Source organism: Salarias fasciatus, chromosome 6 (assembly GCF_902148845.1).
Source record: "Salarias fasciatus chromosome 6, fSalaFa1.1, whole genome shotgun sequence".
NCBI lineage: Eukaryota > Metazoa > Chordata > Actinopteri > Blenniiformes > Blenniidae > Salarias > Salarias fasciatus.
Genome location: NC_043750.1, coordinates 20,665,097 through 20,723,337, shown reverse-complemented (window position 1 = coordinate 20,723,337; position 58,241 = coordinate 20,665,097). Strand labels below are relative to the sequence as shown.

At 42.5% G+C, this 58,241-nt stretch overlaps 5 protein-coding genes and 1 long non-coding RNA gene across 11 annotated transcripts in view; 4 read left to right on the top strand and 2 right to left on the bottom strand.

Annotated features, from left to right (window-relative positions):
• Nucleotides 1-2,765: 2,765 nt before the first annotated feature.
• Nucleotides 2,766-9,442, bottom strand: anp32b (acidic (leucine-rich) nuclear phosphoprotein 32 family, member B). 3 transcript variants are annotated; one of them, XM_030094054.1, is made up of 7 exons: nucleotides 9,195-9,442; nucleotides 6,206-6,355; nucleotides 5,982-6,104; nucleotides 5,603-5,795; nucleotides 5,003-5,127; nucleotides 4,847-4,913; nucleotides 2,766-3,483 (listed from the first exon to the last, which is right to left on the bottom strand). In XM_030094054.1, the coding sequence occupies exons 1-7, from the start codon at nucleotides 9,246-9,248 to the stop codon at nucleotides 3,404-3,406; spliced, it is 792 nt and encodes a 263-aa protein (XP_029949914.1). In that variant the 5' UTR covers nucleotides 9,249-9,442; the 3' UTR covers nucleotides 2,766-3,403. The 3 variants fall into 3 exon arrangements, with proteins under 3 accessions (XP_029949914.1, XP_029949913.1, XP_029949915.1); XM_030094053.1 differs by having other exon boundaries at nucleotides 2,766-3,486; nucleotides 9,195-9,439; XM_030094055.1 differs by lacking the exons at nucleotides 4,847-4,913; nucleotides 5,003-5,127 and having other exon boundaries at nucleotides 9,195-9,439.
• Nucleotides 9,443-10,084: 642 nt separating this feature from the next.
• hemgn (hemogen) lies at nucleotides 10,085-13,964 on the top strand. 3 transcript variants are annotated; one of them, XM_030094051.1, is made up of 5 exons: nucleotides 10,085-10,108; nucleotides 11,928-11,993; nucleotides 12,339-12,429; nucleotides 12,856-13,373; nucleotides 13,463-13,964. In XM_030094051.1, the coding sequence occupies exons 2-5, from the start codon at nucleotides 11,939-11,941 to the stop codon at nucleotides 13,567-13,569; spliced, it is 771 nt and encodes a 256-aa protein (XP_029949911.1). In that variant the 5' UTR covers nucleotides 10,085-10,108; nucleotides 11,928-11,938; the 3' UTR covers nucleotides 13,570-13,964. The 3 variants fall into 3 exon arrangements, with proteins under 3 accessions (XP_029949911.1, XP_029949910.1, XP_029949909.1); XM_030094050.1 differs by lacking the exon at nucleotides 10,085-10,108 and adding an exon at nucleotides 11,762-11,816 and having other exon boundaries at nucleotides 12,339-12,417; XM_030094049.1 differs by lacking the exon at nucleotides 10,085-10,108 and adding an exon at nucleotides 11,762-11,816.
• Nucleotides 13,965-14,901: 937 nt separating this feature from the next.
• Nucleotides 14,902-20,340, top strand: trmo (tRNA methyltransferase O). Of its 2 annotated transcripts, XM_030094803.1 has the most exons (7): nucleotides 14,902-14,931; nucleotides 16,000-16,088; nucleotides 16,287-16,426; nucleotides 17,737-17,911; nucleotides 18,443-18,600; nucleotides 18,811-19,383; nucleotides 19,513-20,340. In XM_030094803.1, the coding sequence occupies exons 1-7, from the start codon at nucleotides 14,914-14,916 to the stop codon at nucleotides 19,746-19,748; spliced, it is 1,389 nt and encodes a 462-aa protein (XP_029950663.1). In that variant the 5' UTR covers nucleotides 14,902-14,913; the 3' UTR covers nucleotides 19,749-20,340. The 2 variants fall into 2 exon arrangements, with proteins under 2 accessions (XP_029950663.1, XP_029950664.1); XM_030094804.1 differs by lacking the exon at nucleotides 14,902-14,931 and having other exon boundaries at nucleotides 15,931-16,088.
• A 1,977-nt stretch (nucleotides 20,341-22,317) lies between these two features.
• On the top strand, nucleotides 22,318-31,891 carry spag5 (sperm associated antigen 5). Its single transcript, XM_030094802.1, has 22 exons — nucleotides 22,318-24,237; nucleotides 24,343-24,535; nucleotides 24,678-24,794; nucleotides 25,195-25,287; nucleotides 25,430-25,564; nucleotides 25,751-25,870; nucleotides 25,957-26,049; nucleotides 26,189-26,323; nucleotides 26,433-26,526; nucleotides 26,642-26,789; nucleotides 26,920-26,970; nucleotides 27,156-27,330; nucleotides 27,907-28,040; nucleotides 28,250-28,418; nucleotides 29,279-29,426; nucleotides 29,622-29,862; nucleotides 30,549-30,681; nucleotides 30,809-30,889; nucleotides 30,986-31,135; nucleotides 31,223-31,297; nucleotides 31,447-31,527; nucleotides 31,629-31,891. Exons 1-22 carry the CDS (start codon nucleotides 23,621-23,623, stop codon nucleotides 31,698-31,700), a joined length of 3,255 nt encoding a protein of 1,084 aa, XP_029950662.1. The 5' UTR covers nucleotides 22,318-23,620; the 3' UTR covers nucleotides 31,701-31,891.
• A 738-nt stretch (nucleotides 31,892-32,629) lies between these two features.
• On the bottom strand, nucleotides 32,630-34,620 carry foxe1 (forkhead box E1). Its single transcript, XM_030094805.1, has 2 exons — nucleotides 34,463-34,620; nucleotides 32,630-34,371 (listed from the first exon to the last, which is right to left on the bottom strand). The coding sequence occupies exon 2, from the start codon at nucleotides 34,253-34,255 to the stop codon at nucleotides 33,155-33,157; it is 1,101 nt and encodes a 366-aa protein (XP_029950665.1). The 5' UTR covers nucleotides 34,256-34,371; nucleotides 34,463-34,620; the 3' UTR covers nucleotides 32,630-33,154.
• A 7,548-nt stretch (nucleotides 34,621-42,168) lies between these two features.
• The window catches only part of LOC115390090 (uncharacterized), a 20,283-nt gene continuing 4,210 nt past the window's right edge, over nucleotides 42,169-58,241 (top strand). Inside the window, exons 1-2 of the long non-coding RNA XR_003931641.1 lie at nucleotides 42,169-42,179; nucleotides 48,312-48,315. This is a non-coding gene — a long non-coding RNA (uncharacterized LOC115390090). The remainder of the gene's footprint in view (nucleotides 42,180-48,311; nucleotides 48,316-58,241) is intronic.

Below are 58,241 nucleotides of genomic sequence, written 5' to 3'. Positions count from 1 at the left end.
GTTGATAGATTTAATGATGCAGTTAACTTTGGTGGTGTAGTGGTTCGCTCCCTCACCTCAGAGAAAGTACGTTCCTGGCTGGATCCTGGGCTTCAGGGGCCTTTCTGTCCGCAGTTTATGCTCCTTGTCCATGTGTGGGTGTGAATGTGAGTGCGTGTGTTTTTCTCTCTGTGTGTTTGCAGTGTAACGGACTGTTTACCTGATCAGGGTGTTCCCTTCCTTCACCCACAGTCGGCTGGAATCAGCTCCATGACCCTGAGTGGAATAATGTGATCCGGAAGACGGATGGATGTGAAAATGCAAAGATCAATCTTATGTTTGTCAATATCTTTAATACAGTATTTAATGTCAAATAGAATCCTGCTTACCAAACTATGAATGTGTTTTTTTGACACCAGTTTCAAACTACGATACTATAAACTCCTCTGGTTCAGCACAAAAATATTTCTCACCAAAAGCAACAAACTGACTCTTGACTCTTATCATTCACTTCAGCAAATCCAGTAAATACTTGCTAATTAAATAAAAATGTTTGTTATTCTGAGCACAAACACAGCTTGCTCTCCTTCTTCTATTGTCTGTTCAGGTACAAACTCCTGATATCTGAACCCAGTCCTCCAGGGTATAATAATAGTTCAGTAAAATAATGAAAATGTCCCTGACTGTCCTAAAACCAAGTGCAGCTTTCTTCTTGGCCTAAACATGAATAAGAGAAGAGTGGCACTGTGATGTAGTGGTTAGCACCTGCCTCACAGAAAAGTCTCTTTGGTTTGAATCCTGGTTTAGATGCTTTGTTTGCATGTTCTCCCTGTGGATGCATTATTTTTTCTCTTGATACTCTGGTTTCCTTCCACAGTCCAGAGGTGAATGTTTGAGCCTGATTAGTTCAAATAAATTGCCCGTCGGTGTGGCTGTGTGGTTGTCTGTTGGTGTTTGCCCTGTGATTTCCTGCTGACCTGTACAGGATGTTCTCATCTTCATCTTCATCTTGCAGTATTGAAGATAGATGGATGAATGGATACAGAACACAGACGTTACAGACCAGTAGACTTCTTTGTGAGTTTACTTTTTTTTTCTGTAAAGTGGAAAATGACTGGGCTAGTTTAAAATGTATCAAGGATTTCTGAGCACTGGTCATTCCGGAAAAGCTGAACCGGACAGAACCACATTTGTACGATTTCCCCGGAACTGAAATACCTGTGGGTGCATTTAAAGATGAGCGGAGAGTCTGCCTTAACATGTCTCAAGTGCGAGACGGAACTCTCACATCACTAAGTTCAGCTGGATGAAACAGGCTGAATTCAAGTGAAATAAAGTGAGAAGAAACATTTTTGGCGTCAAATTCTCGACAAGTCTCGCAGTGTTTCCTGCTGCTTTATAAAGATGCTGCTTCACGCCCTCGTCTCACAGTGAGAGGACGCTGCGGCGGCTGTGGGAACTTCCTGTCTGGAGTTTGCATGTCATTTGGGATTAAATACAGCTTTCTGTGGTTTAAATTTAGAATAGGCCTGCACAGATTTTTTTTTTGTCTTCTTTGTTAATGTAACTCTTTTGGAGGATTACTTTTGTTTTCTGTTTTTTTTTAAACTTAGTTTAATAATTGAAATATTGTCCACCTGATCAGCCTCGACTGTGGTGGGAGTCTTTCCTCTTCCAAGAGTTAATCAAAAGCCAAAATGTGCCCTCAGCAGCATATGTGAAAACAACAGATAGGTATATTTCATCTCTTTGAGTTTTAGTTACGTTGGCGCTCTACATGTGGTGATCTGCGTATTCAAAGTTACACACCTTTTTACAGTTTTCTAAATGTAAATGAAATGACTCATTCTTATAGACAGGCATTTTCTGTGAACTTAACCTTGAAGAAAATGTGAGTAATGTTGGTTGATTTATTGGTCACTCAAGATTCTGAGTAAAATTTGTTGAAAACACATTTGGACGTTTTCTGAAAATTTCAAATAATCCACCTATAACTTTTTGAGTTATGTTGCTAACAGACAAACAAATAAACCATAACCAAAACAAAAAAACATAACCTCCAGGCAAAGGCTGCGGTGAAGGTAATCAGTATCATAACTCTTCATCTGCTTTTGTGCAGCTACTATTATTCATCTTAACAGAGAAAGTTCTCGTCTGAAACCGGTCCGTGTAATTACAGTGTAACTGTGTGATGCAATTATATAATTATAGAGTAATTTTTTGCCTTTATTGTTTGAGAAATGCGAATGAACTAATGACTGGAATTAAAAATGTTAATATATGTTTAAAGAGTACTTTAACTGTACTTCCTCCACTTTCTGACACACATCAGAAAATAACATGTCAATGCAAATCCATCAGTTTTGGCCCTAACAAGTTAATATCTGACCACGCAACAACAAGCAAACTAGTTGTCATTTCACCAAACTCATGTTGACCTGATGAAGCGCTCCTCAGGCGATCTGAATTTCCTCCTGACTGGAACATCAAAGACACAATAAAAATCAATCACCATAACCTGTATTCAGTGTCGGCTTACCTTCAGACGGCACCGCCAAGTTTGCGGTTCATCTCAGCTGTTTTGTTGCAGCTACTTGTCATAAAATATCAATTTCTTGAAGAAAAAAGGAACATCTTAGTTGTAGAGCATCTTCCTCCGACTAACAACAATTCCACAGCTCTTGCAGATAGTTACTTTTTAGTTAAGGTAACTGGCATAGAAAAAGCAATTAACTCCAATCGGTAACTTTAAACCAGAGAAGCAAGGCAGGAGGAGAGAAAAACACAAAATGTTAACATTTTATTTACAAAGTTGTTGTTTTTTTTTTTTGTCATACAGAAAGTAAAAATGTAGCTACAACCTTGATTTGTGCAACAGGCGGCCACACTAAAAACCATGGCTCGCTGGTTGCACAGCTGCTATAGCAATAATTTTATTGGGAAAAAATAAGGAACAGAAAAAAAAAAAGACAAAAAAAAAGGAGAAATAATAAACCCAACAACAGAAAATAATTCATCCAACAAAATATTCAAAGCACAGACCCAAAACTAGATACCAGTCCCAAAGTCCTCACACGGGAGTACATAAAGAGGGATCGACAGTGAAATTGTGGAATGCTGAGTGGTGGGCTGCCTGAGAACCTCGGGGGCCGTGGGGGTGAGGTGGAGGGTGTTGGGTGGCTCTCAGTTCCATCTGTGTTGGTGGTGGCGGTGGAAAAAAAATTAAGAAGGGTTTGAGGGAGGGGGGCAGCTCCGCTCGGCCCACCCATCGGTACAGTCTCGCCCCGTAAAAAGAGCTCAGAGCTGGGGAGGGTAGACGTGGGTTACAAAGGCGGTGTGAGTCGTAGGAGGGCGGACGTTCGGGTTTGTGAGGGGAGTGGGGGGGGGGTAACTCGGTAGGCTCTTTTTTTCTTCAGGTTAGCTCTTAATCGTCGTCCTCGTCATCCTCGTCTTCGTCTTCATCCTCCGGATCTCGCTTTCTCTTCTCGCCTTTGCCGGCTTCTGCTTCTGAAGGGAGTGAAGAGACATCGGCGATCACACGACGGACACTTCACTGCTCCATCAGTCAAACAAACAACATCCAAGATCAGTCCGAAACTGAAATGTCCTGTGTGTGATCTGCCCGAGTGTGGTAAGAAGCACAATGTCATCTCATTCCTCCTTTCACATTTTAAAGTTGTTTCTTTCTCTTTTTTGCATTAAAAAATGGTATAGGAGCAGCTTAATGTCAAATTTAACAAAATAAGCAAACACATTTCCAGAATTAATGTCAAATGTCTGTGCTCTGAGTCTAGTTGTCATCAGAAAGGATCATGTGTTGGTTCTCCTGACCCACAGCAGTGTTTTAGATCTTGCTCTACTCTGTGTCTGTTTGAATTCCTCAGTTTTTTTGAAGCTTAAGAAACAACCCCAGGCAGATTTTTAGGCATCCAGTCTATTTATCCTTGCTTCAACCAAATAACTTTTCACATCTTGTGCCGTGTTCCGGGTATTTAGAAAATTCTAGCAAACTACTGTTCCTGAACGCCTCATGTGAGGCCCCACAGAGGAAACAAGTTAAAACTGTAGTTCTGCTAAATATCAATTCAAATAGCACCATAATATTGAGGAGTTTTCATTACGTTACGCACATTTGTATTCATCTATGAGATTCTGGATTTTTTGTTTTTCAGCATCACAGATTCAATATTGATGTGAAAGTTTGCACTTGGGAGAATATCTAGAAGCCTTCTGAAAGCTCTGCTGGTTTCAGTAGTTTTGATCCGCCTATTGTTTGTATAAATGAGGTCGGAGTGGTATTGTGGTATTGTGGTGTCAATGTGGTGTCGTTTTGTCAACCTCAAAGGCAGCAACAAAGACAAAAGTGGGATAAAACACTGTCTTTATAAACAGGTGAACTGCAAAATCAGCTCACACACACTTCTATCACACCTCCGCTGATGTTGTCTGCCTCATAGTGAAATCACACGACTTTGTTACTTTCATTTTCAAGAAAGTAGAGTGAGGTCCCAAGCAGGAGGATGAGGTTTTGCACATCGACCTCTGAAAGCTAAATTGGATTTTTTTTTTGGTCACAATATCCTTTAATTGCTTTATCAAATCAACAAATGTCTGAAAAGTTAATGTCATTGTCTTTTTTCTGAGTGAAACACTTTTTATTCGGTCCTCAAGATGACAAAAAGTTCATCTCGCCCCTAAAGCGAGTCTTGGCCTTGTGCAGAGGCAGCTGTGAGATAAGAGGCTGCGAGCATGTGACTGACTGCTGTAGTGCTATCCTGTGTGAAAATAACACTTTGAGGTGCCTTCTGTTTAAGTACATTATAATAGCACCACATGTAATTAAGAAGCACTATGAGGAGACACGTACCATCTTCATCTTCGTCTTCATCGTCATCTTCTTCATCTACTTCTCCATCCTGACCAAAGTCTTCCTCCTTTCAAAAGCATGTTTGCGCGTTACCGAAAAGAAACATGAAACACACGACCGCTACAGTCCAATGAGCCAGTTTCACGTTTCACGTACCTCGTCTTCACCGCTGACTTCTTCATCATCCTCTTCTCCTTCTACCTCTTCTTCATCTTCCTCCTCATCCTCCTCCTCATCGAAGTCCTCCTCCTCTCCCTCCTCATCCTCCTCCTCCTCTCCTTCTGCAATGCAAAGCAGTCGGTCAAGGACGGAGCGGAGGTACGCACAGACAACGCTTTCACATTTTCACTTTCCGGAAAGTGATCAATGGTTTCAGTCTGAGGTACAAAGCTGTAAATAATCTACTGTTATGACATGAAGACACATGCCAGTTATAAATGGTACAGTGTAAACAAGTGAAGAGCTTTTACTGGCTGTGAACAAGAACTCGGCAGCATGGCTCAGAGATATAAGTTGAGATTTGCTGCACAGATGAACAAGATCGCTTATTTTCATGTCATCATTTATTGATGAGAGTGAAACCGCAAAACTCCCCAAAGCGATCCTTGAAGAGTGTAAGCTCAAACGAGTTCAAACATGCTGCAACTGTGAGATAAGAATGAAATGTTATTTAAGTAAGACTCCTCTCGCTCCGTTTGACAGCCAGCGTGCTCGCATGAACCCGAACCACCCGCAGCGATCGCTGCTGGCCCATACCTTCGTCTTCGTCGTCGTCGACGCCGTCCCCGTCCACCTCCCCGTCTGAGTCGGACGCTTCCCTGTCCTCCATGTCGTAGCCATCCAAGTAGGTGAGCTGGGGCAGCAGCTTGAACACGCTCTCTCTGTAGTCGTTGAGGTTTGTCACTTCACAGTTAAACAGGTCCAAACTCTTCAGGTTGTCCAGTTTTTTCTGATGGTGGAAAGAGTGAAAAGCAGAGATCACATCCTGCTGCTGGACTGCCACGACGCATACAGTTTACTGTGATGATAAAACCTGCAACCATCTGTAGCCACGGAAACAAAAACTGTGATTTTGAAGATGTGAAATCAATCACTGCACTTTTGGGGGGGGTTATAAGCAGAAAAGGACACATACCAATGGTTCCAATGTGCTGATGTCTTTCAATTTGTTGCCACTCAGGTTTAAATGTGTGAGGTTGGGAAGTTTTTCTGCTAAAACATCAAGGCCGCCACTGATTCTGTTGTCGCTCAACTCCAGCTGAAAAAGAAGCAGGCAAAGACATTTTTATTCCAGATGATATGGTCACTTTTGTGCCTTTATGTATTAAATAAAATATAAATGTGAAACATCACTCGTACCTTTTTCAGTTTTCCTAGTTTAGGCAGATTGGAGACTGTGATTAAGCCGACATTTATCAAACTGAGGAACTCCAGGTTGACAAACTCAGCTGTGAGGCCTTCCATTTTTCCTTCAACTGACCGGCAATTGTCGAGGACGAGTTCTCGTACCTGAAATGCAGAACAATATAACATAATGCAAAACAAAGAAAAACAAAACTGATTTATCCAGGTATTAATAAAGATAAAAAGTTGATAACCTCTTTTTGTAGCACTTGCAGTCACTTTTATTTTAATAAATTATTTTTTTTAGGTACAAACCATAAAGAATGGCTTATTTGAATTGGTCATTTGAAGAAGATGTGAAAAAATGTATTGCCTTTATGTGACTATAAAGCACAGGTCAAACCTAGTGGACATCGTATCTATAATATATTTTTTATTATATGAAGAGTCTTAAGTTTAATAATGTATTATATGGTGAATATTATTTTGTATTTGTTACATTTTTAATTATTTGGGTACATATGTTTTTGCCAGATGGAAATGTATTAATGAGTGAATTGCCCAATCTTATCGCTACACTTTTATATGACGACAGAATAGTGAATAATAGTACATATTTCAAGTACTTTTGTGAAATCACATGGTAAACCAATCTTCCAAAACCCTAAACATGTCAATTTGTGAGTCCCTCAATGCTATGATTTAATTGAGGTAAAGCAAGTAAATATCAACTTTTTTTAAAAACAACCTATAATGCTATACTGTAACTACATACTATTAATGAAACACTTAAATGCAATCGAAAATAAAGGAAAGTGTTAAATACTACACATTTTAAAATATTGTTTAATTATATTAAAAAAAAATCCCTGTCTCTAAACACCTTGATTAAACATGCTTTAATATGAATACTGTACAAAGTGATTAAATGTATTTTTTTGATGCCTAAAGATATAAAAACAACTGTGAAGGCGGAGTTACTCGGACTCATTTAAAGCGAACACTGGTTGCGCAATTCATTGTTGGACAAGAAAAAAAAAAGGTTGCTAAAAAAAAAGTTGTTGTGAAGCGTCAAAGATCAGAGTTTCCTTTATTAAAAACCCCCGAAACGGGTCCTGGTCCCGGTCTGAAAACACTCCGCATGTGCTCCATTCATCCGGCTGCTCTGTTGATTTGTTTGAGACGAAGAAGCGCCGCGCCGCTTCCCCACGGCCCGCTGATGCAGTCACTAATGACAAATGCAATGATTTTGTGTGCTAGCTCGCTACAGGCTAGCCATTGCCCCTTTTAAACGCTGCCGTGCGGCAGAGGAGCAGCTGGAGGAGCAGCTCGGGCTCCGTGTCCGCCCGCCATTAGCCAACAGCTGCGGAAAGGAGTGCCAATACACCCTTAGTAAAGACTTTTTTTTCTCTCGTTAAACCAGCTCTCGGGCCGAGTGGAATATTTCCTCGTCGTCGAGCAATATTGCCAGTTTGTTAACCTCGCTTTCGGGTCGAAGTGGCGAAGGAAATGTATTGAGAACGGAAATTTAGTAAAAACAAAGATGGAGACAGTTCCTTTCTCCCCGGGCTTCAAAGACGACAGAATGACAACATGGCGATTCCTGAGATACAGTAATGCCGTCCTCTGAACGCTTCAATGGCGGAAAGAAGTGGTGCTTACGGCGAGCGATTATCACCGCGCACACATTAATTCAAACTGTTTTTCGATGTTAAATGTTTTATTTGGTGCATGAGTTGGGGGAGGTCGACGCCGAGTCGTGGAGTTTTCGGCTGCCCACGCACGAAGCGCGGCGCGCCGGCTCTGCGCGTCACCCGAGCCGGCTGGCTCGGTGAGCGGAGCCGCCGGCGGTGGCAGCGGAGCCGTCGTTTCATTTCAGGCTCGGAGATTGACTTAAATGTACGCAGAAAACGCGTGTGTTTGACGGGTTTGAGTTTCACAATCCGCTACATTCAGCGGTCTTTGATCGGCGCAGAGAATAGTAATATGGCGGGAAGCAAACACCGAGTTAGCCGGCTGCTGGCTGAATGGTGACTGAGCTCCGCCAGGCTGCACTCTACACGCATGCAATATTTACACCGTGCAACTATACGAAATTGAAAAGGTTGCTGTTGTGCATCCGTGCGGGGCGTTTTGAGGGGAATTAAGTGCTATAGCCTCCCCCTTTGAACCTCAACACATTGCAGCGGCTTTTTAAAAGCGGCTTTTTAAAAGACGTGCCCTGGAGTGCTCGTTTCTGCGCCCCGGTTCGTCCCGCTCGGGTCACACTACCGGGGACTTTAACGGGAAAGTGCTGGAGCCACCGATCACTGTGAACCCACTGTTTTTTTTGTTGTCGCTGCTGAATCTGCCCATTTGATGCTAACATTGCTGTACAGAAATGTGAGGACACGGCGCTGCGTGGTCGGCGACGGCCGGTTTCTCCCTACACACAACTCGAAAACCAGCACCGGAGTTGCGCACCCGTTATAACGATTTAATACGAAAAAGCCCCTCGTTTTTGGGGGGAGTTATGCTAGCAAAGGCAAAACATGGCTTCCAAGGTCTGTATAAAACACACTGCTCTGTGAATGCCAAACGAGGCGCAGGAGGCAGCTTTGCTCGCATATCTGCGTAAAAAGAAGTTTTACTAATTGTGCCACCGGGCTGGAGTCGACCCGGATCGTGTGTGCACCGATGACCGGGGGGAGGCTGCGAAACGGTTAAAGCACCGCAATAATGCCAGCAAGCTGGGGGGGAAATCGCCGTTTCAAAGTAACGATTGAATATAGCGTTTTTCTTTCTGCCCTCGCTGCCGCTGCACGCCCAATCCAGACCAGTATAACGGGATTAAGCTTGTTGTGCGAGCGCTTTTCCGCCCTGTTATAAAGGAGAAACACCATCCAGAGCCCATGTGGTCACCATTACGTTAGCCACACAGGTCACTCGCAAAGCAAAAAAGTAGCAAGCTAGCTAGCAGGGCTAGCCAGAAAACTAAGGGTTGGTTTTAAAAAGCACGACTCACATCAGACGGTGTCCTGTTTCTTAGCTCCAAGTGGATCCTCTTCTTCATGTCCATCGCGCCCTATGAAAGTGAAACTTTTCTCTCTGGGGTTTTGCTGGGATCTGAATCCAAAGGCAGAGATGCCCTAATGGAGGGAGAATATAGGACTGTATAATGAACTGAGCCAAACGCTAAGTTAGTCGGAGAGAGGGGAAACCATGGAGGGAAACGGGACTGAAACAAAATATATGCTCAACAGCGCCATCTGCGTCCAGAAACGCCCATGGCCGCTGAAAAAGGCATTGCAGTCACAAAACATGACGCTGCTCCGAAACAGTGCCATGGTGCAATTTATTTCTCAAAGGGAAATTACTCCACTGTGTTTTGTGAACACCAAGTGTCTTTTTTTTTTATTATCTTCTCGATTCACCGAGAGCAGAAATGCTTCGTACGTCAACAGTTCACGTAAAAAAAAAAACATCCAACCAGTTCGACGTACATAAAGTAGGTCATATGGTGAAGTTTGTTTATGCCAGATTGAATAAAGTTTAACAGAAAGTCAGCATGCACTCCGACACATCCACTGCCTCATATTCACTCTGTGACTTATTTTTAACAACATGTGGCTGTTTTTAAGTATTAAACCTGTTGCCTGCTGAACAAATGACTTGTAAATGTGTTACTCCTGTATAATATTTAACAAATAAACCTTATGCACAGACTATGTTGTTGCCCTGGGTCGTGAATGGCTATTTTTTCCCTCCACTGTGGCCACATGAGGAGTAAGGAGGAGTGTGTTTGGTTTGCAGTAAAGAGAGCATTGTATATGCATATGGAGGGGAGAGAGCCCCCCTCCAACCCCACCCCTTTACTTCCTGAGACGCTGGAGCCCTGAAGCACAAGACCATCCAGTCTCCCCTAAAATCAACAAAAAAGTTACATTTTCAATTTTTTTTTAAAACGATGGACTGGTATAAGGTTTGCAATATACGTTTAACTCATAACTCTGTATATTATCAGTATGCGTTGCTGCAAGAATACTATTCACTGACCTCCTAGACGGCTGTAGATGCATTGTACACACTGTATGTATCCACATGTAAACAGCTTTAGAACTGCTGCTTGGAAGTTAAGGAGGTTTACCAGGAGGTGGCGTTCTTGGCTGACATCTTTCATTTGCCAGAGTTATGTGTGACTGACAGCGTTTTCATTTTTCTACCGTTGGCTGAAAGTGTGGTTCTGATAGGGATCATTTGGAAAGACATGCATATTTGGAAAGAGTCCATTATCCAGCTTGTTGCACTTTCATCAGTTTAAGAGTTAGCTATGTGTTCATATCTTCAGACCTGCTGGATGCAAACAGTGATCATTGATACTCGTCATGCTAATAATCTGAAGAAATTTGAAGAATGACATTTAAATGTGTCTCTTTTTAGTGTGTGTGTGTGTGTGTGTGTGTGCGTGCGTGCGTGCGTGTGAGCGTGCGTGTGTGTGTGTGTGTGTGTCCAAAGACTGCTGAATGAAGAAAGGCGAAAGTATCCTGTATTGATTCCTATGAGGAAATTATTTCTGTGCATTTGGCCCATCTGTTCATGGATAACCTTATCTAAACACACTAAACGCAGTGGGCCGTCACAGCCGTCGAGCCTGGGGAGCTGGCAGAGGTCAAGGATCTTGCTCAGAGAGCGGTAACCTGTCACCAGTGGAATTTAAACCGGCAAATCTCCAGTGGAGAGTCATATAGTGATAACATGTCAGCAGTGGGATTTAAAACTGTGAATCTCTGACCTCAAGCCCACTGCCCCAACCCCCAGGCCCCCATTGCCCTGAGTAAACTACTATACTAAAGAGTCTCTTTATATGGAGCAGTTTTAATGCATTCATTAATAATCCACTTGATGGAGGCATCAGCTTGGACTTTTCACTTATGTGTTCCACCGTTTCAGGATCGCTAGACCCTGAATTCTAGATAGAAGTCAGTAAAAATCAACTGAGGGATCTTCAACATTTCCCCCGCTGTGCTGGAGGCAATTGGCAGCTGAGTGGTATTTACTCTGCTGGAGAGCTTTTTTCTTCGAGTGGCTCAAACACACACACACATGCACACACACATCAGGTCTCAATGTGTTGTGAGAAGATTGAGAACACACCCCAACTGAGCAGCTCGCCATCTGAGATAAGATGGGTATACCCCTATTAGTGCTGAGAACAGGATTATTTAGAGAAGTAGCTATAATAACATCATGTGGAGGCCAGTGGGGTTTCACTTATACTAATAAAATGTGTAATTGAACAGCTTGGACTTTACATTTTGGTCTGAACTCAAAGTTTTGCTACTTCAAGAGCACCTGCAGAGGTTCATTGACAGCAAGACAAGATGATTGTCTGTTAATGGTATTTTTTTTTTTTTTGTCATTCTGCATAATGTAATTCACAGTCAATGTCAGCATTTTCTACATGTTACATACTAATCTTTGTACATATTATCACACTGCCACATTTTCTACTCCCCTCTCCCTCTCTCTCTCTCTCTCTCTCTCTCTCTCTCTCTCTCTCTCTCTCTGGCTCTCACTCTATGTGCCAACTCCTCCAGCTTTACAAATATGATAAGGGCCAAACTGCTAGAACTCTCCCAGCACTATGGTAATGGTTAACCAGATAATTTGTTTAGGGGTGGGAGTAAAAAACAGTCAGAAGTTATTTTGTGTTCTTCTCTGTGCTTGCCCGCCTTAAACAAGTTGAATTCATTCATAGCAGGACTCAGCATGGAGGAGACGTTGCAACAAGACTCGGAATCTAAAAATCCAAATGAGGACCAAGGTAATGCTTATAAATTGTTATTCAGTTTTGACAACATCAGAAAGTTTCTTTACATGTGATTGTACAAAGCGCTGTTCAGCTCAAGCCTGCGTTTTGTAAACCACTAAGCTGTATTAATTCATGTCACTGAAAATTTCCGTCTGTGCAAATATGAAATGAAACCAGGTATGAAAAATATCTTTTAAAAGCTTTCCAGTGTGCAACTCAGTGAAAATGAAGTCAATATGAAGCAAGTATTTATGTGTCATGAGTCACTCACATTATCCACTCATGCGTGACAAATGTTACTCTGTGTTACTCTGACTTCATGCTGCACCATCCAAACATATGGGCTCTGTTTTATAGGAGGGATCCGCCGCCGATTGCGAGACAGAGACCTTCTGAAGAAGAGAAAAGCTGAGGCAGAGGAGAAGGAAACAAACCAGTGGGTTTTGGGGTAAATTTGTCAAAACTCAGTCGATGTTGCGCAGTGACCTACATTTTCAGCTGTGTCCATGAAGCACTGAAGATAAGAACAAACTTAGATACTTTTAACAGCGCGATCACACAGCAAGTAATGGTTCTGAGGGTGTAGACGGTTTACCTTCCCTTCAGTTTTGCAGACGGCATTATATTATTTGTACTTTACATCTTTACATTGCCCTCTGAAAACACTATCAATGCTCTGAAAGCTTATCACTCTGTTGGTTTATATTCAATGTGGAGCAAGAAGAAGTCAAAGGTTGGCTCGTTCTTTTTTTTTCTTCTCTTTTTTCTATTGATGCCACAGATCCAGGTCAGGGACTTTGTCCCTTGGCTTTACAAAAGTGTCACAAAGAATTGTATCAGTGGCCACAATTTGATTATAATCGCTTTCTGTCAGGTTGGAGAGCCAAAGGAAACGATCAAGACCCGCAGACAAGAGCAGCTCAAAGAGGAGAGGGAGGCCCAAGAAGACTGAAGCCACACCACAGATAGTTGCTCAGGGGGAGGCAGCGCTGACTCAGGAGGCTCCTGCTGCGGCGGCGGTGCTTGAACCTGCTGCGGTCATCCCAGATCAAATACCAAATACTTCTCTGACCTCCTTTACCACCACCAAAGAAGAGTCAAAACCAGTTTTTGGATCTGGCCAAGGCTTAATTTTTGGTCCTTTCCAAACTCCTGTCTCTGCTCCAGTTAGCCAGGCTCTAGATGTGGCTCCTGTGCGAGACTCAGCTCCAGATCCGGTTCCGGCTCTGTCCCAGGAGTCTGTCAGAGCTGAAGCTCCAGCTCCTGTGCAGGTGGAGAGCCTCTACACCGGGTCAAAAGGGAAGGAGAAGCCTGGCCAGATCCTGATTGAGGACTTGGGTCCAGATGAAGAGGAAGACATCACTCCATCGCAAGATGATACAGCTGAGGAGGGTATGAATTTTGGCTGACCGATAACTCTTTAGTCTTATTTTGCTGTCTTGAAATTCATTATTATCAAACTGTCTTTGTTTCTTTTGCAGATTTGAGTGAAACACTGTCAATCAGTGAACCTGAACAAACTAAAATGTACTCAGTTCCAGTATTGTCCTCTCCACCTGTGCAACAGGAATATTTTCCTGGAAATTAATTGCAATTTTCTGAAAAACAAAGTTCAGATGTGGCTTTAGTTCAGGCCATGCTTCTTTTCTGGTCACCATATGTATCTGAGTATAGTTTTGATCTATATTCAGCCTTTTGGCTGATATAAAGTATTTCACCCCTATGCATTGCTTATTTGAAGAAAATGTATGAATTTAGAAAAGACCTGTATGCTTATTTATTTTTGATTTGTGCTTCACTGTGAAGTTCTTGAATCCTTTTGTACTTTGCATTTGGTAAACAGCACATTTTTTATTTCTTTTTATTTAACATTACAGGGTATAAATCACTGGTAATTATGTGTTTGTAATTCTGGATTTGTACTGACTGAATTTTGTAAAACTTATTTTTCTTCCAATAAAATTCACTGCTTACTGCATTTGACTGTGGAATAGATTTTTGACTGTGCAAACCAAACAACATGACAAATACCATCTGAGAGTAAAATAGATAAGATTTCTTATGTATGCAATCATTGATTTCATTTTACTACTCAAATACTATTTCATTTTAGAGACTGCAGGCTGTTCTTGTTTTTAAGTGTGTGTACACATGTACTGACTCAACTCAACTGACTCATTTCATTTGGGACCCTGGGATGAGTTCCCCCCCCCCCCCTACAGGATATGTCTGATTTTGTAACACCCTGATATTAGTTTTTCCCTTCAGATTAAACAAATGAAAAATATTCACAATGAAGTTGCATCTACCAGCTTGAAATTACAATCAAACTTCACTCCTGATAATATCACGCTGAACACATAATCGTATGGGTGAAAACTCTGTATATGTGCACGAGTTCTACTGGGCTGATTTGTCACATCAAAACGCTCCATAGTTTTTCTTTCTTCACAAAAATGTTACTTTGTTTATAGTTCTTAATCATATATTTAAAGCCAAGAAGTGAACCAATATGTCATCACTGCAACTCATTGAGGAAAAAACAAAAAACAAAAAACAAGAATAAGAATGAGAATATGAATAAGAATAAGAAAACAGGATCACTGTCATGTGGATCCTTTGTTTCAGCATCTGCACAATAACACCTCTCCACACTGAAAAACGAGTTGAGGTGGTTCAGGTTTGTGGTTGCTGTGTTTCCTGGTTGTCTCCCATAAGATCTTTATCAGGCACATTCGACAGGAAGGAGGCAAGATGGCCCAGGACCCACTGAACAGATTACTTTTTTTTTTTTGTCTAGGAGCAGCCCATGGTTGTTCCAGACCAGCTTGAAGAAGTTGTAGCACAAATAAGTCTGGGCTTCTCTGTTTTAAATACTACCACCTTGACCCCCATGTGGAATAAATAAATAATTTGGATGGATGGATGGATTATGCCACTTCTAATATCTGTGAGTATTATGTTTGTTACTCATGTAAATGTTATTGTATCTTGCTCTTTTCTAATAGTTTTCAAAGTGTGGGGCGGGCCTTCCCTGAGGGCATGTTACAGTTTCAGATGGAGAAGCAACATCAGACTAAATGAGGGGGTCAGTTGGATGGTTACAGTTACAGACTAAAATGAAATTAAAATTGAAAATCAGAATTTGACTATTTGATTTAATATCTGAAGATGCTAATTTTTTTTTTGGAAAGTCTGGCTTTATTCCAAATATTACTACAGTACTTTGCTTGGGACAAAGCATGTGCAGCAGAGCGTTGATGGGTGGGGAGGGGTTGTCGGGGTAGGGTTTGCAAAGTGTGGGGGTGGGGTGTGTGCATTGTCTTTTATTATGGCAGTTGATGTATTGTAGTTCTGTCCCTGATGGAGCGGAATCAGATCAGATACCTTTACAGAACACTTGTAATACAATTGCTTTGTTCTGATCTGATGCCGAGATTTTCAGCCTGTTGTATCTAAACCTGAACAATTTGGGATCACAGTTCAAATAAATGCAATATCATGCAATGTTTGGGCACGTTACAGTGAGTGTATATGCAAATATTCACAAGTATTTTTTTCTGTAAAAGAACATTTCTTCCACCATTGCTGTCACACACACACCCTTGCACTGGTTACATTTACTGTCCTTTATAAATAAAGCTTTTTTGAAAAAGAAAATCACTCACTCTCGGCTGCCCTCTGCTGGTGAAAACATGACATCATCTGGAACGCTGGAGCGCGTGAATAAATCAGCCTTGTGTAATTTGTGATATACATATATAAGATATACATATAGAAGAGCCAGCACACAGCGACATAGAACTGGAATGATCACCCTAATGAGAAGGAAAGCTGTAAACGAGCTGCTGATCGTTTGCTGCGTGTCTCTTGAAATGTTTTTTGTTGGCCATCCTCAATACGACACGTGCTTCCGCTTTGCATACCGCTGCTGTGGCTAAAGGCTAGCTCCCGCTGCGCGTACACACAGACGTGTGTTTACCTCTTCATTTCCCTCTTCGCCCCCTGATTCAGTAAGATGAGGCCGCAGTGTGACTGCTGTGGAGAGCACATTAACAGACTGAACCAGCAGGTCTCTGTCATGCGGAAAGAGATCAAGAATCTCAGGTATGTTTGCTTTGAGTTTCCTGAAAGTTAGTCAAGTCTGACAGTAAATCTGATCACAGAGTATATCTTCATATGATTGTTCTCCTACATTATGAATGCAGTACAGTAACATTTTTACGTGTTTACAGACTGTCCTTGTTGGTGGTGAATATTGTCATTCCTCCTTCATAGCACTGCATCGTGTGTTTGCCTCCACAGACAGATGTTGGAGAGTGCAGTCAGAGCTCACCGCAAACATCTGGATTCTGTCCAGGCTGCTGTCTCCAAGATTGGACTCTGTGAGGTTGTTGAAGAGCAAACACCTTCACTGCCTTCACCACAGGCTGCTTTTGAGCAAGGTGGTCCCCAAACCTCACACCAGTGATCAAAGAGCATGTTTCCTGTATTAATGAGAAAAAAAAATTTCACACAAAACGGTCTTCAACAGCACAATGAGATGGGAGAGTTTTTGAGGACAATAGTACTTTGTGAAGACAGAGGCGGTTGAGCTGCAAAGTGCAATTGTGAAGATGCTGGATCAGGAAGAACAGAATCACACATGAACTCGTAGGGACTCCTCCATAAGGTGGAGGACTATGGGAGAGTCCAAGGTCAGATAGTTCCAACTTGCTGAGGAGAGATAGTGGATATAACGAACAAATAATGTTGGAGTTGGACGTGGCAGGCATGAGGTGAAAACAATCTCACCTTCAAAAATTCAAAGGTGAAGTGAAGGTACACAGAAAGGTCTGTGTAATCGTAGATCAGAAAGAGCAAAAGGTGAAGAAGATAAGAATTCAAGTGATCTTTCTCAGCCCAGCTTTGATATCCGACTGTGCTGAGGCAGTTTGCAGCATTCATATGATATACCAGAATCAACATGACAAATGTGTAACAATTTAGAGATGGTAGACCGTAATGAATACCGTGGTGCAGGTACAGTAATTATTCTAGAAGACTCGTCACTTATTAAAAACCAAGAATAACAGCACAAGTAGAGGCCTACAGGTCCTTTAAATGTAATTAATAGAACATTGAAAAAATGTGAATTGATAGAGCAGGCAGCACTGCTATTGTTGAGTTTAATGGAGGTTTATGTTCTCTCTCAGACTCTATTGCATATTAAATCATAGAAACCACGGGCATCAGCATTTCATAGGTTCTTTAAAATGTGTTTAACACATACTAATACTAACAAGAGTGGTTAAAGTATCTTCAAGTCACATATTTACACACACACACACACACACACACACACACACACACACACACACACACACACACACACTTTTGTCTTTCTATCCTCGTGGGGACCTTCCATTGACTCCCATTCATATCTAGCCCCTAACCCTAACCCTTACCCTAACCCTAACCCACACCAAAACAATGCGTAGCCCTAAAGAAAAGTTTTTGCACTTTTACTTTTTTCAGTAACAACAACATGGTCAAGAAAACACTGTTTCCCCTCATGGGGACCCAAAAAATGTCCCCACAAGGCACATCGTGCCGGAATTTCCTATCCTTGTGGGGACATTTGGTCCCTACAAGGATGGAAAAACGTGTACACACACACACACACACACACACACACACACACACACACACACACACACACACACACAATGTGTTAAAATGATTCAAATGATTAAATGACTGTGTTATTTTAAAGGAAACATCCAGACAGTCCCGATTGGCTACATCAGCTCCTGCTTCTCTGTAAAGAATGGGACGCCCAGACAGCCCACCATATGTGGCCCTTCGAGGGCCGAGCTTCAAATACGGCAGAGTGTGTTTAATAATCCTGACCATGCTCTGGTTGGCCTGGAACAGTATTCCCATGTCTGGTACGTTATTTACAGTTTTTGATGGTATTGTGCTGTCTTTTTTTTTCTTGCATAATTGCAATCACTCCTTTTGATAAAGAACTGTGACTGATGTTTTAAATTGCTGTGATTGTAGCAACATTGAAATGATCACTCTATAGACATGCTGCTGGTTCAGCAAATGAAACTGTTTAATTTAATTTTTAACCTTCTGTATGGTGGAGTTGAAGAACTCTCATATATTGCACAGTTCACTTAGTCGTGTCATTTCAGGTGACATTATGTAACTTCTTTGCGTTCTTTTATACATATCTGTATGTATATATATATATATATATATATATATATATATATATATATATATATATATATATATATATATATATATATACATATATATTTATATATATATATGTTATATATTGTGCCTATCAGGATCTTTTTTTTCTTGCTTTCTATTTCTGTGAAAGTGTGTCTACACACAAACAGATGTTAGTGCAGCCGATGTTGATCTCACCTCATCTCTCCATCTCTGTCGTCTGGTCTTCACAGGATCATCTTTCTTTTTCACAAGAACGGGCACCTGAGTTACAAAGCTAAAGTGAAGCCACCCAGACTGAATGGTCAGAGAGTGGGCGTGTACTCGACACGCAGCCCACACAGACCAAACGCCCTGGGCCTGACGCTGGCTAGACTGGATAAAATTGAAGGTGACGAGTGCAAAATATATCTTAAGGTCAATTGAGACTAAGTTTGATTCTTGTTGGGTGATTGGCTGGTAGATTCCGTGTGTCTTGTCTAAGTGATACTTTTTTGTGGTGCGTAGTAAATTTACAGTGTTGAAATAAAGCCCTTCGCTCTCCAGCTGATACATTGATACTTATGGACTTGAATGAAAAAAATACATTTTTTTTTCCCAGGTGATACAATACATCTGTCAGACATCGACATGATTGATGGCACCCCAGTTCTGGACATCAAACCCTACATACCAGAATATGACTCGGCTAATACGAGGATGAGCGCGGACGCTAAACCCGATGAGTCAGACATGGACATCGTTGTGTCGATGAATGAGGAGAGGAATGCCATGAACGTGCATAAAGATTCAGATTCAGAAGCTGAAGGAATAGGTGTTGAATATAAAGCTGGAAATCTCCCATCAGAACACACCTTTGAAAATGAGAGTTCTTTAACAAATCCGAGTGTCAAATCTCAGTTTTCCCTCCCCAAACACCTTCATAATGTGTTGGAAGAAGTCAAGGCCTATGTGAGCCTAGATGAAATTTGCCAACTCGGATCTGATGCCAAGAAAGTTTCAGATTCACCGGAAGCCAAACCATCAGAGTCAGTGGATCACCCCTGCTTTGGTGAAGAAAACTATACTACTATTGCAGGCTGGATCCGACAGCCACCTGTTGCCAGCCTGGATGTGCGCTTCACAGCTCATGCTGAGAGGCAGCTGGCAGAATTTCTTCCCACACACCTGCCAGGTAAGATGATTTCCCTGTATTGAAACCAAGTTATGTGCATTTTGTTCCAGTAGAGGGTGCTGTGGTAATGCATTATCATGTCAGCAGTAGTTCAACAGAAAGGCTCATCAACAAACTTGTGATGCACAGGACCCAGTGAGAGCGAGAGGCCCAGGTTTAAGTTCCTTCAGAGCTCAGAGGAGGCCGCTGCCGCCATCAGGGGGGTGCTGTCCGCGGACCCCCGCTCAGTCTACAGGAGGACGCGCTGCAGAGACAGACTCTTCTTCTTCACCCTTGACACAGCAGACATCACCTGCTGGTTTGGACAGGGCTTCGCAGAGGTGGTGCAGGTTCGACCAGTTCAGCGTCACATCGCCTCGGTGTGAGAGCCAGTTCAGTGAAGTATTGAGAGAGGACAGGCTCATTTTTCATGTACAAACAAAAAATAAATCATTACTAAGCAGAGAAACTTGTTTCTTTTTCAGGATGGGCCATTTGACCATAAAACATTACATTTATTGTTCAGTTTGTATTTGTATTTTGAATAAAAGCTTTTGGAAGCAAAATTGCTGCTTTCTATTTTTTGTCCTCTGTTAGTTGTGGAGAAATTTGGTTTATTCATTCAGCCGGTGTCCGTAAGAGCTCACCAACAATAGAGTACAGGATATGGACTATATAGATGGACTCAGAACAGGTGGTCTAAGAGAGGAGGACACTGTCCAAACTGGGGTGTATCCTGAACAGAGTCTGTCACCCGCTAAATGGTCAACAGCACGAGAACCTTCAGCAACAGACACATACTTCAGAGCCACAGGAAATCCTTCCTTTTTGAGGCCATCAGATTCTGTGGATCTTCTCTCTAATCAGTGTATTGTTGTCTTGTATGTACATGTTTGTACAGAAAATATTTAAAATGTACATATTGAATGTTTATTCTGGCTCACTTGATATTTCAACATTCTATTCCATTCTGTTCTACTCTGTGTGGTTAGAAGATTAAATCTAACCCTAGTGCTGTAAAAGAATTTCCCTCTGTGATTAATAAAGTATTTTCTATTTTATTGTATTCTTGATTGTAGCAATTGAAAAAAAATGTTGGGGGATTTAGAAATGCATTATGCCATATCTTCACAATTACTAGGGCTAAATAATGCTTCATAAACCCATTTTTTTCTCATTTATTTCACTCAATCAAAGCTGTCTGAGAAAAACAAAGCACGCCTCAGTGTAGTGACGCTGTGTTCCTGAAGGTGGCAGTATTCTGTGGAGACAGCTTTATTGATCGGACAGAGCGCTTCAGGTCACGAAGAAGAAAACGGACCAATCATAAGCGCTCACGAAGAAGAGAAACGGACCAATCACAGCCTCGACGCTCATGTTTTTGAAAGAAACGCGGTTGATGGACGCTGAAACACTTGTTTAATCCAAACTTCTCTCTTTAGCGACGCCGTTCGAAATTTCCTGGCGATATTTGTGAGGTAGGATACTTCTGTTTAATGTACACTTCTGTTTTATGCAACTGAGACGAATAACTTCATCTGCCGTGGACGACAACAACCTGACTTAGCTACGTCAACTAACGATAGCTCAAACGTTAGAGCACTCCCCGGTGATATTCACATTGCAGAAAATATTTAACATGTTAGTGGGGTTTGCCGGGTTTTTGTAGCTTTGAGTACTTAATATCGCTCCACTGGGCTGAGCTTTGCTTGGAGTTGTCTAGCTTTGTGTTGCGGGTTACGGGTTAACGTAATGTCACAGGGTGGCAACATTGGATGTGCTCGGTAGTAAGAACATTGAAACACGTTTTCCTGTCACCACTCTGCATTTCTTTGAGACAGACTGCTGAGATTTACTCTTAATTCAGTTTCAACCCAGGGACAAAATCTGTACACTGCACAGTTCAGTTTAAGCTAATGGGAGGAGAGGAGATTTTTTTTTTTTTTGTAATTGCTTCTTATATATTTCTAAATTTCATCCACCAAAGCTGAAAAAGCAAGGAATGACATTTTTTGGATTCAAAAGTATAGAAGCAGTTAATTTGACAAGATCCTAGGGTTTATATTGTATTAAAAACTGATTAATTTGTTCACCATTCACTGACGTGGCAAGATTAATCCAGTTTGCAGAGAAAAAATAGTTAACTTTGTTTGGAAAGAGACATGGCTCGAATGTTTAAAAAGTTGGAACTCTTTAGTACTAGGAGATTAATTCAATATGTTTTGTCCCTCTGTTTTCTCAGTTTTACAGGTAGTTTCTGAGAATTGCCAAAGAATGTCTTCCAGGAAGTCAAGTTCAAGTGGGGAAGATCTGGTAAATCTTTTTTACACTTTGTCATGTATAATGTACCATGTTAAAGAAAATCGACTAACACAGATTATTTTGACTTCTGATATCAGCCCTCCAGCAGATTTGTTGCCCGGACCCCGCTGAGAACTCTGAACAATGGCATTCAGTACTTGTCAAGTTCAACGTCGAGGTTTAGATCGAAAGCACAGCTACCCGTTGAAGCTGTGAAAGTGAAAATGGTAGGTTTAAGAAGTGATGCAAATACTATTTAGTAATATTATTATCTTGTAGTTTTATTTTTGCGTGTGTGTCTTTGTAACCTTCTTCTCACCTTCCATTCTTAGGAACAGGGTGACGCTCCTGTCAGTGACAACGACCCTTGTTCAGACTCTTCTTCTCCCACCAAACTGATTCAAACCAGTCCTCCCAGTGCTGATATGATGGCTACTCAGACCACTTGTGGACTTGAAGATGTAACATTTAAATCCTTCATTTGTGCTGGAGGTGAGGTAGAGATTTCACAGTCTTCACACTGTGCAGAGGACAGCATTGTTTTGCCTCAAGACCAGGATACATCCAACAATATTGCAGAAGATACAGTGATCTCTGACAGTATGGTGCAGTCTTGCAGTGACCACGAAGAACACCCCTATTTTAATCCTGAGATGAAGGAGTTGTTCCCTGTTGATGGCAGTGAACCATGCCTCTTCGAAATTCCCAACTCTCCATCTACCAATAGTGACCCGGATGAAAAACAAGCCGCACAAAATTCAGCAACACTTAAGAGAGATGACAGGGAGATAAATGTCACTCTGAAGTCGTTTTTCTGTGAAGGGGCTGAAGTTGAAGTTTCAGACACAATCGGAGTGCAAGATGACACAATTCCTCTGCCCAAGACAGAGCCGAGCGAACCATCACAAGACGAAGCTGTAGATTTGACTCACTTCTCTGGTGACTGTGGCCAGCTGATCCAAGAGAAACATGCTGATCATCCATACTCTGTCGCAGAAAATGATAGTATTACTGTCAGCAGTACCCACTCTGAAAATGCAAATGGTTCTAACAAGTCTGCATATGGACTGACTGATGTAACATTCAAAACACTCAACTGCACTGGAGGAGAGATTGAAATTTTTGAAGGCACCGACTTTGCAGATGAGTCTGTTCCACTGCCAGAGTGCCACATTGCAACCACCAATGTATCATATGACTGTGCTGTGGAACCAAGCACATTATGTGATGAAGATTTGCACAGCGATAAAGATCATATCGATCATCCATACTGTACTGTTCAAAATGTTTCGTCTCCTCTATGTAGGAAGCTTAGTCTGGAGCCCATGGAAGTTGAAATGAAAAGCGTGGGGATGATCGATAGCCAGGCTAGCCAACAGGATGGCTCTGCTTCAAGCCCTTCTCTTACTGAGTTAGGTGAAGCTGACAAATCAGACAGCATCCACTTCTCAGAGAAGGCACCTTCTTTTCCTGAAAGGCAGGTTTTAGTCTTTCAACCTGTGGAGGCCAGCAGGTGTGTTTTTGTTGCACTGGACCAAGTCAAAGATGGCTTTGAAGAGCCGATCAGGCAACTGGAAAAACCTGAAGCTGTGTTGGCTACTGACTCACCAGTAAAGCTCGAGACCTCACTGCCTCACACATCTGCTTCAGAGAGTGACGCTGTTGATGACCAAGTGCAGGAAATGACAAACTGTTCAACCCAACAAGACAGTAGTGGAGTGCTTTCAGCAGTTCATCCAGTGGAGATTTCAAACGGCAGCCATCTTGCAGCTTCAGCAGAAAGTCCCGGGCCAGTGGAGATGCAACAATGTGTGGAAAATGTCTCTCGAGTGAACTCCACAAAAGGATGTCGTGCGTCCACTGGAGAGAAAGACAGTGCCATTGGTTCATCTGGAAATGGACTTGTTCTGTCTAACTCTGAGGAGAAAGCCCTTGATGTCTTGAAGACCCTGTCAGAATGTCCCTCGGGTCCCTCAGCGTTGCAGCTGGGACTCCTCAATCCTGTGGTCAGGAGAATGTCTCTATGTTTATTAAAAGCCTGTGGAGATCTGCCTCAAGACCAGTTTTAGTTGATGATTCTGCCCTTGAGGGCGAGAAAAGCTTGTTGACTCCCGTCAATGTTCACCATGCAGGCTTATGGGCGGAGCATTTGGAAAGTCCCATACCTCGTCCTCTGTTCAACTCCACAGCACTAGCTGACAAGCCTCAGCCAGACCCGGTCACAGAGCCCACTGAGGATTTGGAAGAGAAGCTTGTTGCAGTGCCCCAGTCTGAAGAGAAAAAGCCTGTTCGGGATGTACCGTTGTTTCCTGAAGGTCCTCTTCAGCAGCAGCTTCGGCAGATGGCGGAGTTCCTCTTTTTAGCATCTGGAAAGATGGGCCCAGCTCTTGCTTCTGCAGCCGCCACCACAGCGCCCCCAGTCGGAGCCACTCCTGTTGAGTCTCACAGTGTTTCTGTGGGCACAAGTCCTGTCAAACTGGTGGACCAGAGCCTCAATACATCTGGCCAGTTTGAAAGAAAAAGAGAATTCTCTGTGGCTGATTCCTGCACAGCAACTGAACCCCTCCTATGGAAGTGAGTTTTTTTTTTTTTTTTTTTTTTTTTAATTTATGATCTAAAATGAAAATTCTCCTGATCATTTGTTTATGAATACCTCTAATTTTTTTTTCCTCTCTGCAGTTTGAACCCAGGCAGCTTGGAGTGTCTCCCCAGACAGGAGCTGGAGCAGAGGCTGATGTCTAGCATGATCATGGTGGAGGCGCTGGTGCAGCAGCTGGCTGCAGCCCGGTCACAGCAGTGTGTCTCTGCAGGCTGTCCTCCCTCAGACCTCAGAGACAAACTAGTGCAGACAGACCACACTGAACTCAGCCAGGTGAAGACACTTACTGCTCACAGTTAAAATGAAACGTGGCCTAATATGGTGGTGTCTCTCCACAATGTTTTCTGTCATTGAGATGAGGTGCTTGTATATTGTGGAAATGACTTTTATTTTTATGTTTGTTGTATTTCCATAGACCACAATGTACAGAGGCGTGTACATGGAGGCTCTGAGAAAGATCAGGGAGTTGGAGCTCGATGGGAGATCGCTACAGAATCTCATGCAACAAATGCAAAGCATGAGGATCAACATGGTGAGGCAAACGGCACAACACACAATCTACAGATGATAACATACCCTGGCATCCCAGACTTTGTACATGTTTTCACAAAGAAAACAAAAACTGTTTGTACTGTATGTTGAAGCATAATCTTTATCACCAAGAACATCGAAATGAAATGAATCAGTAGCAGAGAACAAGCGGGTCATCTGTACATTTACTAAAACATTTTAAAGAGGGGATGAAAGTCGATTATTTCATAAATGGTTGTGTCCTGATATCAGATATACATTTAATTTACTCAGAATTTCAAAGATTTGTCCAACTGAAGTTCAAATGGAAGTGTGCCAGTTTTCATGTTATGTGAAGGCGATACATCAGGCTGGTCTTTCAGGCTTACATGAAGGTCACTTTTCTCTTTTTGTCTCAACAGAATTCACTGAGTAGTGACACAGATGCTGCTCTTTCCAAAATGAAGGAAATCGGTGGCATCATCACAGAGGACCATCAAAGCCTGGTTTCACATGTAAGTTTCCATGACTCATGCATCGGTCTCATAATATGTCTCTGGTGCAATAATTTCTGTTATTAATTTAACTGTCATTTATGTTGCTGATTAGAGCTTTTCTATCTGTAATAATTTAGTTTACATGCTCTTTTCTGTTTAGTATGGCCACATGATCACTTTATTTGAGAAGTCAAAGGAGACATGCATGAGACTGACACAAAAAGTCAAAGAAGCTCTTCAACAGAGAAGTGACATGCAGACTCAGATGGAGGACGCCTTTACAGCCAAGGAGGCGGTAAGACGTGATGCTTTTAAACCTGTTTAGGCCTTTTTGTAGTTTACTGTGTACTTGTCTAGAGTAATAGCATTTTCTCTCCTCTATAAACATTTCAGTTCATATTTCACATATCTCACCATTTCATTTTTTTCTTAGCGTTTATTCACTTCTGTAACACATGATGTTTGGTTTTTGTCTTCACAGGCCTTCAGTGCAATGGATCAGCTGAGGACGCATTGTGCCGCTGAAATTTCAGAGCTGGAGAAGAGCGTGGGGTCTCAGCAGGAGCTCCTGGTGGCTCTAAAGCAAATCTATCCAGAACAGGTGCAGACGGCAAGCAGAAACATGTGTTGTCAGATAATGTAACATCCACAGTTTTTCTGAGCAGTTTCTTTTATCCACTAATACAGGTGTCACTAAACAAAGCCTGCACAGAAACACTGAGATCAGCTTCTAATCTTTTGTCACAAACGATGGATGATCAGTCAAGCCTGATAAATGAGGTATGCTGAATGTAGACCAAATGTTGTTTTGTTGGGCAAAACTTTAACTCCTTGCTGCCTCCGTCATAAGAAAATCTCAGCAGATTTGCTGCTTTCTAGAGATGTATTAAAGTTCATAAATCCAAACATTTTTTCACAGCTCATCACCGTCAAGAGTCTCCTGCAAAAAGCTGCTCCCATGCTCCTGATGATGAATGAGAAGGCAGCGGCCGCTCTCAGTGAGAGGGATGAGTGTCTGTGTTCCAGAGATCAAGCTATTGAAGAGCGAGAGCAGGTCAGCTGTCTGCATTTTCACTGAAAGATTCCCCCTACCTGTATCTGTTAGTGCTTGGCCCATCAAACCAAAGTCACTCTTATTATTGAAATGAACTCGTACTCAACAGCTTCAGGAGGAACTGAACGAAACTCATTCCAGTCTCAAGTCCGCCAAAGAAACAATTGGTGAATTAAATCTACAATTGACAATACTGACAACAGGTAAGTAAAGGAAGTCTGCGAGCAATATTTCAATTAGTACGCTCTGATTTGAACACTTTTCTAACTGATTGGTACATTTGTTGTGTTATTTTGGGTTTCCTGTATTGGATTTTAGAGACTGGTGTGCTGCAACAGCAACTGAATGAAAAAGAGGAAGAGACGGGCCAGCTTGGGAGGAAGGTGACGGAGCTCTCTGCCACAGTGTCCTCCACACTGGCATCCTACGCCTTCCTGGAGCAGGCTCTCGCTGCCGAGAGTACAAAGTAAGTAACATCCAACAGTGGGAATGTGCTAAGGAAGGAGGGCAAGAGAAAAATATAGGCTCATATTTGTGAAAGATAAGAAAAATATGTTCTAATTGTGGCACTTTTTTTGTTCTGCCATTGTTTTCAGGCTGCAGCAGTCATGGCAAGACATTAAAGAAGCTAAGGAGCGAGTAAACCAGTGAGTGGTGACAGCCTGTTGTGAACAGTCATTTTCTGTATTCACCGGCCAGTTTTTAAGCGAATTACAAAAACAGTGATTCGGTTGCCATTGGATGTTGTTGTTCTGTCAGAGGCAGAAAAGCCCCTTCTGCAGAAAACATTGCCTCTAATGCTGCTCTGTGCTTGGCGTCTGGCTGTTTCCAGGTTGGAGACGTCGCTGGATCAGTCGGAGCAGCGAGTGTGTGAGTTGACTCAGGCTCTGGCTCAAAGTGAGGAGCAGCTCGGTCAGCTGCAGACCCTCCATCAGTCTCAGAGCGCAGAGATGCAGCAACTCCGGGACCACTGTACACAACTCAAGGGTGTGCAGGAAATGAACGAGGTCAGTGAGTGTGTGTGTGAAATTGTATTTAGGTTTCTTGTTTTGGCTGTTTACAATTTGGTCTGTTTTTAAGTGTCGCTCCAGAAAGGGTTTCACTCACAAACTGTATCTTCATTGCTTGAGCATTTTTAAAGATCTTTACGCTGTAGTCACATTCACACGTTCACATACATTCACTCGTACGTCAGCAATAACGTTTGTCATGCAAGGCAGTGAAGTCAACCACGAGAAGAGAGCATAAGAGGGGTTGTGGATTATCTGGTCTGCCAACCTACTTGTTAAAAGTTCACGTTCTGCAGTTAGGCTTCTGAGAGCTCGTCCTTTTATATTAGAGCAGACAGTAGCACTTTTCTGCAGGCAGCTTCATTTCTGGAGGCTGATAGGCAGAACCAGCAGGTGATGGAAAAGTTGGTGTTGCTCTCAATGATGTGTTAACAAATCAAAGACGATTCGCTAAGTTTTCAGTCTTACTGTACTGTCTTAGTTTGGTGGTCGATCCAAATGGTCATGAAAGACTTTCTCCATTTGATTAGTGGAGAATCTGAATGAAGCTTTCTTGTGATCTTTGCTTTTCAGTTCCTGCTGATGGAGAATGAATTTGCGAGAGAACAGGTGCTGGAAAGCGAAGGCAAGCTGAGAGAGAGTCTGCAAGGTCTCAGAGAGAGGAACATCCAGTGTGAGGACCTGAAAGAAGAAGTTTGCCAACTTCAGTAAGTTTGACACCAATTTTCAAGTCTTTGTATTTTACGTAAATAGCAAACGGTAAGTATTACTGTATGTGGTTTTTGCAATCAAGAGATCATTGAATTGACTTCATGACAAATTGATCTATTGCTAATTGTACTACAAATACTTTTAAAAGTTGTTAAATCTTAATTCTACTTCCAGAACGTCACATTATTTTCTTTTGTTGAGTCAGGCTTGAAAACAGAAGTTTGCACGAAGAGCTGGAAGCCATCAGGTCGGGATCCAGGGCGACTCAGCTGGAGCTTGAAGAGAAACTGGCCCACGCAGCCACTGAAATCACTCTGCTGCTTCACACTCTGCGGGGACTCACCAACGACCTACATGCTGCACTCAGTAACCAGGTAGCATCAGATAAGACCAGGGGATTTATTTTCTGATAATGTAACCCTTTTTGCTTTGGTTTGCATCGTGTGAAACTGAAAACGTGTTTGGTTCAGCATCTCTGTTTCGAGGGAAGCTGGTGGGTTGCAGTGAACGAAGCCCAGGCCACAATTCCCTGACTGTGAAAATTTAATTGAAACCCCTTGTCAGTTTCTGTTCATGTGTTTCAATATGAAATCATTTTGTTGCAGGGTTTCACAACTGGGAGTGTTTGAAATCACCAAGGTCTTGATTTAAAAAGATAAAAATCTGAACAATTTTGTAAAAGCACTTGATATTCCTAGAATTAGATGCCAAAAAAAACCAAAACTGAAAAAAAATTAACCAAGTATATTATGCATTTGCCAGTAATGTCCAGGATTTATTACATATTTGCTTATTTGTCTTCTATGTGATTTTAATTGAACTTACAGAAGAATAATGCTGCACATAGATGTAAACTTAGTTTACATAGATAGTTTGATCCGATCCATGTGCCGTCTGGCAGAGCAGAGGCAGAAACAGAGAGACTGGACCATTTTAGTTTTGGAGAGGAAGTAATTTCATAGCTGAAAGTACTCTGGGATTAAAAAAAAATGTTTATAGGATGCAGACAAAGAAACCCACATTTTCTTTCCCCAGTAGCACCACAACTTATGATTGGTAGGAAAACATGTCCTGTTTTACAAAGTTAAAACAAAGAAAGTCTTTGTTGTACTTCCCATTTTGAAGCACAACACAGTATTGCATTGTACAGCTCAGAATTAGAAAGTAAGCTATAGGAGATACTCTGGAATACATTCCTACACACAGATTAATCTATTATTTATTTTATTTTTAGAAGCCAGAGCTGCCGAAGGACAAAGACTCTCATCCAGTCAATGATCCGACGTCTCATCAGCCCACAAACTCCTTTGTCAACAGCATCATGATGGCATTAACTGTTGAGAAGCAGGATGATGCCGAGATGGACTCAACAGCTGCATCAGGTACTGTGCTTGAACGTGTGTGGCTCATGGAGGAAGGCAGCAGCTAGTTTTGTAACAAAAATGATTCTTCAACATTTACCCACCTACCTGAATAAAGTGGAAAAAAAAAAATACATGTAATGACTAAACTCAAGGAAAAGCCTTCTGATGATGTTGAATCAAAGCACATGTCAACTTAGATCTTCAACCTTTCAGAGTCTACAGAAGTGCCCGAGTCACAGAGCAAACCTTTGCTCAGCGAGACAAGTGCCTTCACCCGCGTTGCAGCCATCACTCCCAGAAAGGGTCTGAATGAAGTCCGGGCAGAAGAAGAGAAGCAGAGCAGAGTGGCGGCGCTGCTGTCTGACCTGGGCAGCACGGTCGGGGAGCTCATCAGCACCCTCAAGTTGGTCCAAGAGCGCAAAGACGCCGAGCTGCTGGAGCTGCAGAGAAACATGTGAGTTCACTAAAGTGAAGGTTTTCTTACATCAGGAGGTGTTTATAGGTTATGGCAGTACATGTCGGCATGCAGCTGAAGTCGGGTTCAACAGTTTTTTTACAAGTAAAATAATTAACAATCATTTTTAGTTAATTTGGTCTTGAAATATTACTGCAGACTAAAAAAGAACAAGCAGAGCATTTGTTTAAAAATAATTAAATATTTACGTCTTTGTTAGTTCTATTTCAAATGTGTAATGACCATTTACATACATTTACCAACAGAAATAATTCCTGAGCTAATAATCATTTCACTGCCGGATAGGGTTTCATGTTTTCGTGATGGTTTAAGTATTTGAATCTTTCTGTAATCATGACATTATCAGTTTTATTCTTGAGAAAGACACTTGACCACACATTCTCCCTGAAAGTCAAGTAGTGTGTTCTCTGATTGCTGTCACTTTTTAATAAAAAGTTAATTAATTCAAACTGTGAAACTTTGTGGACTCAAACTTCACAGCTTTATTAAAAAAAAAAAAAAAAGTGAACTGACTTTGAATTGGCAAAGCAAAATATTTATGAGAAACATGTCTGTTGGTCTGTAAAGGAAAAATGTAAAAAACAAAAATATCTGCCTGACCCCAAAAACGGAGGTTAGAAGGCTGTCCACACGGAACTGAGGTCGTCTTGTAAATGTGTTTCCAGTTGCGGCCTGCAGGTGGAGCATCAGGCTGCAGTAACCAGACACGAGGCTGAGGTGTCACTGCTGAAGCATCAGCTCAGCCATCTGAACCGCCTGATGGAGAGGGGGAATCAGGCTCTGCAGCAGAAAGCTCAGGTGAGGCCAGGTCTCCTCTGGTGATACCTAGCAAAGGTGAAGATGGTTAACTCAATGAGCAATGAAAGTCTCAGCTAACAGTCTGGTTTTTTATTTTTTTTTGTTATTTTTTTTCTTTTTCTTGTAGGATGAGAAAACGTTGGCGCAATTGGTCACAGATGTAGAAGAGGCCCACGAAGCACTAACTAAATACAAAGCTGAAAACAATGTAAGGCGCCAAATCAGGAAAAACAGTTCTAAAAACCTGTGGTTTTATCTTGGAAGAATTTTTTAACTCGGGCAATTTTTTTTCCCCCCCTTCCAGGATTTAAGAAAAGATCGGAATGATCTCCACCGTGCTCTCCAGCAGTCAAACGTGGAGTCGCAGTTCCTGCGGGAAGAACTGAGGAGAGCTGGAGGGCAGCCGGTGAACCAAACACAGTTCATGGAGGAGAAGATCCAGCTGTTGAAAGAGGTTGAATGAATTAACTCATTGTTCATTCAAATACTGGCTCTTTAGTGTCCTTTTTGTCAGACATAACCGATTGAATTTGGTCGCTAGGTGGAGAGGCTGAAGGCCAGTCTTCAGGAAGTAGAGCAGGCCAGAGCGAAGCTCCTGGAGAGGGCCAAGAGACATGTAAGCACAAACCACTTATAGCGACGTTTCTCCTCTCTGACTTTATGTTCTCAGATAAAGCATGATTTGAAAACCTGATGAAGTTAAACACATCGCATCTTGGGGTGCACTCCTTTTGAAACCCTCACTGACTTTCATGTCTCCCACAGCAAATCATCCATCAGAACAACCTGCAAAAGACGGAAAATGAGCTTCAGATTTTGAACCACATGATCAACAGGATCAGGGAGGTGAGAGATGCATATTTTATTGGTTTTCTCTCTTTTGTACAGTCCTCTCTGCAGTAATGTCTCTCTAGATATTTGAGCTGATGGAGGTTTTTATTTTGCAGACGTTGCTGTCTTTGCCAGAGGTTGTGAAGAACTGTGAGCAGCTCCAGCAGCTTCTGGACTATATTGGCTGACATGTTACTGTATAACCTGTGTGTATATTTTTTGTTATATTTTAGCTTGTTATAGCTGTACCTGTTCTTATATTTGTTATGGATAAAATCCACTTATAAATTTGACAAGTTGTCTTTATTCTAAATGTTTCTCTTTTTAATTTTATTTTAATGTTTCCTCTTTGGATTTTCTTATGAATAAAGTGATGCAATTTAAAGAAACTTGTTTCTATGCTCTTTTGTGCTCCATTGAGTTTAATATTTTGAATGGACAGTAACTAAATTCTGTAAGATTGCGTGTGTATGTTAGCTAATATGAAGAGGTTTATTACAATTGTGCTCTGCCAAGTGAGACAATACATTAACCATTAATACATTAACAATTAAATATCTTGGCTTGTTTTATTTAGATATGTGTTGTGCATTAGTCTCCCTCGTGTTTGTGTTGATTTTTCTGTCACTGCGGTGCAGGACGTTGACGAGTTTACCGTTCAAATAAATGTAAATCTGCCTTCATTGTGTTTGGATTGAATTCACTCACATTTGTGCCTTTCTGAATTTATAATTAAAACAGATATGTCCCATCTTGTCTGTCTTGTAGACTTCATGGAACAGGAAAGCTTCTGGTATTATCTTGACTTTATTTGGTTCATTGTGCTGATGTCTCGAGCTGATAACTCCGGTCACTGAATGCCGTGCCGCTGCTACAGACTGCACTGAAATGAAAAAGTTCCCTCGTTTTGATTGGGGGGAAAAAGAAATTTTGTGTGTGTATATATATATATATATATATATTTTTTTTTTTTTTGCATAATCTAATCTTAAAAAATATATATCATGGAGTTTCTTTGTTTTAAAATATATAAGGGAAATAAATGAATTGTATTATTCAGATATTGGAAACAGTCGGTGGCACGTTTTTGCCGAAATTACAATACCAAGAGTTGATCAATAATTTAAATATTTATTCTTGAAGAGCAAAAGTGCTATATCACTTTTTATTACCAAAAGTCAAACAAAATATGCATTTTCATTTGGCAAGAAAGTACATACAGTTGAATTACAGCTGATGTTCTTCATACGAGCCACTTAAAAACCTAAAACCACAAAGCACAATAATTTATACAAAGTCTAAACTCAGCAGAGCTCTATAAACATTAAACTTGCACATTCAAGTAATAAAAAAACAAACAAACAGAATTTATGACCACACAGAAAATTAGAAGTTTACACTCTCATGTGGAGAGACTTTGACAATAAATCCAAACTCATGGTATCTATCAAACAAGTAAATTACAGGAAATTGGTGTTTTGGATGAAAGTGGGAAATCACAGTTGTGTCCAGACAGGTCAGTCTGTTAAGCTTTGTCTTTAAGGGAAATCACGTTTGTGCGCAGAAATGTCTGGCTCACTCGACACTCTTAAGTCTCTGACATTTTATGCAAAGAAGTATTCAGACACTCTGATCTGCTTTCTTAGATAGCGGGGACGAACCGGTCCATGTTGCCGGGGTACGTGGGGTGTCTCAGGTACCCCCCAGCATTGGCGATGGGACCTACTGCGTTGTTATACTGGGAGAAGGAGCCCAGGGGCACGGGGGAGACTCTGCCGTAGTGGTCCACTGCGTCCACTGTCCCGTGAGCTGACGCGTGGATCCGACCCGCCGCCGCGTAGCCCTGAGTGTGACCCTGTCCGTACGGGGCCTGGTGCGCGTGGTGGTGCGGATGGCCGTTGGGGCTCGGGTAGGTGAAGCCCGGGTGTGCAGTGGAGCGGGGCGGCACCGCGCCGCCACAGGGCTGACTCTGGAAGCCTGGAGAGCCCAGGCCGCAGGGACTGGATCCGGCGGTGAGCCCCTCGGGGCTGAAGCTCCGGCTGGGCTGCTGCATCACCTCCGGCCCCTGCGCCGCCATCATGCTGGCCGGCGTCGGGTGTCCGATGATGTTGTTGATGCTGAACATGCGGCTCTGGCTGTGGCCGAACCCCGGGGGCGACGAGGAGGGATAGTAGCCAGAAGGCAGCTGCTGACCGTAGCTGGGGCTGACCGTCATGTTTGGGTAGACAGAGTTGGGGTACGTCGCCGCTCTGGTGATCTGGACGGGAGAAAAAACGGGTGTCTCGTGCACGTAGGAGGCGTAGGTGCTCAAGTCACAGCGCTTGAACCTCTTCCTGCGTCTCAAGAAGCTCCCACTCTCAAACATGTCCTCTGCATTAGGATCCAGCGCCCAGTAGTTGCCCTTCCCGGGCCGTCCTGGCTCTCGAGGAATCTTGATAAAACAGTCATTGAGGGTCAAGTTGTGGCGAATGGAGTTCTGCCATTTCTTTGAATTGTCTCTGTAGAAGGGGAACCGCTCTGTGATGAACTTGTAAATGCCCCCTAAAGTCAGCTTGCGGTCAGGGGAGTTGGCTATGGCCATGGAGATGAGTGCAATGTAGCTGTAGGGAGGCTTCCCCCGCTGAAGAGGTCTCTTCCTCCTCCGGCCGCGGGGCTGCTCCTCTGTCTGCGGTGGAGGATTCGAGCCAGGCAGCGTCGTGTCTGCTTGAGACTCCTTCTCCACTTTGACCACCGGCATTGTCATGGAGAGCTCCGAAATGTTCCTCAGAAGACAAACTGTGGAATGAACTTACAGCAAAGGCTTCGGCTTCACAGTCTCAGTGTTTCCACAGATATGAATTCAATGTCCCAAATCAAATCCTGAACAGAAGAAACCAAAAGAAGGGATGAGGACAACATTCAATTCTGCTAAAAAAAAAAAAAAAAAAAATCTTTGGCAGTAACCACTCACTATTTTTGAGTCCAAATGGAGCAGTTGTCCAAAGTAGTTGGCTTCCCAGAGACGTCGTCTTTCATTGAACGCAGCACTTCTTCAGTTTATTCCCGCAGTTTGTTTCCATGTTAAGTTGAAGAGTTGAAATCTGAGAGCGCCATTTGTCGTGTTTAAGGTGTGTGTGAGAATGAGTCACTCAGCCTTACCTGAAGAGTGTATTAGCTCTGCAGATCACCTCAGCAGCCACGCCCCCCTGAGCATCACATGCTCTCAACATACCTCAGCTTTATAAGGGTCCATTGTTCATCTGAGACGCAGTCTGCCTGCTTTGTGAATAAAATTTTTATCTAAAAATTATTTTTTTTAGGTATGTGGCTGCAGTGCATGTCAGATTTGATGAAATATTAGCAAAAATTTGGCTGTCCACCTAATTTATGCTGTTATTTGAAATACATTTAAAGCCCTCCTTTAGTTGTTTACTTGCATTTTCACTTAAAAATATACATCTTTGTTTTGTTAACCTTTTTTTTTTATGTTTTGCATTTATCTATAACTATCCGCATTGTTCACACATTCCATTTTTTTTTATTCCAAATAACCAGAACTGTTTGAACTGATATTGTTTCCTCTTAACATTCAAATTTCCTTTCAAAGCCGACCTCAGTTTATTTTAAAAAGTCCAAAATGGTCTACATTGTTTTGACGTTAAACACTAAAACGCCTCTTTAGTGGTAACTTAACCTAGGAGTTGTTTTTCTACCTTGCTTCCTTGTTTGCTTTGTGCCAGTGGTTGGACCAGCCAGCTGTGTTAAGAGATGTAAATGTTTTCCAGACAGAAACCCTCCTGTGATTTCAGCATGCAAAGTATGGGTCGTCATAATCGAGTCCAAACACAATCCGGGGGCTGGGAAAAACTTCCCAACATAGATAATTGTCCGTGAAAATGGTTCGGCTTTGCAAGCCTGCTTCATTGTTCTGAATTATTCTTCGACAGTCACAACAAGGAAAGCTCTGCCAGAATTTAAAAAGCTATTAAGTTTCACTGTCAATAAAAGTGGAGACAATGCTGATACTCCAGTCAACTCTGGTGGTATGAGGTCTGGGGACTCCACGGGGGCCGGGGTTCACCACCTTAATCTCTTAACCAAACAGAGGAAAACAAGGCAGCACACTCCCGCAGCTCAACGCCAGGCCGGGTGAAACACTGCAGGCATGTGTCAGAGCCGGAGCGTGGGTTTGCTTAGACAAACAGCCTGATGAAAGGTTTAGTCCTGTGGGGTGGGCCACGGATGTGGCTGTCCTAAGCTGGATCTGCAGCGCCCTGTAATACGACAGGCTCGGAGTGGTATGTGATGAGATGAAGGACTTTTTCAGGTTAACGTGAGTCCATGTCCCTGTTAGACGTTGCCTCAGCTGTCAAGTCATGCAGGCTGCTGCTGAAAACATACTGCCCAAGAATATAGACAAACATATAAAAAAAGCATCTTAAACAACAATTTTTAATGTAGAACTATAACTAAAGTTGTAATTCATTTACATTTTAACTTCAGTGGCTCTTCAAGTCTAATTTTTTTCACCTATGTTAAATAACAGAGATCTATTTACCGCACATTGTGTGTCGATGGTAATCTGTGAGTAAACTATGAATTTGCCTGAGGCAAACCTTCCTGATTCTCCTGTTGGTAAAAGAGACCACAGGAGCTATATGTATATTTCAGTTTTAATCCTTGGTCTTTAGCGCAGTCAATGCTGAGCTGTACACAGGCCGCAGTTAGGGCTTTGCCTTGTAAATATTATTAATTTTAATAGTACCAGTAGCTGTTGATCCATGGTTTTGGATCATTGTCCAACTGGATTGTTATCATTAGTTCATGTAGGTAACAGTGAGGTCTGGAGTTGGCATTTGTCTTTTTTTTATTGTCTTTTTTTTGTGACAATAAAACACTGAAATAATTCAAAGATCAAGTTTTTACAACTGCAATGTGAATTCTTTGGCACTGTGTCAATCTACCTGAATATTTTAAGTCAAAAAGCCCCAAATATTCAAAAAAGAACTCAAAATCAGTCCAGCAAGATCGCTAATGTCTTTATAATTTGCCAAAGTGAAAATAGGTCTCCTTTTTGTTTTTTCCTTTTTATTTTCGTGGTTTTTTTATTCAGTTAAACAATATGCAATATGTTTATCAAGTTAACAGTAGAAATTATGCTGAAATGTCTAAACTGAGTATACAAACTGAAGAAAGAAAATTAAGCTGGGAACTTTTGGCATCAAGAATTAAGACAGAGGCTTTGCAGAAAAGTTCACTGCATCTTATGGCCGAGTTGAGTTTGTTGCACACAGAATAAATGAAAGGTTGTACCTGTCAGTTTATGTCTGAGTTGTATTTTTAAGACAGCGTACACGCAGGGACTATCACCTCAAGTTAATTCGCCTCGATCCACGGGAGCGTAATGATGTGTTTGATCGTTGGTTTCGTCGCTTCAGCTTCTGACAGATGTGATGGACATATAATGTAGTTTGCAGTAGACCTCACCCTTTTCCTAAGACAGCTTCGTATGCTTGGTGGCTCTGAACAATTAGTGGTGAGTAATTTCTCAGGTAGCCGTTGTTACTGGAGCTCAGGCTCATAGTTGTCACAGTTTGCTTATGCATCTGGATTTGGCACTCTCACAGTGTTTACCGTCTTAATATTTGTTCATGAGCCTTTTATCTCGGTGTTTGTGCTGGTGGATTAAATATGTGACCTCTGCCTCTGGAGAGTGTCTCCGCTGTCAACACTTGTGTTCAAGAACATTTTTAAGGAGTTCTATGTGCTCCAGATGATTTCCAGTTCTGGTGCGCTGGATCATGTTGGGCAGCTTGTTAGGATATCAAGCCCCTAAGTAAGAAGTCAAACTCCTAAAAATTAGACGTCTTTGGCAATGTCCTTTCACAGGGTTTTAATTTTTTTTCATTTTTAAATGAAACTGCAAAGGGATGCAGCTATATCAGCTGAGTCTGTTCCTCCACACACTTGGCATCAACTTCATGGCGCTTCAGCTGCAAACTGAGCCCCTAATCCCTCTTCAAGGGCGCTTGTGTACAGCATCACTGAGTATATCCGAGAGCCTCCGCAGCTAAGGGCCCTGTAGCCATGCATTGATGCCGCTGTGAGAGGCCTCCACCTGTCCATCACTGCAGAGAGACACAAATGACGGCTGGAGGCCGAGACAGCTGCGCAGCAGAGCAGGGCTGCAGCCAAGGCAAATGAAGACCTTTCCACTTTGTGTCGCACCTCCTCTCCTGGCTGTGCTTGTGAGAAACGGCTCTTTCCAAACAAAGACAAACAAATTAGATATTTGCATTTGAACACTTACCTTTAACTATTCGGTGCCTACAGCAGCACAGGTGGGGGCGGGTGGCTTTTGTTCATATGCGGCACAAACAGGGTACCCCACCGAACAGGGGCTGGGTGAGGGGCTGGTAGTCAAAAACTTCAACAGTAGATGTGGAAGACTGATATCTAATGTTGATGAACAAAAACAAACATGAACATAAAAAAGTTAAACAAATAAAGGGAAACTGCACCTTTTCCAATTTTCAAACAACACTTTGGTTCGAAAGTTGCTTGTTGTATTGCTTGTTTTTTTTACACAACCTGCTTGTGATTATTTTACAGAAGTGTTTGATCATGTTAAAGATTTGTAGCATAGAGACACTGAACCTAATGGCCTGTACGGACTCTGTGACTTTAACTATCTTGTAAGCTCACAACTTGCCACGCTGTACGACATGGATCTAAAAATCTTTCCCATGATGAGAAGTTTGCTCTGTGCAGACTGCTCGATAACTAGCAAAACATGAACGTAGCTCTGGTTTACTCCAGCTGGGACGCAGCCCAATAAGACACAGCCCCGTGGACTGTACACAATTGGAAGGAGCCCGTTTAGACGCACCCCACCACCGCAAGGAGACTCAGGCTCTGGAGCTCTGGAATATCTTCCACATGTGCTCACAGGTGGACATTTGTGTGTTTGGAGGGAAATCCAAAATAAAGAAGGAGGAGGAGAATATGGATGCGGTTGTGGCTCAGAAAGAGAGGTGAATTTGTAATGCCAATTTTGCACAAAGGGAGATTGAAATAAGTACTTTTCAGAGTCTACTAGCATTTCACGTTAACATTGTGTGTCGTGAACATTCACTGTTATGGAATGTCATTTTCCAACAAAACACTCTTCATGTAAACATAAAAAAACATTGCCATGGGTTGCAGCAGCAATCCCATGATTCCCCCAAATTTCTGACACTGTCAGAAGTTTGTTGCATCTTTGGTTGCAGACGAAGACGTCGTCCGTCCTTGACCCGATTTTACAGGGCGGCATAGGACCACGGATTTAGAGCCAAGACTAAAGATATCACTACGATTCTCTCTCGATTGTTATCTTTCATCTGGGATGGCCAAAAAGTTAGTTAGTGGTTGCTAAATGCCTAAAAGTGGACGACCAGCAGATGTCAACGTCCTGAAGGTGGACAACGAAGACGACACCCAGAAGGAGCTAGTCAGATTAGACCTTCTCAGTGACTTGATCCTGACCAATGCAATGTGGTCAGATTTTCTGAATGTTTTGCATATATGGGACACAAGTGTATGGCATCTGTGATGCTGAACATGAATCTGTTCAACCTCTTGGAGAGACGAGGCTGGCTTCCACTGCCGGCTAGTGAAATCTTCCCCATCGTGAAGCAGCTTCTGGTGGCCTTGGACATCATGAAAAATCTGGATATCCTGCACGCAGACAACAAACCTGACAATGTCATGCTTGTGGACACAGTTAACCAGCCTTTCAGGGTCAAACTAATTGACTTTGGGCAGGCTGACCTGGTTCATATCCATCCTCACGAAGACGCCGCACAGCTGGAGGACGGGAGCGTTTTTGTGGAGCTCCCGAAGCAGATGCTTCATCTGGAAGGAGATCTCAGAGTCACCCCAAGTGAAGCTCTGCAGCTCCACCAAGACCCACCTGAGCCAGGACCCCCCAGAGCACACAGCACCCGATCACCTTCCAAGACAAGATGAAGGTGTGTCAAGACGAGGATTCAGCAGAGGGGGAGAACACACCTGGAGCTCCAGAAGTGTGACCTGAAGTCAAAGTGTCTGCAGCTGGTGCAATGTGTCCGTAGGTCGAAGACTGTTCAGTCCCCAAAGTTTTTGCAGCTCCCAAAGATTCAGCATCCCTTAAATATTCTGTGGCTCCCGAAGTCTGTCCAGTCCATGAAGCTTCAAGAGCTCCTGAATATTCTTCAGCCAATCTGGCTTCTGCAGCCCTCAAGGAGTTTTCAGTCCTTGAAGATTCTTCAACCCCCAAAATCTCTTCTTGTCTTTGTCGCTTTGTGACAGTGAAAAATCAGATTATTGAAGAGGATCAATTCAGCTTTCTGTTGTTGCATCCATCATGCAGTTGCCTTTATGTTTCTCTCTGTCTTGATTGTTAGTTCATGAAACAAATAAAAGAACACACACACACAAATACTTTCATGCCCTCTAGGCATTGGATTGACTCAACATATACATCTATTTCATGTATTTCCATTTGTGTGTGTGTGTGTGTGTGTGTGTGTGTGTGTGTGTGTGTGTGTGTGTGTGTGTGTGTGTGTGTGTGTGTGTGTGTGTGTGTGTGTGTGTGTGTGTGTGTGTCAGTCACCTGTGAAACAGTGAAGGCGTCTTGTTTGCATTAGCTACAGGGGCTTGGTGGGGATGCAAACTCCTGACGGTTGAGTTGCTCCAAACTCGGACCAGTTTACATAACTGAAGCAGTGCACTTGTCTGGGGAGCCTGCCGTTAAATCACGGTGTGTGTGTATGTGTGTGTTGATGAATATTAAGAATAAAAACAGGAGGCTTCATTCACACTGGCAAGTTTAAATAAACCGAGCTTTTGCTAGAAAGACGTTTAAAACCAAACCTTAAAGGTGTGATGAGTTGAAAGTTTCCCATTATTGCTTGATTTTTATCTAGTTATTTGATATTATCATTATTAAACAGTCAACAATAGTGGGATGGAAACTGGAACACCAGGAAAAAACCCACAAACACAGGGAACAAGCAGCTCCCCACAGAAGGACACAAACTGAGGATCTTTCTCTCAGTGAGGTGAGAGCTAACCGTCACGTCATTAAACATACAGGCAAAAGGACCAATCCGACCTGTGGGACAGCTTTTTCTGGTATCAGAATCACAATTAAAACTTTATATAATTTAATCAATAAAACTTACTGCTTTTTCTTCAACATCAACTTGACTCTCGTTGTTTTAGTTTGAGTAACTTTTTTAAGCATAAAATCTAACAGAGAGGATGAACACATGAACACAGCTGGACCCTGGAGAAATGACGTAGCCTGAGAAGTGACACACATTAACCTGTGGGAGAAACACTGTGACAAACAGGCTTGAACAAGTTTCATCAGCACGCACAAAGTTGAGTCATTTGTTGCTTATTAGTTAGAAGAGACTAAAATATCATGGACTGCTTCACTTCAAAGAAGCTGTGAAGTTTCATGTGTGTAACCGTTAAACAGGGGTGTTTCTAGACCCCCTGGGGGCCCTAGGCAAGGGGGACTATGGGCCTTCTCAGGCCCAGAATCATGATGAATAAAATCCAGGATGAAGGATCAGCAAAAAAAAAATACTTTAATTAATAGTGTTGAAAATTTTGTCATAATCCGTGCCATAGTTTGGAAGTTATGTTGTTAACAGACAGACAGACAGACAAACAAACAAACCATGCACTCATGCCACACATTGTATTTCTCACGCTGAAAAAAAACAAAAAAACGTTAAATTTGTCTGGTGCACTGCTGCTATGGAACTGGGAGGACTCAAACGCGTCTGCAAGCCTCTGACTTACCTGTCAATCAAAAAAGAGGGGGGGGGGATGTAATCATTCATTATCATCCATCATCCATTCAGCTCTGTGAAACTCCTGTGTATATTTTTTATGTTTCTCACATTGTTCTGTTATATTGTACATATGTGTCTGTCTTAATTGTATATTTAAATTGTATTTAATTTAGATCTGTTATTATTATTATAGTCTACATATGTACCTGTTTTAAAAGTATATTTTAATTATATTTAATTTATATCTGTTACTGTATATCTGTTATTTATTTAATTATATCTGTCTTAAATTTCTATTTAAATTATATTTAATTATGTCAGTTAGCTTACATCTGTTATTTAATTATATCTATCCTAAATTTATATTTGAATTATATTACATTTTTTTTTATTTATGGTTGGGCTTTGTAAATTTCACATTTCACATTTCTATTCCATTTATATTTCTTTTCTCTGTGCTGCTGGAACACTGCATTTCCCCCCTGTGGGACAAAAAAAGGACTTTCAATCAATTAAAATCAATCTAAATTATTCAAATGTCACTGTGTGATAACATGAGACAAGGCACCAATAAAATTTGATTTCTAATGGTGCATTCACACCGGACGTGTCGCAAGCGTCGTGAGCGGCGCTTTTCTATGCAAAGTCTATGGTGGACGAGCGTCGTGGAGCGGCGGGCGGCGGGGCGGCGCATCAGGAGCGTCATGAGCGTCGCTTTTCGAGCGTTTCGAGCGTCGACGCCCACGACGCTCGTCCCCGGCGTCAGGAGCATCGTGAGCGTCGCTTTTTGAGAGTTGGGAAAACTGAACTTTCGACGCGCTGCCGCTGAGCGTCAACCAATCAGAGACGATCCCTCCGGTGCTACGTCACTACGAGTGATCCGAGCACCGATGCGGGCCGGCCAGTGTTGCTAACTTGACGACTTTCTCGCTAAATCTGGCGACTTTCCAAAGCCTCTTGGCGACGTTTTTTTGTCAAAAGCAACTAGTGACAAATCTAGCAAACTTCTCTGGTCCTGTGGAGACGTGACAGGACGTCTCGCTGCTGTCGTCAATGAGCAGCGGGTGCTGCGTGAGCCCCTCCCCCGTCCCAAAGCGCTCACAAGCGGTCAGTCTCAGCAGCGCTCCCTGCTGCAGTCAGAGCAGAGAGGAGCAGACCAGCCAATAGCGACTTTTCCAACGACGACGCGGTCTAGCTTTATTTAACAAATAAAGCCAAGCCGCTCTCCTGATGCGATCTGCCATAGCTGGAAACAGAAATCAGCCTCCAGCACGCCAATTAACTGACGTGCGTCGCGAGCGTCGCGAGCTTTGTGATCACCCGGTGTCAAGCGTCGTGTTTAAAGCGTCACAAGCGTCAGCTTCGAGGCATCCCGAGCACCGACGACGCTCGCGACGCGTCCGGTGTGAATGCACCATAACTGTAGATAGCATTTCTACATTTGCAAAAGAATAATGAAACACAATAGATGTATGACAATAGATATCTGCACTTTCATTTAAAAGCTGCCTAATGGTGCATTCACACCGGACGCGTCGCAAGCGTCGTGAGCGGCGCTTTTCTATGCAAAGTCTATGGTGGACGAGCGTCGTGGAGCGGCGGGCGGCGGGGCGGCGCATCAGGAGCGTCATGAGCGTCGCTTTTCCAGCGTTTCGAGCGTCGACGCCCACGACGCTCGTCCCCGGCGTCAGGAGCGTCGTGAGCGTCGCTTTTTGAGAGTTGGGAAAACTGAACTTTCGACGCGCTGCCGCTGAGCGTCAACCAATCAGAGACGATCCCTCCGGTGCTACGTCACTACGAGTGATCCGAGCACCGATGCGGGCCAACCAGCCAGTGTTGCTAACTTGACGACTTTCTCGCTAAATCTGGCGACTTTCCAAAGCCTCTTGGCGACGTTTTTTTGTCAAAAGCAACTAGCGACAAATCTAGCAACCTTCTCTGGTGCTCTGGAGACGTGACAGGACGTCTCGTTGCTGTCGTCAATGAGCAGCGGGTGCTGCGTGAGCCCCTCCCCCGTCCCAAAGCGCTCACAAGCGGTCAGTCTCAGCAGCGCTCCCCGCTGCAGTCAGAGCAGAGAGGAGCAGACCAGCCAATAGCGACTTTTCCGACGACGACGCGGTCTAGCTTTATTTAACAAATAAAGCCAAGCCGCTCTCCTGATGCGATCTGCCATAGCTGGAAACAGAAATCAGCCTCCAGCACGCCAATTAACTGACGTGCATCAAGAGCGTCGCGAGCGTCGCGAGCTTTGTGACCACCCGGTGTCAAGCGTCGTGTTTAAAGCGTCACAAGCGTCAGCTTCGAGGCGTCCCGAGCGTCGACGACGCCCGCGACGCGTCCGGTGTGAATGCCCGGAGTGGACTTCGCAGGTGGAAAAACCAGGCTGAAAGCAGTGAGTGACAGTGCCATAGCAGCAGCGCACCAGACAAATTTACTGGTATTTTTTTTCAGCGTGAGAAATACAATGTGTGGCGTGCGTGCGTGGCAAAAGACCGAAATGCGTGACTGTAAACACTCAATGTGTGAGACTTGAGGCATGGGGCCGATTTTGCTATAGGCCGACTTAGTTTGGGGCCGAGTTGGTTAGGGCCGACTTGACTGTATCCCGATGCAAGCTGTGGGGGCGCCGTGGCCGTACAAGGGGCGCCCTGACGCTCCATGTTCTGAGTGAGCACCGCTCTGCGCCGCTTCGACGCTCCGTGTGAGCACCTCACTGCTCGGCAACACTCAGCACCGCATGAAAACCCATGTGGAATATATCCCAGCTACGCCACTGCCTGAGTTGCCTGCCCCATAGCGACGCCTCTACCGTTAAATAAGTCAGTCTTTATAGATCACTTGCTGAGATGCTTTTAGAGAATAGAAATGTAAAGTTTCAGGTTTTATGGAGGTAACTGTCTTTCTTCATGTTAATTAAGACTTACAGATATGGTTCGAGGGGCTTGGTGTCTTACTAAAGGACACTTTGACACATGGAGAAGATGAGATTGTAACCTGAAGCTTCGGCCTCGGGGTTGGAGAATAACAGTCATATAATTTCAGTTTGTAAAAAAAAATATGAAGGAATATGGAAGCTATAGTTAAATAATTTGCCCATGAAATACTTAGGCTGTCCGTCGTTTAACTGCTCTGTCATTAAGAAAAAAAGGAAGATGTCGCAAAATCCAGAAATTTAATCTCTCACTGAAAGAAAATGTGATGAAGTTAGATAAAATTCTAACTATACAACACTCGTGGCCATTTTGCATCCCAGTTGTGCATTGCTACCAACATGAGATTAAAAACAACTTTCCTTTTCACTTTGAGTGCTTTTCAGGTTGAAAATGTTTATCTTTATTCACATTCTCAAATTCACACCCTATCTCTCCGCGGCAGCTGGGTTTTCACTCCACCTTTGGAACAGCTACACACACTTTTACTGAACTCATGCTAAAGGTTTGCTCATAAATTTACCTTGAGGATTAAAGTTTCTGACGACACCTCACTGACATGCCTTTCATATTATTTGAAAAGCTTGTGAACGACCTATGAATGGTGCATTGTGGACTGTATCAAATAGTGAATCTGAAATTACTTTAGCATTTTTATTGTTTATTTTTAATTTTAAAACACCGTTATCAAACATTCTGATGACATTTGATTAAAACAAACCAGTAAAAATGCACAGGTGAAGTGTTATTTTCGAAATAATGCTGTGAATGGTATTTAGTGAGTTCACTGTAAATCCCTCATCCCTGATTTGATTTGATCATAAATAAATGGACATTCCTTCCCTTCTGTAAACAAAACAAACAAAACAAGATGAATTATAACAAATAAACACTTGAAAGGATTAAAAAAACCCATAAAGAAACACGTCTATTATAAATTAATAATCATTCCTATGGATTCAGCTGTTGACTTAATGTAAAAAAGTTTCCTATTAAGATCGGAAAGTAAACAGTTTAAATATACTGTAATATACACTATGTTTGACTTATGTGTGGCTCACACCCATCATCACCATCCAGTAATTAGGGCTGAATTATTTCAAAATGCCACATCAAAGTCATTCCAACAGCAGCTGAGTTACCTGAGGACGGTCCAATCAGGACTTGTCATCTCAAATGTAATTACAGCTAAATAAACAACAACGGTAAGCGGCATGACTTCAAACTTGAGGGGGAAAAAAAAAAACCTTCAAACAATACAGAGAGAAGAAACAACTTGTCTAATAGTTTATTAGTACATTTGACTGATTGATTTACTTCGAGAAAAACCAAATTAGCCTCGTTTTCAGGAGCGTTTCCAGTTAGTTGCTGTTCAGGTTTTCTTGGAATGAGTCACGCGCTGCATAACTCACCCCTCACCTGATAGACAGTATCCCAGTCCTGCCCCGTAACAGGGCTCACAATTAAAGTCACGGCTGGTTGCAAATGTCAGTGCGTCTATGTCAGTTGGGCTCTGTTCGGATCTATGTGTCAACACCTCACAGATGTCTCAGCCTGCGCCGAGCCCAGGCACATGCACACCAGCATTTTTACCCATGCCTGCACCTGAAAAGATCCCCAGTTGCACAATAGGCTCGCATGTCAGGGTGGCTGTAGGAGTCGAGCACCGTCCTTATTTTGTTCTACTTCATTAACACGGATTCATTTCTTCTTCTTCTTCTTCTTCTTTGTGTGTGTGTGTGTGTGTGTGTGTGTGTGAGTGTCTGCAGTCTGGGTCTGAGCAGAGAGTAGAGTGAAGGAGGGAGTTACAGGAGCCGTGTTGTTACTGCACACCCAGATCTTGTGGTTTTTGGTAAATTTCCCATGAAGCAGAGCTGCGCCTGTCTTGCCTCTTGAGTTACACATTACGGCTCATTCTGTGTGTGGACATGTAATGGCACGCAATCAGGCTTCAGAATAAATGCCATGTGAAAACATTTATTTTTAACTGATGCTTCTGCAGAAAAAAAAAATGTTGTGTGTTTCTCAGAAAAATGCATGAATTTAAAAGAGTGATTGCTTTGGTGTCTTTTGAAAGCGTAGATAGGTTGTGTGTTGTCGATCAGAGAGCTGACACCAATAATGTCATGAAAATACCAGACAACACTAAATGCTGTTAGCTCTGCGAAGGGCGATCATCAGAAACTGGATTCCTGGTGCAAACGGCCAGTGCTTCCTCCAGGCTTTTGGCAATGTGCCAACTTATCGAGCATCTCTCGGTGGCAGCTGTTCACTGTCGCCTGTCACCTCACCTGTAGTGGAATTTCTGCTGCTTGCCGGCAGTCTATAGTTGCACAGCTGTTCTCGAGTCCACCTTACTGATCTACACAAAACTAAGACTCGACAACTGATATGGTTGCGGTTACTGTACCCATCTTCCATCTGAGGATGAAAGTATGAGTGTATGCCTCACGGAGAAAATATCAACCAGACAAAAGAGTGAACAAACAAGCCTGCCGAAAACCTGCTTGAGTGATGGAAGAATTGACCAGTTAGCTTTATTCAAACAAATACAACAGCTATTAATAAGATGCTGAAACACTGTGAGGAAGTGTATTACGATGTTAATTCAAATGAATGTAATGCTAATTAAGATGGTAAAACCACTGTAAATGTTTGTGGAGAAGTAAGTGCTTTCCGCCTCACAGAGGATTTGTAGTTATACGCGAGTCACGCTTTCGTTTTCTACAGAAGATTTTAAAGGCACAGACATGGTTGCTAATTTTTGTTGATGCAGGCAACAGGCATTCAGTCAGTTATTGAACACCTAAGAAAGACAACTGACCCAACAACTGACTGACTGACTGACTGACTGACTGACTGACAAGAAAAGAAAAAGAAAAGCGGTCTCAACCCAGGATGAGGCTGGACTTGCCACCGGGAGGGTTTCTCCGGCCGCCTGAGCTGTTGGACTGACTGACCGACCAACAGACTACCAACCAGCCCGCCAGTGGACCTGCACTCAGAGAGAACATGCAAACTTCACACAGGAAGCCCCACCTGGTTAGCAGTCTCACTCAAGCAGCCCATACATTTAACACTGATCTCTTCTAAAGTATCCTAAAACATGCTAGAAATATATTTCTTTAATATTTTATAGACACTTCAGCTGAACTACAATATTTCTCTTGTATTCTCTGATATCTTCCCTTATGAATAAAGCCGGACATGTTGTTGTGTCCTTTTTCCAGGATTTTTATTTATCTAAAATGACTTTTTGTAACTTTATATCTGCACTACGTGAGCTGTATCGCTCAACTGGTCTAACTTGCAGCCAGAAAGCACATCAACACACATGCAGGTACAGTAAAATGATTCTGCCAGCGCTACCTGTAGGGTTGAATTGATTGATTACCCTGCCTCTACAGGCTCTCGTCTGTGTGAGCTGGGCATGCAGCCACAGCTGTAACTCCAGTATCACAACAATAATGTGCCGTTCATTTCTTTAAATCTCCTCTTTTAGCTTTGCTCGTTCAGTCCGATGCACAACAAGGCTTTTGTGCGGCATCGCTGACAAGCTTTCACCGCCGCCTAAATCCTCTGACTCCTCTGCAGGAAGATACAGGTATTCATCCAGCTCCCACTGACATCCTAGAGCGCAGCGTTGTGTTTTCTCAGCTGTCAGGCACCTGACATCTGACTCTCTGGGCTTGGCACGCGGAGCGCTCGTGGAAAGAGTCTTGGCCTTAAAAATGCATGTTTCTCATTATGTAGTTTATCTGTTTTGTTTGATATGATGAGATGATTGATTTTGTGTATAAATGGGTCTTTAACAGTAGGTTTTTGTACAAGAGTAATAAATACAGTCTGATGACTCCTAAAACTTGCTCAACCTTGTTGGATTGTGACCCAGCCTGTTGCTGAGCTCTTCATACTGGAAGAAGGATTTGTCCTGCAGATAAGATAAGATCAAAGCTCATTTCTAAACATCCAGATAAAAATTAAGTCATACAATATAAAAACATAATAAATATGCAACACAGCATACAGTGGAGTCATTTTTTCCACAAACCTTTTCTAGTTTTGTGAAAGAAGAAATCTTCAATAATCTGGATTTGCACTTCCTTCTAGTCAACTTGGCACTGAAGCCAGAAACTGCAGGGACAGATAAGTTGTCTGACACCACATTGGATCTTAAATGAACCTCAAGCACATCCTCCTGCATGAAAATTCAATATATCTGATAGGAGTGAATTGTGACAGTAGTGAAGTAAACACTCTGTTATCTCTGTCAGAGAGGAGAAAAGTACTGATAGCTGATCTGTGATGAATGTTGAGAGATTTGTTAAAGGGCCCTGAGATGACTGCGTTGATTTTATCTAAATAAATGGAACTGTATTGGTTTAAATTGAATTTGAGTGTGGAAAACATGGTGACAAGACCAGAGCCAAACCATAAAGTCATGAACATGCAGGGACAGTTGACAGTCATCTCTGTTTGGTGGCTGCAGCTGCTTTAGGAGGACTGAGGCCTTCTCTCAGAGCCTCCTGGCGCACGTCAGCTGTCGGCTTTAAAGATTAAGAATGTTTGTTATCTTTGATTTGGGCTGCGATACTTGTTTGTTTTTGGTAGCAAACTGAGATGACAGGCTGCGTCCTCCCAGTATTTCCTACACAGACCCATAAACAGCGTAGATCCTGTTGGCAAAGCAACAAGGCGGTTTTCTAAAATGTCACCAACGTTAAGTGTTTCATATAGATGTCATCATCACATGAGTTTAGTCTGTGTAACAGTAAATATACTGACTGCTAAACTCGTTGTCCTCTCAATGTGTAGCCGTGAGTCTTCAGCTTTTTTCCTACATCCGATAGAAGAGACGCACACGGCTGCAGTGGTGGCTCCACCTCTTCATGCGTGGCCTGTCTGAGACTTGAGCACGACCTTCTCCAAGGGGACGCGGTGCGGAGCGGCCCACTTGTGCAAGTTTCAGTGAGTGCGTGTGTGAGAGAGGCAGCTGTGCTGTGCGGTGGTGTGAATGCATACCTGTAGCTGGGCCGTGCAGAGGGAGGCAGCCCTTCTGATTCAGCCTTGCATAGTAATTGGCCAAGTAAGGCATAGAGAAGAAATCTAGACTGGTATGCTGTTTCTTTCCAGAGCCACCTGTGTGTCTGTTACTGCGGGATTTGTACCTCTTCAATCACTGACACATGTGGATTACCTGTACTTAGAGCAAGAAGCCAATACAAGCCACATCTTGTGTGCAAGCAATCAGACGCTCAGACGCAGCATATCTTTCACTTTGTGCACTGAATCTTCTGACGGTCTGCTACCAGTGTAATTGCGGTAATTACCTGGTTAAGAATGTTGTTTTAATGTAACCTTTTGCATTTAGGTATTTAATACATTTTAAAGAGCAAACACAGCCTCCCACTGCAACGCTAATGTCCCAAAAGACAGCCTTTCATTGAAGTTGTTCATGACATAATTGCACATGTATCCTCCTGGAACTTGGCAGCTTGTACAATAAGTAGCATCTGTTGTTTTGTCTTGATGCGCTGCGGGGTTGAACTTGGCAAAGACAGCCAAGTTCAGGTACAAGCCCAGGTTACAGGTGGGTCAACTGTTGAGGAAGCTGCAGGTGAGTAAGACAGAGAGAATAGGAAACGCTGTTACTGACAATAATGATAATCTCCCTCATCAGAAAGCGACTCACCTGGATTTCTGTCTGTGTGTAGGCACAGGTGAAGTCTGCCCCAAAGCCAAGACAGTTTGCTTTTCTTTGTTTAGCTTTCACAGTTTCTTGTCATGGTCTTTGCACCATTCATGGTTTCCGCAGGTTTACATGAACTTACATAATATGCTGGTCGTGTCCATTATTTTTACAACAACAGAGAGAGCGAGGTCAGCAGAGGTTCATAGATTAAAAGCCTCATCAGTAATCCAAATACCAACAATCTAGACACTTGATGCCAATGTGAAGAGAGGTAATGTGGAGAAGGATTTTTTTCCTTCCATTTTTGTGCATTTGGCCACCATCGCGGTAAAATAAACATCTGAGAACTTAGCAAAAAGAAATAATAAACTGATTCATACAGTTTAATCTGATATGGCCTGATCGTCTTAATTCTCCTGTTTTGTTCCCTAATCATCTGATGATTTGTTTGGTGAGCTGTCACTGCTGTAAAGAAAAAGTACATAATCGGATAAAGATGTAATGCATTGCAGGAAGGGAATTTATAAGTGACATTTGTAGAGTTAAGGAGTTAGTCTGGCTTAGGATGTGATAATTGCCTGAAATTTGTACAAAGTAATTCTCTAATCCAAAAACAGTTTTGTTTAATGTGATGAAGGTTTTGCTGTTTGACAAGTTGTTCTGGACCATTTCACAAAAATTGAGACTTTATTTTTCTACCTGGGTGTCTCGGCTGCCTGCTGTAAATGTGGAAATCAAAGCCGACCACGGTCCCAGAAATCCTAATGTCAGGGCAACACCTACATATAGGTTAGAGGCCCACATGTACATTCACGCTTACAGGCAGGAATGGGAACAGAGTGCAAAGATGAAGAAAAAAAGATGCATTGATGTGCATTCCTTTATGTTTGAATGTGTTTGTGCACATGCTCCTGTTTTGTGCCTGTGAGTGAGATTCTGGCTGCGTTACAGGTTCCTAAAGCCGGGCACCCAGACTCAGTCATGCAGAGAGAGGCTTCAGCAGCACAATGGCAGCGTGATGGGTGTGACTGCGTCTGGGATTAAACTGGGTGAATAGATCCAGAAACAGACAGGTTTCACGGCTGAGACTCCTCCTTCAGATCCAACGGGGAAGTCCTCACACTCTTCACTGACAGTATCACAATCGCAAGAGATATTTGGTTTTATCGTGTGTGGTCTGATGTTAAAAGTTTAGTTTATTAATTGAGGCGTAAGCTTCTAGTCCTCAAACAAACACCTTTTTCCCCTCTCCATTTATTCTGATTTCCTCCCCTCGCCTCAGGTTAATTGATTTGTTTGTGTATCAACTTTTTGTTGAGGCACCATTTGAATGGACTAATGGATTTGCACACCAAATGTTGTCCCATAGCCCTGTTTTGCATGCTGTGCGGCTGGCTCTTAACCTAGCGCCAGTTTTCATGAAGCCCTTCTCTCTGCTTCACTGTTGGCTCACACTTGAAGTAACCCTTTTTTTACGAGCACGACTACAGAGTAGATTTTATGAGCAGGAGTGAGCTACATTGGAGTTAATGTGCTCAGAACTGCCAAACAAATCTGGCTCCAGCCCTGGAGTTTGATAAACAGGCTCCAGGAGTGGAGAGGGAGCCTAATGTTTTGTGTGGAATTAAGACATAACTTCATCTTATTCTTTTAATTTGAGAAGAGAATCGTTCAGGCTTTATTATGCACTGTCCCTGCAGTCTTAAGGCTTTGTATCATATGACTTCATTTATTTGCAAATTGGTTATGTTGTACAGTAATTAGTTCCCTGGCCTCACAGCGGGAAATGCTCAGATCGAGGACAGTTGAGGACTGTGTGGAGTTTGCATGTTCTCCTGCGTTGGCATCCACCCGCAATCCAAAAACTTGCACCTGAGGTTAATTGGTCAGTTTAAATTGTCTGTGTGTGTGTGTGTGTGTGTGTGTGTGTGTGTGTGTCTGTCTGTCTGTCTGTCTGTCTGTCTGTCTGTCTGTGTGTGTGTGTGTGTGTGTGTGTGTATGTGTGTGTGTGTGTGTGTGTGTCTGTCTGTCTGTCTGTCTGTCTGTCTGTCTGTGTGTGTGTGTGTGTGTGTGTGTGTGTGTGTGGGGGTTGTGATCGTCTGTCTCTTTGTCCAGGATGTACACCGCCTTCACCTAAAGTCAGCTGGGATTGGCTCCGGCCTCCCACGACCCTGATTTGGATAAAGCAATATGATGATGGACGAATGAATAGGCCACCAACATGAAATGAACACATGCTCGTCAGAGTTTTTCAATTCATATTTCAGTCCAGTTCTGCTTCATATTTTTTGCTTTTTTTTTACAGAGAGTTTAAAATATCGTGACAAACACTAAAAATACCAGCGTCTGATCTGATACTGCGAGCAGGAACTGAGAAGGCTGCTCCGATACCACCACATACCACTCTAATTCCACTTTACAGCAACTTGATCCCAGCTGACATCAACCTCTCAGCGGAGCAGGTAGTCTGTGAACCAGGATCACCGGCAGCCAGAAAAACAACGGAGACAAGAGTGGAACTTGCTGGAAAATTATGAACAAGAGTTTTGACAAATGGTGACAAACGGATGAGCGGCAGTTTTTTTCACCCATTTTCTGATGCTATGGATGAGGTACTTCTCATATAAACAGACTGACCAGAGAGCCTCTAAAAAAAGAAACACCAGGACTGAAAAGAATGTGACTATTAAGTTACAGATCAAATAGATGAAAGAAGAGATTCCTGATAAGCATTTGAAGTTATTGTTGTGATTAAATTGTGCAAAATCTGGAAATATCCCCAACATTTGACAGTGGATAGAAGTGAAGGATGGGATTAGAAATAAGAGATAAAAAGACGAGGATGGAGCTGGCAACACGGGACTCTGCAGAAGATTCACACACTTATAAACTAATGTAGAAATGAGAGACGTCAAGTTTTAGCTTCGAGTTGTAACTTAAAAAAATCTGATATGAAAATAAAAATTCAAAATTAATTGTTTAATTCCAATATACAACCACCAGGGTAATTTTTAAAATGGTTCTAGTACTCCATTGTTACTGCACAGTTCATTAGTTATTTTTTATTTATTTATGTATTTTTTTTACTTTTATACATATCTGAGGTTAGACTAATTTTGATCCAGATGATAGCAATAAAAATGAATTGAGACTGACTCTGTGTGGGATGGTTTTGGTCTCACGGTGCTCGTTTGGTCTTTATGTTCCCCTCTTCATTTTCTCAGCTTCATAGTTTCGATGAACCTGAATTAAAGCTGCAGTTACCTGATCTGATACACTTTGTTCAAATTCTTTAAGAATTTTAAAGAAACTCAACTCTTACTGTCGTGCTTTTAATCATCAAATTCTACTTTTGGGATTTAGACAAAAAAAAAAAAAAAAGTAAATCTAAAACGGGACCTCTCTTAAAGGTTTCTGCTCAAAAACTGTATCTGCTGATTTTCTTTTGGTCTGAAGCGTCGATTCCACTTTATGCCACAAACACTAACTGTAAAACTTTAGTGGAGAGCTTGTTTCAGACTGTTTCAGAGTGATCAAGGTATTTAAAGAGAAACATCACTGTGTTTTACGACAATTATTTGTGTTTTTTATGTTACAGAGCTTTCTCTCTGAGCCTTTGTTTTTGACGGAGGCTTAATTAAATCAGAATTTTATAGTTATATTTTATGGACCTTTTCTGCCTTTGTAAAATTCCCAGTGTGTAAGCCTGACTGACAGAGACCCTCACACTGACATGGCTGCTGCTGGAAGCAAACCCTGAGCCGGAAGCTCTGCCAGACCTGACAGACGAGTGTGGCGTCAGACCCCCGCAGACCCTCGCCCTACGATCCGCAAATATGCAAGAACCCACACAGGTGAAGTACCTCCTCATCCACTGTTAGCACTTACATGCTTTTCTCAGAGCCCACCTCCCTCCCTCTCACTCTCTCTCTCTCTCTCTCTCTCTCTCTCTCTCTCTCTCTCTCTCTCTCTCGCTCTAGCTGCCTGACCTGTCTTACTGCCTCGTTTGTCATCTCCAATCACTTGCTCTTTGAGCGGCTCTGACAGACAGGGGTATTAGCCGCCTCAGTCTGGTGTTGAGAGCTGGGCTTCCCTGTTGAATAGAGAAACTATGTATGAACACCGCAGTAAAACATGTAGTGGCACACTCCCATGAACAGCTGCTTCGCTCTATGTGTGTGTGTGTGCGTACGTGCGCGTGTTTTATCTCCTTTGACTGTCAAATCTTCGATTGGTTTCATTCATTCTTTATTCCAAACTGGCGTCTTTCTTTAGAATTGGCTTTCTGGTTTGTGCCGCCAAGTGTGTGTGAGAGTTGAAGAGAATGACCGTGTTGTTGGATAAAGTCCTCTCAATGACTGCCAGCGCACTCCATTACAAATTAGTGTTATCAGTAATAAACATGTGACTAAATAAAGGTTGAACTTGTATCATGGTATAGATTAAGGCCCGTGGCGGTGCAGTGGTTCACACGCAAGTCAAATTGCAAGCAGGTCAGGAGTTTGAGTTTCTGTCTGGATTTTGCACGTTTTAGACCAAAAACATGCATGTGAGTGTAACTGACGACTCTAAATTGCCTGTAATGTGATGTGAGTGTGTGTGGCTGTTGTCTGTGACGGACTGGAAACCTGTTATAAGAATCGACCTGCTGTATAAAACATGAATGCTCTGAATAATAAAGACACATTATGTGTTATTTCTTTGTCAGCTTTACTGAGGAGAATTAGCTTGAACTAATGTGAACAAAATTTTCATATCTGCATAATTAAAAGTGGCATTAAAAACCAATTGATGCAATCATCTACACATCCACCGATATACACACTTAACGAAAGTTGCAAACCTATTTCCTGCATTTAAAACAATTTCTCAGGAGATGTTTTATTTGCTAATTTTTCCAAGCCCTATTTGCGACTGACTCACGTTGTTTGGAACTGTTTCACAATGCAAACAATAGAGTCATTACGACAAAGTGGCTCTTTTGTTTGCTGCCAGAGCGACTTGGATGGGTTTAGTGAGAGATTATGGCTCAAGTTAAAGTCTATTATTTACTCATTAACATGGTGATCCAATAAACATATCATCAACCTTTTACTTAGAGATATATCCTCATTGAGTCGTGTAATTTGTAATTTTCCATTCATGAGCATATAATCAAAAGCTTCTTAAGAAAAAAAAAAACCACTCTGGAAACCGCATTCATTTCCAGACTAGAAATGAAAACAGACAATGCTTTAAAAAAAGCTGCGTTTCTGTAAGTATAATTTATTTGTTGCTGTGATATTCTTAAAATCTTTTCAAAAATGAATCCAAAATACTTTCATTTCATTAATATAATATTTCATTTTTAAAAAAAATACATTTTAAGTAAGGCATTGGCTGAACTTAATGCATGAAGGTGCTAAACGAATAAGGATCCTGATCGCGATTCTTATGATTACTATTATTGTTATTGTTATTAACGATGGCAACAACATTACACAAGCCTTACAAAAATAATGACCAGGAAACTGGATGCATTTACTGTGTTTGACATGTTGTGATGTTGACTGACGAGTCGAACCAGAAGAGAAGTGCTTGGTCATGACGCATGCCGTAGTAAACAATAAAAGCTTCGGCCCTGCAGGACTACAAACGGCAGCAAAGACCCAGAATTTTTCAACAGAGGATGGAGATCAGAGTGAGGTTAAATGTGTGCTGGATGGGAGATGGAACCAGGGTTTGTTTGCTCAGTGAGTCTGTGGAGCACGCCGGCGACTGCTGCGGCTGCTCTGCGGTCTGCGGTGGTTTGGGGTTGGCCAGAGCGCAGGAGCAGCATGCCATTCATGCATTAAGAGCTGTGGCTGATTCAAAGTGTCAAATATGATGGAGTGGCTAGCCGCCCTGCCAGTTTCAGCTTGTCACGGCTGGCTCGCTGAGCGGCCGCCTGAGTGTGGGGCATCGCTTCGCCTCTACACACATGAATCGTTGGATCCATCTCAGGCAGATGAGCCAGATCAGCTGGATGAGCCGAGTAAAACTTCGATCAGAATGGCTGTTGAAGCACTAATCAAAGGCTCGTGAAGTAAAATATGTTTTTAACAGACGATCAGCTGAGAGGTAGACATTGAGAGCATCTGTGTGAAGGATCAGTGCGTGACCGGTTGTTAGAGTCTGCGGGACGCAGGCCGAGTGGGCAGACACGATGGCTGCAGAGGGCTTTTGGATGAAAGGAGCTGCCGTCTCGGTGGTGCAGCATCCAAGCAGACCACCCACCAGGAGAGAGGGTCTGAGGAATGCTTTTTACTGGATTGCTTTCCTCGTCTTCCCCCCCCCCCCCCCCCCCCCCCCCCCCCCCCCCTCGCCTGCATCCTGCTCAGACCTACAGTGTGTGTGTGTGTGTGGGCATGTGTGAGAAGTGCCATTACATACATTATTTGGACAAGAAGAGTGTGTGTGTGTGCATTTAGCCGGTGTTTCTTTGCCTGGACGTGGATCTTCCACATGCACTGTGACCGCCGCTGTAGTGACTTTGAGTCAGAGGTTCCACTTTCACCTTGTTGACAGACTGTTTGGTGAAACAGTGAGGAGCAGAAGTGACACGTCAAGAGGAAAACTTTAGTTTTTATGCCTCAAAAATATTGATCAATTTGCAGACGATCATGAACAACATCACTCTTTACATGCATAAACTTGCATTTATCCATTCAGCAGGAAATATCCTAGATGTGAATTAAATTACACGGCTTCTTACGAGGAAGAAGAGAAAGAGGTGCTGTTGCCAGACCTCTGCATGCGGCTCTCTGCTTGAGGCACCTCGAGGCGACGCGAGCTGAAACGTTGCTGCTCAGTTTGCATCGTGGTTTGCATTGCAAGTACCCGATTTTGAAAAGAAAGAAGTATGTTTTGAATAAAATGGAAAAAGTATTTGCTTGAGCTGCATCCACTTTGATACTTTGCCTCTCCATGGTGGGAGTCACAGGAGAAGCTTTAATTCATGTGTTTGGAGAGTAATGCCAGAAATTCACAACATCTCTAAATTCATTTTAATTTCATTAAACTGGTCGTACTTTTTTTTTCAAATTCTTCTACGACACAAATGCATGTTATCATGGATGGGCCTTTTCATCAGCAACAACAACAACTTACTATAATGAACTGTAGTTATTCAATTGTTTGCCATAGTACACACATTTGCTTTGGTTAATGAATTAAAAAAAAAATTTTTTTTTGGGACAGAAGGCCATAAAACTGGATGCTGGTCTGTGATTGGCCCTGAAACAACCTGTAGACCTACAGTACCTGCTATCTGTGTTCTTGCTGTTGTATTTTCACCAGCTGTAAACTCACTTCAAGGTGAGACAAGCCGCATGAATTCCTCCTTTGTACAGAAAAGCAAACCGGCCGTGTCGATGAATTTCCCAGCCCGTGTTCAGTTTATGAGAACGCCACCTCGGTTTTAATTGATGAAATCGAATGTGTCAAGTGTGTACACACCCTGAGACATTTAAACCACACCATTGAGAGAGGACAAGTGAAACTATTATATTGTTTCATGATTAAATACATGTCAGGATGTAATTGCAGTCATAAACCCAGTAAGTCAAGAATGGAAAGGAAAAAAAAAAAACAGATGGTGATGTTTCACTGTCAAGCGGTGACAAAAGCCAAAATTTATATAATAACTTCATTCTTGAATTGAGTATTCACTTTATATTTTAGGTACTATGCACCTTTTCTAGCATTAATTTTATGATTTGAATTAAACAACAGTATTAACATTATAGCAGTAAAAAAATCACTAAGAAATCTCACAAGTAAATGTATAACTCATCATTAAAAAAAAGTGGACAGTTCTTTTAGTTGACTTAAAATGTGATCTAAACTTCTGCCCTCACCGACATTGCTTTGTGTCTAAAGTAAAAAATACCACGTTTTACTCAGAAAAGAAGTCTGACTCATCCAAACCATCTTTTCTGTGTGGGAGCCCTCCCTGCAGAGCACTGCAGGCTCGCGGCCACTAGAGGAGGCTTTTCCTCAGGTTTCCCCTGAGTGAGCGAAGCTCAGGTGAGCTGGCACAGTGTCATGAACAACGTTGGATAGGCGACGCCCTGAATCCACAATATCCACCTGTACACATACAACAATGCCAGTTACTGTCGCTTTTGGTTTGCATGCATGTTTGTAGACACATCTCGCATGCACCCAGTCAAACAAAGAGAAGACTGTGTCCATATTTGCTGTGATCAGCAGAGCGACAGGCCGCAGGGTGTGTGACAGTCAGGGCGACACGCTTTGCTGCAGTTCAATAGGCTCGGC

What these genes read in the sequence shown, in the direction of transcription:
- anp32b (XM_030094053.1), bottom strand. Translation starts at nt 9,248, where the DNA reads ATGGACATGAAGAAGAGGATCCACTTGGAGCTAAGAAACAGGACACCG. An exon ending in AACTAGGAAAACTGAAAAAG is followed by an intron (nt 6,105 to 6,205) that starts GTACGAGTGATG and finishes CTTCTTTTTCAG; the next exon opens with CTGGAGTTGAGCGACAACAG. An exon ending in AAGTCAGCGGTGAAGACGAG is followed by an intron (nt 4,914 to 5,002) that starts GTACGTGAAACG and finishes TGCTTTTGAAAG; the next exon opens with GAGGAAGACTTTGGTCAGGA.
- hemgn (XM_030094049.1), top strand. Translation starts at nt 11,777, where the DNA reads ATGATAAGGGCCAAACTGCTAGAACTCTCCCAGCACTATG. An exon ending in AAATCCAAATGAGGACCAAG is followed by an intron (nt 11,994 to 12,338) that starts GTAATGCTTATA and finishes TCTGTTTTATAG; the next exon opens with GAGGGATCCGCCGCCGATTG. An exon ending in AGATGATACAGCTGAGGAGG is followed by an intron (nt 13,374 to 13,462) that starts GTATGAATTTTG and finishes TTTCTTTTGCAG; the next exon opens with ATTTGAGTGAAACACTGTCA.
- trmo (XM_030094803.1), top strand. An exon ending in AAAGAGATCAAGAATCTCAG is followed by an intron (nt 16,089 to 16,286) that starts GTATGTTTGCTT and finishes TTGCCTCCACAG; the next exon opens with ACAGATGTTGGAGAGTGCAG. An exon ending in TCTTCCCACACACCTGCCAG is followed by an intron (nt 19,384 to 19,512) that starts GTAAGATGATTT and finishes TGTGATGCACAG; the next exon opens with GACCCAGTGAGAGCGAGAGG.
- spag5 (XM_030094802.1), top strand. Translation starts at nt 23,621, where the DNA reads ATGTCCCTCGGGTCCCTCAGCGTTGCAGCTGGGACTCCTCAATCCTGT. An exon ending in ATGCTGCACTCAGTAACCAG is followed by an intron (nt 28,419 to 29,278) that starts GTAGCATCAGAT and finishes TTTTATTTTTAG; the next exon opens with AAGCCAGAGCTGCCGAAGGA. An exon ending in CTCTGCAGCAGAAAGCTCAG is followed by an intron (nt 30,682 to 30,808) that starts GTGAGGCCAGGT and finishes TTTTTCTTGTAG; the next exon opens with GATGAGAAAACGTTGGCGCA.
- foxe1 (XM_030094805.1), bottom strand. Translation starts at nt 34,255, where the DNA reads ATGACAATGCCGGTGGTCAAAGTGGAGAAGGAGTCTCAAGCAGACACG.